At 58.2% G+C, this 69,680-nt stretch overlaps 1 protein-coding gene across 2 annotated transcripts; it reads right to left on the minus strand.

Annotated features, from left to right (window-relative positions):
• Window positions 1–34,889: 34,889 nt before the first annotated feature.
• Window positions 34,890–60,302, minus strand: THBS2 (thrombospondin 2). 2 transcript variants are annotated; one of them, XM_045188987.2, is made up of 22 exons: window positions 60,250–60,302; window positions 57,793–57,941; window positions 55,793–56,349; window positions 54,538–54,622; window positions 52,675–52,871; window positions 51,529–51,669; window positions 50,769–50,865; window positions 48,973–49,140; window positions 48,580–48,756; window positions 47,809–47,982; window positions 47,227–47,354; window positions 47,002–47,157; window positions 46,354–46,572; window positions 44,272–44,379; window positions 43,480–43,639; window positions 42,065–42,183; window positions 41,102–41,336; window positions 39,896–40,123; window positions 39,222–39,493; window positions 38,653–38,750; window positions 37,517–37,656; window positions 34,890–36,628 (listed from the first exon to the last, which is right to left on the minus strand). In XM_045188987.2, exons 2-22 carry the CDS (start codon window positions 57,842–57,844, stop codon window positions 36,621–36,623), a joined length of 3,519 nt encoding a protein of 1,172 aa, XP_045044922.2. In that variant the 5' UTR covers window positions 57,845–57,941; window positions 60,250–60,302; the 3' UTR covers window positions 34,890–36,620. The 2 variants fall into 2 exon arrangements, with proteins under 2 accessions (XP_045044922.2, XP_045044921.2); XM_045188986.2 differs by having other exon boundaries at window positions 48,973–49,143.
• Window positions 60,303–69,680: the final 9,378 nt, after the last annotated feature.

The raw sequence follows: 69,680 nt of genomic DNA on the forward strand, positions 1-69,680 counted from the left end.
GTTCTGCTTCCAAAAACTCATGCCGGATGCGCAACTCCTTTTCAGACAACCTCGGTTGTGAAAACAGACTTTTATTTGACTTGGTTCGGTCAGTAACACAGCTTCTCTGACGTTAAAGCTGCGTGTCAGCTGTCTCTGCGTTTTGGTATTTTCAGTGAGAGGAGCTGTTTATCATTAGTCAGGAAGTCCCAAGCTGTTCACGTCTCTGACGCTGCGTATTTAAGAGAAGTAGGTGTGTGCACCACCTCTGGGGGCATAATGGGAGAAACAGCTAGTACTTGAAGTGTTGCTTGTTCATCGCCATTTGCATTATCTGAAAGTTTGGGGGTTGAGCTCAGGCCCCTATAAGATCACTTACGACTGCTTCTCAAACCTTTGCATTCTGCCGGACGGCATGCCAGGAGGGGCTGCAGGTGTGGGAGGAGAGCGACTCGGGTGCCGGGTCGGCGAGGGCGCGGTGGGTGGGGTGCTGGCAGGCGCCTGTGTGTTTTTAAGGAAAGGTGATTGACGTTCACCCCAGGATATCTGAGGACACGCCACGTGCCTCTCTCTTCCTGTCCTACCCTCCCAACATGCACTTTCTTGCAGTATTTTATTTTTTAATTTTTTATATTTTAAGGTTTTAAATGTAGTTTTTGGAGAGGGGAAGGGAAAAATTACAGTTGGTCAGCCCCAGAGGCCAGTTTTCAGAGGCGAAGCCATTGGCCACCCCTGAATCTGAGCGGGAAGCCCTGCTCCGTTTCAGAAGACACCTTCACCACGGAACGGAAGGGCGGGGACAGGAGCTGCGTGCTCAACACAAACCCAGACAGATGCTTCGTCTCCACGGCAACTTCCCTCAGACCTGCTCCCGTTTCCCGTTTCCCCGAGACGAATCTAGAAAAGTCGCCAAGTCTCCTGAGGACAGACAGAGGAGAAAAAGCAAAGGTTCAGACAAGAAAAGGAAAGACCACTTTTTGAGAGAGCTGCCCTTTCTGCGGGTCATTAAACCGGACACTTGCCCCGGGTTGGTGGCATCGGCAGCCTGTGGAGGATCCACAACCGGACTGGAGGGCAGGGCCCCCTGAGTCCCCTTATCGCGCATGAAACAGGCAAAGGGCATTAAAATCGTTGCACTTACAGCCCATCAGATTCTCGGTTTTTACCACTTACATAACGAAGTAACTTTTTTAAAGTCAATGGCGTCACTTTGTTGGGCACTGGGTTTGTGCGAGAAGGTGCTACGCCAGCACTGGGTGGTGCAGCCGCCTCGTGTTCCCCATAGTTTCAGGGCCAAGTGCAGGCGGCTTTAAAAATGACTCTGAAGTCCTAAGTGGCTGGACTAAGTGCCCACTAAGCCACCCACAAGTTTCTGGCCGCCTTTGGGAGAATGAGCAAACTGGTGGGGAAGGGAATGCCACTGCGTCTCAGCTGTCTGGGACAGTCCCCAGGACCCTCAGAGGGCGGGGAAGCAGGGCAAGTTGGCTTTCAGGGAGAGACCAGGCCGTGTGAGCATCCTCGACTCCTGGCGCTACAGGCCAGCCACCCCACACTGCAAACACCGGGCCCCCTCTTTGTGAGCCCTGGTTTCCATTCTCCAGAGATATTTAGAGTGGACTCCTCCAGGTTGACTGCCCTTAGGAAGGGCCGTGCTTACTATTATTGTGTAAGAGATATTGCTTGTCTTTGCCAGCTGAGTTTCTCCGTTAGCTGTATTTTCTCTGGGCTGTCCAGCAGGCAGAGGAAAAACCTATTCATCAGCCCCGGGCCCCGCTGGACAGCAAGGGAGGATGGCTGTCCGCACGAGAGCCAAGGGCCTGGCCTCCAGATTTCCGCGTAGCTCCCAGCGGTCTCTTTAACACTCGGCCAGCAGGACGTCCTGTGTGCTTGCAGTGTGATGAGAAGCAAAGGTGACATTCACTGTGTTTCGGGGGAAGGGACACGTGGAGGATGCTGGTCATCCTCGGAAAGCTGTTTTGAGACTGAACAGGTGCCGAGCTGATGTCCCTGAAATAAGCGAATCCCACTCAGCTCTCCCCAAGGAACATGCGCTGCTAGTCACCAAGGAACTTAGTAATCACACCCACAGCGGGCCGCAGGGGCTCTGAAAAGGCTCGGGAAGAGGCTGATTCCGAGTGTGAGTCATGCTGAAGTCATGGGAGACGGCGGGGGAGCAGGCCCTGACTCAGCGCCCCCAAGGCCGTGACGCAAGCCCCACTGTGGGTGCGGACAGGCCCCGCGCCCCGGCTCTGACTCGCAGATGCCGGTTTCCGCGGGATTCTGGGAATCTGGAGCCCTTGCGGGCCAGGGCTTGAGCTTCCTGGGCCAGACAGAGCACAGACCCAGTTTCCATTTTAATCACGACTCCCCCAGGGAGTGTCTCAACTACTGTTTCCATTTCTCTTGTTTCCATTGTGCTTCAAAACGCCACTCGCAACCGACCATCAAAATCCACAGCCCCCCGACCCCCGCAGCCGGCTCTCGGCCACCACTCGGGTTCTGACAGTTCTGTGGGCCGCAGCACCGTCTGCCCTGCGAACCGAAACGGAAGAGGCGCACTGGTAGGCGTCATCGCTCTCTGGGGCCCCGCGGCCACGGCGACAGGAATTGTTTTAAGACCCAGGAGCTTTGCGCCCACTCGTTTTCGGTTCAGCGTGAAGAGCCGTGGTGTCAGCGGTTCTCTCGGCTCGGGCTGAATGTGTGCCCAGCCTCACACAAAACAATGGTCGTAGCCAAGCAAGTGGCTTAAAACTGAAACTACTTCTCGGGTAACCAAAAACAGAGTATTGTCTGCACCGGAAGGCCCCTGCTGTCCCTTCTAATCACCATCGTTCCCCCTTCCCCGAAGGTGGCCCTCGCCTGACGCCGGGCCACGGTGCTGTGTCCTCCGTTTCCACACTTGATTTCCACAGTGTCACACGGCCCCGGCTGAGCAGTGTGGTGTTTGCGGCGCCCTCTGCACCCCACGTGGATGACATTTCCTACCTGGAGTAACTGCTGGAAAAGAGGCCACAGACTCCCCCGTCTTGGGAGGGCATCACCGGGGCCCCGAGAACAGCACAGCTGCCCTGAAACCCACGTGTGTTCCCTCCACTTGCTCAGGCTTGTGCGTAGTCCATGCAGGGAACACCGTGCACCCTCGGTCACTCCCACGCAGTCAGCACCCCTGCCGGGAGCCCTGGCTGCTGCCCCTGCAGAGGCACCACCCTCAGTGCCGGGGCCCCACTTCCCTGAGCTGCTCCTTTGAACAAGTTCAGTGTCCCCTGTCCAAGTGTCACTGCCCCCAGAGTCACAGGTGAACGGCCCAGGTTGGAGGGGTGGCGAGTGTTTGGATTCGTCTGCACAGGGGTCAGGAGAGCGTCTTCGCCGGAGGAACATAGCGTGAGTGGAGGGGCGCACCGGATCGCATCCAAAACCGCCCAGAGAGCGTGGCTGCAGGCCGTCTGCCCAGCTCTGGTGGTACAGGCGGCGGCACCTGCCCACAGAGGGACAAACGCAAACCCCTCCCCTTCATGCGTTTTTAACTGAACAGTGTGCATTTGACAAGTGATGAAAACCCAGAATTTTCAGAGGGGGAACTTAAAGTTCTCAAGAAATCACATCCCAAGTGGAGTTCGTGCGTGGGAATGTGTGTCCGAGGCCGGACCTCGGGGCCCTGCGCTCCCACAGCAGCCCCACCCGCCGAGCCTGGGTGGCCAGGGAAGTCAGGCAGCCTCCGCCCGGACGCCGAGTCTCAGGGTGATACAGAGCCCCGGAGCCGCAGCTGGCCTGACAGAGCAGCAGCAAGGGATGGGGTCAGGCCGAGTTCTCCACGCCCCTCCTCGGAATTCGACTGTCTCCACAGGCCCAGAGACCGTGGCCATGGAAGAATCTGGGTGTCGGCCAAGAGCTCCCAGCTGCCTCTCTTCCCAAATTCCTCACCTCGACCCCAGGTCACTGCTGCTCTGCAAACTCAGAAACTATGCAGCCCGGCCCCCACTGAAGAAAGGGAGACGTGGACAGGGCAGACATGTGAGCAGGAGAGAGCCGCGCTCCACGGTCAGATGCCCACAGCCCAACCTCCCCACCCCTGGCTCTGTCTCAGGGGTCTCCCGTGGGCAACGTGGGGATAAGCACCTCGGCCTCCCAGATGTCCCAAAGGCTCCGGCCCCACCAATGACACTGGACTTTGCTACATTTCTGGGAAGTGAGCACTTAGGTAAGAGATAAAGACAAATATATTTTCAAAGGCAAGATAAGGGAAGTTTTTAAAAATCTGCTGGGTGATGTCATGTGGACAGGCCTCAGGCCCAGCTGCGGAGAGTGGCCTGATGACCAAGTCCTCTCGTCCGGCGTGGGCCCGTCGGGCACGCAGCCCCACCCACAGGCTCCTCCAACCTCTCCTGCTCCCCAGGGAGCACTTGCTCAGCACCCAGTACAGCTAAACTCACTTCCAGAAGCTGGGCCCTGAAGGCCCGCTGAGAGGATTTGCCGGGACTGGGAGCGAGGTCGGCCCTTCCGGTGCCCCCAGGTCCCTGGGGGCTGCCACCCAGCAACCATCTCAGTGCCTCGTTCTTCTTCAGGGGCAGTTGAGTTTAGCCGATTCAGGGAAAGTGACCAAACCCATTGGGCAACTTGAGGGTCAGCCCGGCGACGGGATGCTAGGAACAATGCGTCCATGCGGGTCAGGGCCCCGCCCCTTTCGGCTTTCAGGTCTAGCCCGCAGGCCGGGAAGGGGTGTCTGAGGCTTCCTCCCAGCATTGGGGCACTGAAGGTCGCCGAGTCCGAGCGGGCAGGGAGCATGCTGTCGCTGGCTGTCTGCTATGCAGCGGCCATAACAGAGCCAGTGGCTGAAGCGCACCCTGTGCCTCCTGTGAAGCGGTCCCTGCACCCTGGAACCGACCAGGCGGCAACAGTGCACACAGCAGGCCGCACGTGCACACGGAAGCGTGTGCACTTGGAAACCCGGGCGTCGCAGCAGACGCCCAGCGTTCCAGCGCTGCGGCCACGCGGCCTTTCCTCAGATACAGGAGGACGGTCCAGCCACGCGTCCGGCCAGGACACGGGTCCCACCTGCCCGTCCACCGGAAACGCGTGCTCGTGCAGAGAAACGCGGCAGAGCTCGCTCCACCGACCCGGACACGGAGCCACGCTGCACGACCTGAAAGTGTTAACACAGGGGATCAGGCGGAAGATGCATCGAAGGGGAAGAAAACATGGTGTCTTCTGACGGAGCAGCTGGTTCCTGCCCCACTGGCCAAGCGCTCGGTCCGACTACCAAGGGGGCTGGACGCCGGGGGGCGGGGCCGTTTGCAGAGGGGCCCCGAGCCTGCGGTGCTGGGGCTGGGGACCTGCGGGGAGGGTCCCTGAGACACTTCCTATTTAAAAAGCTTGGAAGCACAGAATCAGTGCTTCCTGGCGAACTTGATCGATGAAGGAGTGACACCAAGTCTGTAGACCCTCCAGCCCCCGTTTCAGGAAGGACGGTCCTGCCGAGTAACCAACAGCAGCCTCCCACCCCGGGGCACCCCGGGGCTCCCCGAGGCCATGGCTCCCGACATGCTCTGCCTTCAGGAGGGCTCTGCACACGGCTTTGGGGCAGGCGCCTCCAGCCCATCCTGTGCCCGTGGCCGCGTCCAGAAGTCAGGCTTGTCACATCTTCCTGCTGCTCATGGGCTAGGACCAGCAATGGCCTCACGTCACCGTAAAGAGACCCTCCCCCCTCCACCCAGCCTGCGGACAGAGGCCGGGTGCCTGCGCGGAGAGATGAGGGCAGGTCTTCTTTTGTCGCCCGCTGGTGGGCCCCAGGGCTGGGTGTCTCAGCTCCTTGTGTCTCGAGGACTTGCCGTTCACTGAGTGTTTATTTATCGCTCTTTCCGTCTTTTCACTTCTTATGGTTCGAGTGTAAGAACTAGTCAGCTCCTCCAAACCTGCAAGTTCCTGGGTTCGGGCTTTATTTATTTATTTATTTTTAGGTTTTTCTTTTTTGTTTCTTATTATTTATTTATTTTTATTTTAAATCAGTTTTTATTAAAATTCAAAAACTTATTAATTCTCCCACCACCACTTTCTTTATCCCTTTGACTCCTCTTGCACACCAGCCGCTTGCCCCGTTTCATCTTTTCGGTTTCCGTAGGGCCCTGTGTGAGGCAGCCAACAGGAACCCGGTGTCCATTTTCCGACCTCGCCTCCAGCAACCACATTCAGGGGTTTTAAAGAGGGGAGCCCGGGTCTGCCCTCCTTCCCGAACACCTTCCCCACCTGACTCGGAAATGAAGCCGGTAACTTTCCCCTCAGCTCACCTCCGACAGGCCGGGGCTGCTCAGTGATGACATCTGTAACCCACAGAACTGGTTAGTGGGGGAGGTGACCTCAGTTTCCTGTAGATAGAAAGAGCAAAAGCATTTTGCCCTGAATGACTTATTTCTGAGCCACTCTGCTCTTGGCTTCGGACGGGTGTGTGGTCCACTCCCACCACAGCTCATGGCCAATGTCGTGCTCCAGCATGCTTTCTCAAGTGGGATGTGACTGACGAGCACGCCAAGGGCGCCCACACTGCACTCGCTCCTGTGCTCCGTCCCCCTCCGCCCGCCGCGCGTGTCCCCGTCCCAGGGCCTCAGGTCCAGAGTCCACTCACTGCCTCAGCCCCCTGTGCTTAGCATCGCCTGGGCCGATGGGCATGAGAACGACGCGTGTGCTGGGCTCCCCGCCCGTCCGGACGAGTCTTATCGGCACATCCCCAGCGTCCAGCGGCTCCCGGGGACTCAGTGCCACCGACTCGTAAGTGAGTGCCCTTCCGCGTTCTAGGACGTCTCTGCACGTCTGCACTGGGCCGAGGCCACGGCTCGTCTGGGGAGGTGCTGACGCTGGCAAACCCACAGCCGCCTCTGGGCGACCGCTACACACTCTAACGCCCGTCCGTTCTGCAGACGGGGCCGAAACGCAAACCGCTCAGAGCTCACCACGCCCAGGAGCTGACAAATGTGTTAATGGCACAACAGCCATACTGACATCAAGGCGTCCACGGAAACGACCGTTGTGTTGGAGGCACCGCCGGCCTGTGTGGTCTCCCTGAGCGCAGGCCAACACTCGTGCCGACCTTTACTTCGTTCACGGCGATGGGAAGTGCCTGTCTTGCAACATCAAGAACTAGAAGGAGGAAACCCACTCTCTGTTAGCGTCGCTGAAGTTCGCTTATGTGATAAAAACACATAAATCACTTCGAACACATTGGCAAAGTGCACAGCTCAGAGAAACTGCAAAGGCAGACGTGGGGCTTCCACTCAGGGCCGGAGGTGATTTATGAGACGCCGCGCACACCAGCCTGTGGACACCGGGAGCCCTGGTGAACTACCAGCCGCCGAGCGCCCAGGGCTGCTCAGGCGGGAGGGACAGGAGGCAGGCCCAGCTGTCTCCAATTACCGCCGGGCAGCAGGGGTGCGACGAGACTGCCAAGCCGACTTCGTTCCTGAGCTCAGGTTCCTCCCAAGCCCCTTTCCAGCTTCTCCCCCCACACCCCCCAATACCTTGGAACAAGTAGCATTCCACCAAGTCTAAAAACAAACAGAGGGAAGGAGCGTTCTGGGAAATGGGCAACAGCCGGAATGTGAGTGCTCCTTCATGTGGTCCCCAGCGAGTGTGAAGCAAGAAGTTTCCACTGGAATGCTCATATTCCAGATCATTCCAAACCGGCATTTTTGGTGGAACTGCTGTATAAACATATATGTTGACTGTGCTCTTTTCGAAGCCCCCGGGACAGGGTTGTACTTCCACATAAAAGTCAGACCGTGAGGACAAAGTTTGTTTAATCCACTACAGATCCCAGGTCCCCAGAGCATCTGTTCCAAATTCACTTAAAGAGATGGGAGTTGCAGATGCCCCGGGAAGCAGCTATGATTTACTCGTGTTTGGAGTGTGTTGTCCAAAAAAACGAGTGGCTGTTTCCTGACATTTACTTCAATTTCCAGCACCATCGTCTTCTGAAAAACTGAGATAGCAAACGAGGTAAGAAATATGTGTACTTTCAACGTTAAAATAATTGCTTAGACTACATTTAAGTTCTACAGCAAGAATGGAGTCTGGACATCGCTTACTTAAGGGGCGGAGCTGCCAAGAGCCATCACACTGCACACTGGTCTTCCTCATCGACTTGATTGTAACTTAGGTCAGAACAACTCTGCGGGGCTGGGGAGGCCGGCAGACCCTGCAGCAGCGACCGGACCTGAACGCACCCCGTCCCCAGGACGCGGTGGCGAAGTGTCAGCCGCGAAGGCCCAAGACACGCTGAGCAGGAGGGAAGGGTTAGGAACAAACAATGAGAACTTGGTGGGGCATTCGGTGAAAGTGTATATTCAAGAGTAATTTATAACATAAAAATCAGAACAACACATAGCTTTTCCACCAAATTAAACAAAGAAGTATATTTGAGAGTATGCATTCAATACTTCAAGAATTTATCAAAGTTTTAAGAACATTCAGACGACATTTTTTCCCCAAATCAATGGAAAATTCCACTTGCACATGTGACTGAAACTCAGAGTCAGGCACAGCTGTCGGGGGTAAGTGGGAGCCGTGATCCTGAGTGAGTCTCAGAAAAGCAGTGCAGTCCCAGCGAACACAGGAACCGTCTGGGGGCGGGGGGGGGGGCGGGGCCTTCGCCTAGGCGGTAACAACGTAACGATGCTGAAGCCTCAGGAAGCTGTGCCTGAGAGCAGCCGGGTGGGCTGGAAATGGAGCAGCTCCCGCTGCACTCACAGCTCAGAAACAAACAGAAGCCCTGCTCCCTCGCTGTCTCCAAGACCCTTTTCATTCTGACTTCTCCCAAGTGCTCACTGAAGGGCAAAATAAAGCGAAGAAAATGTGTTTCTAGTCAAGAAGTGTTAAAATAAATGTGAGATGATTTCTTGGTCAACGCTTCCCTTTCCCAAGGTAAAAATAATCCGAAGGCACAAACCATAACCATCAGTGCTGGCTTCCAGGCCACGGGCCGGCGAGGGGGCTGGGCGCAGAGCTCGGGGCACGGGGAGGCCAGCGAGGTCACACCGAGACCTGCGCTCGGGGGCGGGGTGGGAGCTGGGGGACGGGTGTGCCCCATCTCTCCGGACGGCCACACGGATGGGTGTCCCCAGACTTCCAGCCTAGAGCTTGGCCGCGTTTTCCTGGAGACTTGGTTTCATATTTTGCCCCAGATGAAACACACAGCTCTGCAGTCAGCGGCCTCGGGGACAATTCTGCACTTGTCCCCAAACCAGCTCCTGACGTCTCACCCCTGTTCCACCTGGACACCGGCCACTGCAGCTTCCTCCCCCATCCCCCAGAAACCAGAGTCGCAGCACCCACTTCACACTGCGATGGAAGTCGTTTCGATGCTGAACGACACAGGGCGCTCCACCGTCTGACTGGAAGGGAATCCTCAGCGAATCGACGCAGTGGTCCTTATGTGTGGCGAAGCAGGAGGTTGTGGAGTGAGCGCTCCGTCTTTCCTCGGTGTGCGTGCTCGTGTGCGTGTGCATGTGAGTGTGGGGAGGTGTGCACACTTGCACGCGTGAGTATGCGTGTGTGCCCGCACATTGCCTTGTCATTGGAGGAGCAGGTCTCCGAGCCCTGACGAAACCTCTACGATCACTGTTTTAAAAACCGGTGACTTGGTGGGTGTGCATACAAGTCCAGGCCCCCGGGCTGCTTGCTGGGCGTGCCCGACAGCCGTTCAGACGGCCCCGCAAACCCCCGAGGGCCCTGAGCCCACCGGCATTCTACGTCACGGAGCAAAACGCCTGTTTCACCCACTTTGCAGGCTATACCTGGTTCCAGAGGAATAAATCCAAACCGAAGCGTGTCAGACACTCAAAACGCGCCCCGCCAGTGCTGGGACGCCGCCCGGTCTCGACTCATCCTCGTGGACACCCCTGCCGGAGTCGCAGACGGGAAGCCTGCGGCCCAGCCTCTGGCCCAGGCTGGATCCGAGGGTGTACTAAGCAGCCCGTCAGCCGAAGCGAGGGTGCTGTCTGTTTCAGTCGGTGCCCGGTGCCCGCAGCACCCCGAGTTAGGCAGGAGCTGTGCGCAGTTGGGTTTTGACTCACATGGCAGTCACTTTCCCCACAGGTGAGTCTGACCCACGAGGACACCGAACGCCGATTTCCAGCTCTGAGGCGCCGGGACTCCATCTTCAGTGTGAACAGAAGCGTTAGCTTCAGCTCGAGGAGCAAACAGTGTAGCTGAGCTGGGGATCCCTGGTGTGGGGACCTCGGACGGGGGTGAGCGGCACTTCCTGGGAACAGACTGGGGGATGGTGGGCGACTCAGGCCACTGTGTGGATGGTTCAGAACACCCACTTGACATCAGGGTTTAATTCATCCTGACCTTGAACGTTCCACTCCGGTTTTGTTCTGGCCACAGTGCCCCACTGCTGAAGCCACCCACTGAGTTCCAGGTCACGCTGACGTGGAGTCCACCCCCTGGGGCTTCTCTTCTACGTGACATGAGCTGTCCTCAGCGTTGGGAGAACAAGGAGTGCCGGGCGCCGGCGGGGGGCCCTGCGGTGTGTGCAGTGCCCTGGACGGTTCTGGTGTGTCTCCGTTTGGAAACGCCGCTGATGTCGGCACCGTCTTGGGTTACTTGAAAAGCAGCTTGCGTGCCGTTCCGCGGAGCTTTCACTGCGGGATGGAGGTGATGACTAACACCTGCTTTGGGACAGGCTGTGACGGCCCTTCTGCGTCGTTCGCGGTGGCACCCGACCAAGGAATAGCAGGCGGCTCCAGCTGCACAATCGGGATGCATGACCTGCCAGGAGGCCCCTGACCCCTCACCAGGAAGGTCATTTATTTTCAAAAGTTCGTCGCAACTCAGAAGCGGTGACGCAGACGGCTGTGCCGTCCCTGGGGAACCGGCCTCCTTTTCTCCTGCTGCGCGCTGTCGGGACACAACAGGAACGACAGGAAGAAAAACTCTTTTTACTTTTTCTTCTGTGTGTTAATGGGGCCCAGAATGTGTGGGGATTAAACTTGATTATGTTTCCATAGGAATTTCTTCAATTCAGATCTTTCACAAAGAACACATATTGAATTTATTTTCCACTATGCTGATGCTGTGTAACACAGATTAATTTCACAATCTTTGGCAATAGTTTAAATAGTTTACATTTTATTTAATTCACTTTTTGAGAAAGTAGGACTCACTGGGCTGATCAGAACAAGCACACTTCAGTCGGCGAATGTTTCTGTCACCGTGAAATGCCCCTCCCGGGGGCCGCGAGGCCGGCAGGTGTGACGCAGGCTGCCCGCTGGGGTGTCCGGGGCCAGCCGGGGCTCGTGTGTTCTCTTTAAGGCCATTTAATCTCAGAGATGATGGGGGAAGTGACAACAGAATCTAAACCACCTTCCCTACATCAAAGAATCAGAACACCTTGAAAGCCTGGGCTTTCTCCTCCTCCAGCCCTCGGTGTGTGAACTCGGACCACAGCCCAGGAGACGTAGCCCCTGCATCCAGGCCCGCCAGGATGGCTTCTCCAGGCGTCTCCGTGTGCGGTCATCCAGGTTTGCTCCGCTCCACTCCCTCTCTGAGGGAGAGTTTCGCAGGTGGGACAGGCGTCGTGGCTACCGGTGGCACGCTGAAGTTTTACAATGCCGATTCCCTAAACAAGATCATGGACTTTCTATCTGCTGGCAAAAACGTATTTGTTCCCGGGTCCGGGCTCCGTGTTGTGTTAGGTGTAAAAGTGGAGAGTCGTTGCCGTATATCCAGAAGTAGGAATATTAGTAGGACATAGAAATTAAATCTCAGGAGACAGCTTACGCGAAACGCAGGTTGGCAACAAGACACCATCCCCCCTTGTGTGTCCACTTCCGGCACCGTCCGCTGGGCCTGAGCTCGGCCGCAGGGGGCACACTCAGTCTGGGCCAGGTGGCCCTGCGGGGGCCAAGCTCCCAGCCCCTTCAGTGCAGGGACCGCACGCCCTTCCTTCTCGGTCATCGCTGCGCCCACCCCCGGGTTTTCCGCTTTGGTTATGGACGCGCCGCACAGGGTGTGTGTGGTTTTATTGCTCTTGCCCCCACTGGAAAGCAGACCCTGCGGGAACGGAGTTTGCCTGTTTTGTTTCTGGCTCCGGCCCTTTTCCGGGAACAAATAACACATTAATTGAAACACTGAAGTTTTCTGTGGTCCGCTAGCCCACAGGTGGCAAACACAAGGGGGCTGAATCCGGCCCTCCACCTTGTTTTATCCGGCCTGGCACCTTGTTTCTACCCGGCGGCAGCGCCGAGCTCTCGCTTAACTGTTAAGGAGCAGTTACATGTATATAGCCCTAAAGTCGCATTCGGCCCTCTGAGGGCAACCGCGAGGCTGTTGTGGCCCCCGGTGAACATGAGTCTGACACCCCTGCGCTAACCCGTCAGTACTGTGCCCCGCAGTACACGGCGGGACGGTGCCGCCGAGACGTGTAGGGGGAAGCTCCGCGCTGAGCCATGGGAGTCACCAGCAACCTAACAGGTGTGCTGTGCTCTTCCCATTTTAAAACGGCACACAGAACCACAGACCGTGGGTGCGGGAATGAGTCCCAAGCTGCATCAGTACAGCAGGGGTCACAAGACCCATTCGATGGCAGCTGCGTCTCCAAACACTTCGGAGCCAGGGACACAGAGCAAACAGATGGTTTCCAGACATAAATCAGAAGAGCCGACGCTCCACAGGCACAGCTGTTCTCTCTCGTTCTCTGACACGCACGCACGTCAGAGGGACTAATGTCCACGCCGTGCGGGGTGTCCAGGGCGCCCCAGCCCCCGCGCCCACAGCGACACCTTCTCTGCAGGAAGAGGGCACCCCTGCATCGGGCGACAGCCCCTGGTCGCCCACTGCCGGCAAGGTCAGAGCCGACAGGGGGCGGTGTGTCTGCAGGGGGCAGAGAGACACAGCCACCACAAGCAAGTCTCCCCCCGCCCCCCACACACCTCTGGCAGAAACTGATACGTAAACAGGACATGTTTTTAAGAAACCAGGCTCGGAATTGTTTATTTTATTCCCCGAAGAGTAGAAGGCTCATCTGTTTCATCAAAACACCACGGAATGATTCTCCTGCTTGGGGGAGAGTAACAAAGTCCCGTTGTTCGCCGCCGTGGCAGCGGGCTGTCTGCTCACTTCCTGCAGTGGCCACCACCACGTGGCCACCTCATAGCTCCACGCCGGCTGCGTGGCCCAGGCCAGACAGTATGCAGGACAAGCCCTTGGAAGGGTCTTTGTGGGTGTGATCCAGGGAGGAAAAGGGGTTCAGACTCAGGGAAAAGGGGGGCAAGGGGCTCCAAAACTGTGTCCAACAGACACCACAGCCTCGCACTCCGCTACCATCGGCGGTGGTTGGTGCCCGACTGTTCGTGAGCTCTTTCCCGCATGACAACAACATCTGTCACCCGGCTCCCCTTGTGTCTGTGGCTGCTGCCAAGGTTCCTCCAGGGCCATCGACAGCTGTGTGCTCCCCCTGCAGGGACAGACCCTCTGCTCCCGGACACGTTTGGGGGACGCCTGTCCTGCCACCCCCATTCCTCAAGTTTGAGGTTACGTTCTGTCCCTCGCGTCTCTCTCTACAGCCGCTAGATGGTTGTTCACAATGTCTCAGACCCTGCCGTTTCTCCCCAACTAACCCGACCTTCCCTCGACCTGACCTGCCCAGCAGCTCGGCCACGAGCTCGTGCGAGTGGAGGCAGAGCACCAACGGGCCCGCTGAGCGCGGGGATGGCGTGGCCCTGCGTGGGGCCGCCGCCCTGGGGCCCCCAGGAGCAGCTGGAGTCAGGGCGTCTGAAGAAGTGGCTCGTGGAGGGGAGGTTGCTGTTTCGAGAACGAGTCCTGACCCCTGGGCTGAACTTCCCCAGCTCTTGTGGTTTAAAAATGGGTTCACGTGGAGCGAGGCCTCTCCGAAGGCCCACGGGAGAGAGAGTCCACATGTGAGAATGAGGCCAACGCGGGTGGTGTCATAGGGGCCTTGGGAAGCAGGTCCGTGCCCGACGCCCCAAAACATGAACAGTCTCTGCGATTCATTTGACGCGTGTTCACCGAGCACACCGACAGCCTAGCCCAGGGCCACACCAGGACCTGTGTGTGAGGGGGCGCGGGAAAGATCCCGGCCTTCTCAGAGCATCTGGGGGAGGGACAGGAGAGGGAGGGAGGGGAGACTGAGAGAGACCAGGTGGGGGTGGCTGGGCGGAGGGGTAGAAGGCGCATGTGTGCGGAGCCCCTAGGGTGGGCAGACGTGACTCTCAGGAATGGACCTAAAATCAGGGTGGGCGGGGCTGGCGGCCACCTCAGACGGTGCGCTGGGGACACGCGGCTTAACCCGGGTGTAATTTTTTCTCCTCCTTTTTCAATTCTGGTGACTTTACGTGTTGCCTAAATCTGTTAAACGTGCCTTGTTTGAGAAAGTCCTTTGGCCGTAGTTGTTCTCGGCAAGAACGTCGGTCTGGCACAAACCTCGTCATCATACTCAGAAGGAAGGACGCTCCAAGTAAACTGAGATTCTCATTGTCTCATTCCTGAAGGAGGTGCCAGCACACCCACAGGGCTGAGCACCAGAGGCGTGAGCAATGTGTGATGTTGCCCGATCAATAACTGTTATTGATTCATGGTTCACGGGAACTAACTGAGGAGGAGAATCTACCTGGCTCGGTAGGGATGTACTTCCCATCAAATTTTACTTTTATGTTTAATATTCAATAAAATAGGTGGTAGTTCATGTTTTGCTAAGAAATTAAAAATAACACTATGTATAATAACATCAGACACTTTTAAAATACGCAGTCGTAATGGCATTATATTCTTTTAAATTATACTTTTTAATTTACATGTATTTTTCTTGAAGAGGAGTGTGGGGCAGGATCTACAAAATAATTTTTATTCTCAACTTATTACATCAGGATAAAAATTAAATAAGGAAATAGAATGGAAATGGAAATGTTAAAATGTGCAATAAAGTTCTGACTATAAAAGAAAAGCTTTTCCTTGTGTTTTTTAATGTGAATACTGTGCTATCGAGTTGCCATGGCATTTAAATGTGCCCGTACGTATCTCCAAGTGATGTGCTAGCTTAACCTAAAAAACCAGTCACGTTTGTTTGCCACTATTTAAACTCACGCAGAAGAATTTATATACTGCCTACAAATGTGGTTTTGTGAAACCTTCTAGGTCGTTTATGAGCCCGGAGTTTGGAGGAGCTTCCCTCGCGCTCCACCCCCCGCTGGGCCAACCGGTGACTCTCCGCTCGTTCCGGGAACACTCAGCGGCACCACCGCAGGTGGCACCGGCCACTCGCCAGGTGCGGTGCCGTCCAGCTGCCCTCCTGAATGACTGCATGTCCACCTGCTTTTCTCTCTCTCTTGTTTTCTTTAAAACCAATTATTTTCGCCGTGATACATCTTGAAAAGGGCCCTCAGGAAGGCCCAGCGGCAGAACGCGGTTTCGTTTTGTTCTCGCCTGTCGGGCGGTGGGCTGACGGTGGGGGTCTGAGCTCGTGACCGTCGCCCTCGGAACTTTCTTCCAGCAGACGCCGCCCACGGGAAGCGTGGCGGGGGTCCGCTTGTACCCTCTTCTAGCAATTTTCCCTGTTTTGGGGGCTTCTCTTTTCTCTTTTTGTTGTGAAAATTCACGACAATGTGCTAGGCTTGCGGCATTTTCTGTATTAAATGTCTGCACAGTTCTCCAGTTCTGTGAACTTCCTTCTGCTTTGCTGCTGCTCTTTTCTCTGGTCCCGCTCTCTGTGGCTCCCACTGGGAAGATGGCGACCTTCCTCAGTGAATCCCGTGGAGTCTGCTATCTTTGTCTGAACTTTTATGCATTTTTTCCTTTCCCTCCACTTTTGAAATGTTTCTCTAGAATATTCAGTTAATTGTTTAAGTGTATTTCTTTCCCATGTCCTTGCTAAAAGGGCACCTACACAGAAGCTCCAGTCTTTGGGGGACTTCCGCCACGTGAGGGACCCCGTCCAGTGTGTGTTTTGTTCGGTCGCCAGGACTTCCTTACAGGCAGCTGCCTACGCCCCCTCCGGGCCGGGAGCCAGGCCAAGGGTTCCTGGGGTCCCCTGGGCTCCAGACCGCTCGCTCCCTCTCTGAGGGAGCCGGGTGATTTAGGGAAAACAGAACTAACAACTGCCACCTGTGGGCCTTCACGCTTCTCAAACAGCCTCTGATGGGCGGCCTCGTGCGAAACCCAGGAGGCCACAGAGCTTGTCTGGAGTCCTGGTCGCAGACCGCGTGCTGGTCGAGGACAAGCAAGCAGGACAAGCTACTGGCAGCGCCCCTGCATCCACCAGCGGAGCCCGCCGTGCCTGTCGGAGATGGAGACAGGAGGGAGGCCGCAGCCCTGGGGCCCTGCTGCCGAGGAGCCCCCTCCCCGGGAGCCTGACCCCACGGAGGCTGCCCTGCCGGCCCACAGAGTCCTGGCACGGGCTTCGCAGGGAGCTGCCCCGCGTCTGACGGGCTTTCTGAGCCTTTGCCCACTTTTACTGAGTGAGGCCCGTGAGCTGGACACAGGGGAGGAGGCAGGTTCCACATGTGGAGGGACGCCAGCGCCTTCCCAAGCAGAGCCTGGGAAGAAAGGAAGGAGGGCGAGCAGGGGCGGCTTTTCCCAGGCCCCGCTGCCCCCTGACCCCAGAAGAAAAGCAGTCACCCTGGCCAGCCTTGTCCATCTGCGGGAGGCGCGGGGAAGAACATTCGTTTTTTGTTACAAAGCCGAACGTGCCAGCGTGGGATGTGCTCCGTCTGGCTTCTTCTGCTTCAATTGTTTCCTTGTCCAGTTTTCAAGAAGAAAATTAAAATCTCTCATACTAAGTTCTCACACTGTAATTCCTGGAAGTCATTCTGGACTCGAGATTCCTTTGTCTGTTAAAAAAAAAGAAAAGAACATTTAGAGACTTCCTGCAGCTCCGGGACCAGCTCCAGCAGACGGGGGTTGCAGCCTCCTCCTGCCAAGAGTCCTAGCGACGTGGCAGCCGCCGAAGACCCGCACCATGTGGGCTGGGCCGGCCCGGCTCCCAGCAGCCCTCCAAAGAGAAGGGGAAGCAGCCGCCAGCTTTAACAGTGCGAGGCTTGATGAACCCACACGCAGACAGCGTCCAGTTAGAAGCACAACCTGAGAGAGCAGGTTGGGTCTGTAACTCCTGAGCCCCAGGTTAACCCGGAACAATTGTTCAGCGACCCTTGCCGAAGGCCAGTCCGTGGCCACTTCCCAAGGGGCACCGATTGTTCAGGGTTGTCATGGTTTATGACAACCAATCCCACACTCCCAAGGCCAAGGCCACAGCTAGTGAGGAGCTCACAGACCACGTAGCACAGACACGAAGCCCCACAGGGCACTCAAGCCCCTGTCAGCTACGCACTCTCCCTCGTCCGCTCCCTTGGCCTACAGGACCCTTCATCCCTTCTCCTCCCTCCTCAGCCAGCCCAGGCCTCCCCTCACCCCCTCTCAGCTGTTCACTGCATTCCCACCCCCCCGCCCCCACTCCCTGAGATAGTCGCCACCCTCTGAAGGACGCACAACCCCTCGCCCTGTCCTTCATGTCCACCATGGCCAGCTCCCATACGGCCAGCTCCCATGTACCGCCCCCAGTAGGAAAGCCCTCTACCTGTGTGCAGGATCCGTTCCATCAGCTACTTAGCAGGGTCCCTCCTGCATCTTCATTTTTCTGCGGGCCCGGGTGCCCGGGACAGGCAGCCTGGCAGGGTGGCAAAGGCCAAAAGGGGCCTGGTTCCGGACAACTCAGGAGCCCAAGCATGAGGGCCAGGTCCCAGGAGGAGGAGGACAGCTATGATGACCCAAGAGTGGCCCAGTCTTGCCGCAGGTCCTGGGGGCGGTGGGGGGGTGGTGGTTATGATGAGCACAAAAGTGTGGGAGGGATTCGAGCCGAGGGCTCGCTGCCATGCCAGGCTCCCCAGGAACCACCTCACACACACAATCCCCAGTGCCATCGTCACCACTTCCCTGATGACGGACTGGGGCCCAGAGCAGCGAGGGACTTCCCCAGGACCCCACGGTGAGTAAGGGCCCGAGTGCGGCCCCCACCCAGAGCAAGCAGCAGGGTCGCTGGGCACCATAGTGGAGCCAGTCAACAGCAGGAGAATGCCATAGCCGTGGGTGACGGGGGTCCCCGTCTCTGCCATTAAAGCGCCCCCCTGAGCCCTTACAGACGGGAGCTGGGGCCAAGCTGTCCTGCCAGCACACGGCTCCCAGGAGGACAGGGCTGCAGAATGACCGCCGCTCTATTTCTAGGTCACAGCGAGCCTGGTGGCGTTTACTGTCCTCAGTCAGCCCCTCTTCGCTTCCGGCCTTGGGGATACAAGCTCGTTGTCACTGCTCTCCAGCCACAGCCCCGGCGTTTCCATACCTGCTCCTGCGCTGATAAAATGCCCATATAAAGTGGCGTGGCTGCCCACGAACCGCCCGTCCGCCTGCCACGTACGTCCCCAGATGTGCTGGTTAGACCCGCTCACGCTCCACGAGAACCCTGAACAAGCTGGAAATCATGGGGCTCAATAACATGGGATCACAGGCAAGTAAAGAATCACGAGCTTAAGCAGAAACGAAGTCCGAGCAGCAGCTAAACCAGGCAGAAAGCCCGCCGTGGAGTGCCGCCTGGCGTCCCTGGGCTCAGCGTGTGGGTGACTTGCCGGTGACACTTGGCGGGCGGGAGCATCTGCATATCAGAAGCCTGTTTTAAAGCAGAATATTAAAAGGGATTTTTCAATGACTTGTCGAAGTGTGAGAAAGCAAATGGGAAAGCCAAGATATTTAACTTGTTTTGAAACTGCTGTGAGTGACCAGGCAAAACTCGGACGCCCTGACCATGAAGAAAGCACACCTCCACTCGCACTATTCGCAAAGTGTGTGTTGGGTTTACCACAACTTTGTTATGATCTGGCCTTAAGTGGTTTAAGAAGGAACAAGGATTTAAAGTAAGAGGGGGGCAGACAGACAAGAATGGAACTGCCCATCTGAGGCGCCTTCCTTCCCGAAATCCTCCTTGGTGCTCCGGACAGTCCCCGCCAAGGGCACCGTCAGGTGTGTCTCCCGGATGCGGTGACAACACGCACCAGCAGCATCGGGGTCGTGGCCAGGAGCTCGCCTGAGGCCCAGTTGCCCCTGGACCCCAGTGGAGAGCCGGCCTCACCCCCAACCCCCAGGAATCACGGAGAGTGTTTTACCAAACGCCCCTTGTGCAGCTATTTCTTCCTCTTGAGAAAAACAAAACATTGAACAATTTTAACTCGAAATTCAAAAGCTGCCTCTTCCAACTTTGCTGAGAGCCGGGCGCCCTCGGATTCTGCGCTCCTGGGTTCTATGCGGGGCGGGACGCACCTGACCTCGCAGCGGCCCTTTGGCGCTCACAGTCCCTGGAAGACCCAGCGTGGACCGAAAGGCAGGGGTTGCCCCCAGAAGCATCCCACAGGCCACCCTCTGGGACAGTGGAGGGCGGGGCCCAGACTGGAGGGGCTCCCATGGCGCCTTCTCCTGAGAGCTCACCGCGGGGCCAGTCCATGCTGTTCCTCGTCCCTGCGGCCCCTCCCCTCCATGTCAGATGCCATCTCCTCATGGGGCCTTCGCTGTGGCCTCCTCCACCCTGGCTCACCCCCATCTCCTCGCGGGCTTTCTTTTCGTGGACTTGACCACCCTGGAGTGCCCGCTGCGTGCACGGCTCATCCGGCGCTGTCACTCCGCTGACCTAACTCGCTTCCTAGTGGCATGAGGACGGGGACCCCGAGTGTCTTGTTCTCGGCTGCACCTGCGACCCTCACATGTCACCTGGCACAGGAAGGTGCCCAGTGGGCCTCCCCAGGGAGAGTGAGACTCCACAGACATCCCGCCACGCAGGGCTCCGTGCTGAGGCGCGGAGAGAGGGGCACTGCAGACCTGGGACAGCCAGACCAGCCACCGCACTGCAAGGCGGCGTCACCAAGGTGTCTCAGGAGGCCGCCCTGGAGCGGAGGGTAGGCCTGGGGGAAGGGGTGTCAGCATGACCAGTTTCAACAGAAGAACGGGGCGGGTGTGGGTTCGTGTAAGGGGTGGTTGTGCAACCCAATGTCAGGTTGGTGAGCGTCAACCAAGGGTCGTTGGTGCCAATTCAATGCCAGCAGAAGTCCCCAGCTTGCAGTGCAGCGAAGAAGAGCACCTTATTCTGTACGAAACAGCACGGCTGTGAAGAGGCCCTGGGGCCCGGCCCCTCTCCAGCTAGACTGCTCTGCGCTCGCTGGTGAGTCACGTGGGGACACGCAGGCTTCCACCTCCCGTGGAGAGGGGAAGCAAACTCAGAGTCAGAGGGGGGCTGACTTCCACAGACAGAAGTCCCCGCCCCTAGGCCCTGATTGGTCTGACCTCATGCAAATGAGGACTCCAAATCCTCATAGTTTGATCGGTCCAAAACGTACTGTCCTGATTGGTCAGAATGGGGCTGCTCTGATTGGTCAGAGCTGCGAGTCTCTGATTGGATGGAGGAAGCCCAAGTCCTATTGGCTGAAACAGGATCCCAGGGGCTCCTCTCTAAGGGTTCGGCCAATAGGACCCAGTGCAGGCAGGCAGCTCAGTGCTGGCTGTTCTGTAAGTGTGGGTTGTGTGAGGGGCCCCTGGGCAGAAATGGCCGTGAGGCTCTGTTTTCTCATGTTTGAGCCCCATGGGCCACCAGCAGCCCTTCTTAGTTGGCGTCTTCTTCTTCTGCGTGTACATGCGCATTTCCGGTGTCTGTGGGTTTCCTGAAGGCCCTGCTCTGAGCCCCTCTCCAGAGCGCTGAAGGCACGTTCTCCTGTCCTGACGTCAGCACCGGGCAAGGAAAGTGCGGCAGCCCAGCCCTGCGATGGTGGAAGGAGAGGTCGGTTCTGTTGCAAAGTGAGTTAAGAACAGGCAGCCGCTCAGCAATTTTCTCTGGACAAATTACACGGTTAGATGCATGCCTGTACCCCATATTTTGTAATTTCCTCAGAATACATCATGTTGCCATCTGTTTTCAATACCATATCTGTAACCTTTCATAACATTTAAAAAATGTTTCCCCCTTTGAATAAAAAAATGAAGAAATAAGTACTATTCAGTTAAGACAAATTACTGGATTATTTTATGCATCTCCTTGGAAAACAGCTTTCTGTGGGAAGAGGACTTCACGGTGACGTGGCCGTCCGGAGCGAGCTGTGGCCTGCAAGTGCATCGCTCGTCCACGCTGCGTCCCCGGGGGCAGATGTGGGGCCTGGGCTCTGGGGACTGGAGCACGGGACTGTCAGCAGTCAGTGACGAGCCACTCTCCATACTCAAGTCTCCAAAACACCACAGTCTCCCCTGGAAAGACAGGCTCTTCTGGGACCCCTTTGTACCTCGAGCAGCTGACCACAGCAGGGTGTGACCACAGAGCTCTGGGAGGTGACCCCACACAGATCTGTGGTCAGATGGGCTAGAGTCACATGATCTCGTGGAGACAGCCGCTCAGAACAACACGGTTCCGTCTGTTTAGGGCCTCGGTGTTGCTCGGTGCTGGGAATACACAGCGGTCTCTCACCCTCATTTCCCCGCGAGGCCTGGGGAAGCCCGGAGCACGTGACGGCAGCACTCAGTGGCACGCGTGTGTGGTCATGGGTGGACCTGGGTTCGTGGCCTTGCTCACTGGCTGGGGCAATGGGCTTCCCAACACGCCTCCTTCCCGAAAGCACTGTCGGGCCCTGTTTCAGTGACACTGCATGATGTTACAAACAATTCTCTTTCTTTCTCCATCAGTTAAAAGCTACTATGTGATCCTCTGTTGGGCTGGTCCCTCCCCGGGGATAGAAATGTCCCCAGGGCAAGTCCTCACCTTCTGCCTGCCACACCCTCGGCCACCCCCTTTCGCCACCGTCCCCAGCACCTGCCATACTTGCTCCGCTGCACTGGGATTTCTGGGGGTCCCTCCCTGCGCAGGATCCCACCTGAGGTCCCAGAGAAGAAGAGAAGGCAGCAAAAACAGAAAGAGAAGAAACACTCTGATTCTTCCACAATAAAGAATTAAGCTGCAGAGAAGGAAACAGAATGATATCGTTGGATCCACATCAAGACATATTCTGATGAAGTCACTGAATTTCCAGGGGAAAAGGAACCCTTGAGGAATCCGTGGGTTTTCAAAGAAGACAATGAACGGGCCCTCAGACTTCTGTCTGGGAACCCTCAGCCCCAGGAGAGAAGGCTGGCAAAGGCAAAGAAGGACAACTGGTCCACAACGTTTACCCCCAGCTTTTCCTCCGACACAAGGCTGCAGCCCCCGGGCTCGCCATTTCCCACCTGTCGCTCTCCACAGGTGACAGCATCCACTGTCTAATCCAGAAGACAGGGCACCCAGTGAAGTCACCTGCCCCATGCGCCACCCCCCAGCCCCCTGCTCCCCTCCCGTCACTGTGCAGGGACCCCCCAACCCAGTGCCCCCCTCCCCTGGTCCTGACACCCCCAGACTCCTGTGGGTGGAAACTGAGCAGGGTGCTAGAATTAGGAAAAGCTCCTAAATCAAGTTGGAGGGAAAGAGAATGAAAATCCGACGTCACACATAGACCTGCAACAACTGACACACGTGGGCGGATGAACACGTGGGCGAAAAGTGAGTGGATGAGCCCTGGTTGCGGTGGCTCCATGGATTCAGCGCCCGCCTGTGAACCAAAGGGTTGCCAGTTCGATTCCCAGTCAGGGCACATGCCTGGTTTGCAGGCCAGGTTCCCAGCAGGGGGCGCACAAGAGGCAACCACACGTTGGTTCTCTCCCTCTCTCCCTCCCTTCCCCTCCTTCTAAAAATAAATAAAATCTTAAAAAAAAAAAGATTTTATATTAAAAAAAGTGAATGGATGAATGAGCACAGGGACAAGTGTCTGAATAACTACGAGAGAAATGTATGAAGGTATGAAGGTCTCAGTGGAAGATTTCACAATACGTGCTTTTTAATTTTGTCTTTTCTGCTTCTAATTACTGTGCATATTTTAGTAAGTGCTGTCTACCAGTTCCTGGGCATGGTGTTCACAGACTGCAACACAAAACCCCAAGCCCTTTGACAAACACGTTTGACAAACAGTACAGACTTGAAAATCTCAATGCAGAAGTTTGGGGGACTTTCCTGATCGGGGGAGGAGCAGACCTGTCACCAGAGGTCCCCACAAATGTGCAGAGACCTCAGCTCAGGGCGTTGTGGCTCGTGTTCTAACCCTGGAGACCTTCGTCGTGGGCCTGGGACTGAAGGACGGTTTGCTTTTTCATCGGCTCTCTCTCCTTCCTGCAGGCGAGGGGGGTGAACATAATCAGATGACGTAATTCAGAGCAGCCTCCTGAGTTCAGATCGTGTGAGTTTTAGAGGCACTGGCTCCATTTTAATTCAATTAACGCAGAAATGACGATGTGAACATTTGAGAATCTTTAAAAGTCCTATTTCAGCCAAAACATTTGTCTCACAGAAGATAATTTCCAACCAGACCAAAGCAGCAAATGCTTGCTTATTCTAGAAAGAATGCATCGTGTGGAGATGGGACATTCGGCATATTTTGGTGCATATTCATCTCACAGATCCTCTGGCCCTGCCGCCTCAGGACAAAAGTTCTGGACAACATCTGCCTGGGGGCCAGGAAGTCAGAAAACACAGCCCCCAGCCCTGCAGGGGCAGGCCAGGTCCCCACAGCCGAGGACGGCTTTTCAGGACGTTCCAGAATATGTGTAGGCGAGTCTCTCCGAGTGCCGTTCGCGCTTGCTTGGCACTTTACAGATTGCGGGTCAGCTCACAGGCAGGGAGAGGGGGCCCTGAGTCCCTTGACAGACACGATCTCCTGGTGCCCTAACCTGGGACCACTGCTGCTCACGCAGTAACGCCCGCGACGGTGCACGCCGCACCCGTTCGCGAGCTCCCTTGCTCACCATTTGTTAATCACCTGCTGTGTGTCGGCTCTTTGCGGGACCTGGCAGGTGCGGGCAGAGAGCTCACACCCAGGAGCCCAGTTCCCTGAGCAGCCAGGATGATTTGGGAATCAGGGACGATGGTAAACAGGCACCAGGGCTCAGGGCCCTTCTCTATGTGGTGGGGGGGGGGGGGAGGGGGTCAGACCAGGATCCTGAACGGGGGCCTTTCTGTGACCATGGAGACATAGACCCTGGGCCCTGCCCCACAAACGGGAGACCTGGCAGAAGGGCTGTGCTTTGGGAGACACACTTGTTCACTTCCCAACCTCTAACGGCAAGGAGATCATGGTGCAGGACCTCACATTGTCAGGCCCAAGCTCCGCAGGCCCCCAACTTGCCACGGGGACCATGGGAGGGTGTGTCCAGTGCTGAATGATGAGGGCACAGGCTCTGCGGGGTCAGTCCGTGTCCCAGTGACTCCTCCCATGTTGTGCGTGGACATGTTTCTGCCTGTTCTCCTCTCTGTGGGATGCTGTGCCCTCCATCCCCCACCCCGTGCTCACACACACCAACGTAAGCTTTCTGGGACAAGGTCAGGGCTAAGTCTTCGGTCACCCCGTCTGCAGATCCATGGCCCCTGGCATGCAGATGTGTGCGCTGGGTCCTGCCCAGCCTCATTGGCCCTAGCTGTGCTGGCCGTGACCACCGTGGCAAATGTCTCCCGGCCACCACACGGGCCAGCTCCCTGCCACGTCACCAGTCTCAGGAGGGACTCTGTGTGCTCGGTGAGTGGCCGTGATGACCGGCCCCAGGCACCCTGGCCCTCCCGAGTGTGAGTCATCGCAACCGCACTTCTCTGGGAGCCTTGGGATTTGGTGTCTGACGAAGCTGCTGTGAGGGATTTAAGGTAAATGCTGAAACTTTTCATTGCATAATACAGTAAAACCTAGATCTTTTCCCAGTAGCCATCAAGAGAACCACAGACGATTTGCTGACTTGTTTTGGCAAGCCGCGGCACAGCCATTCCTGGCTCTGAGCTGGTCCTGACCAGCAATCTGGACCGAGAGAGCGGGGCCGCTTCCGTTTAGAACCCAAGAACACACAAAACACTGCGGAGAGGTGATGCAGCATCATTATTGTTAAAGTGCGCCAAACTCAACATTTATTCAGCTACAAAGGAAACCTGAACTCAAAATACACTCAGAATGGTGGCCCCCATCACTGGAGGTGCCTCAATAAGGGAAAAGCAGCAAAACCTAAAGCTTTGAACTCTTGGTTGCAGAAAAAGCAGGTGGGGTCTCTGAAAACCTCCTGTCCCCAGACCCCTAGCAACAGTCAATGTGGCTTTAGCACAGACAGGACTTCAGAGGAGGAAATGCAGGGAAGTGACGCCTCGAGCACCTGCCAGCCAGAAGGCGTCTCCCTCGCGGCGCAGACGAGAAAGCTGAGTCTCTGTTGTGCCCAATGACGTAGCTGCAGTCACACAGCAGGGAGACGGCCGACCTAGCACTTGTGTGTCTGACCTGTGCTTCTTACTACAAAACCGCCGGCCTTTTGCAGACGTGGACTTTTGTTCGTGTAAAGTGACAGCCCGAGAGTCTCAGGATTGACACGAGGGGTCCTGGCCCCTCGCACATTCACTTCACAATTTTCCAGCTGCTGACCCTCCTTTTCAGGCTCGGTATCTGCAGAGGAGGTGGTTCCGCCCACCAGACCGGCTCCTCTGTCACCCAGGCTCAGTGGGAGCCAAAGCTCTGGCTCTTCCTTTCACCATCAGGCTGTGTCTGAACTGTGATCTCACTCTTCCTGGAACGGGTTCGAGAGCAGTTTCCCCCTCCCATTTTACTGCTGAACGTCTAGGCAACCAGCAGACTTCGGAGGGAGGGGCGTCAACACTAGAGGTGGAGGCCATGAGGCCCTGAGCCCACCCCCCGGGGATCGCTGGCTTCTGACTCCGCGTTTGTTCTGAACCTGCTCTGCCCTCGGGTTTCACAGTAAGGTTGGGTCTCCCTGCCCTCCAGCCAGCCCCCCTCACCCGAGGCCCTGAGACACGGGCCACTATGCCCCCGTGTGAGACAGGATGGGCTGTGGGTGCCGTCCAGGGCGACGCTGAGGTTGGGAGTGTCCTCGAGTTGCCCTCTGGAGTCTCAACAGGTTTTCTCTGCCCGAGGACCCAGGCTGCCTTCCCATCTCCGGGCTCGGGCACCCCCACTGCTCCCGCCGGCTGCACCCTTTGAGTCCAAGGGCTCTCTCCTCACCTCGTCTGTCTCCTGCTCTCGGACCCTCCTCCGTCCCTCCCCCCATGTCACCCCATCCTCCTGTGTCATCAGCTTCCTGCGGTTGCTTCGTAAGGAACCACCTTGCTTTTCTCCTTCCTTATATGGTATATGGACCGACCTTCCTGAGAGCAGGTGGTCCACTCTGACCGCCTCCTTCTCCTCCCCGTCTCCCCTCAGCTCTAGGTAGTGGGTGCCCGCTCCTGGCGCCCCCTCCTGGCGCCCCACTGGAAGTGCCGTTGGCTCTGCCGCCTTTAGCTCCAAGGGCTCCTCTGGCCATCTCACTTTCGTTGGCAAAGAGAAGCCTGGGGTTGGCGCCATCCTCGTACTCCTGCCTCATTGCAGCCGGGAGTCAGCCCTCAGGACGGTCTGGTTGGGAGCTTCTGGGGAAGACGCTGGAGCCAAGGAGAAGACAGGGCGCCAGGGGCGTCCCTCGGGAGAGGGAGGAGCCACAGGGCCCTGACTCCGAATGCTGGCCCAGCCCCACTCAGTTCGGTAAAAGGTCTTGAGCTCCTTTTCTCCTTAGAATGAGTCAAACCGGTTTGGACCGCACCCGCATCTCTTCCCAAGCACAGGCGGTCCGCACGGTCTGGGCTCAGGCCGGGGCACGCGTGCAGGTGGCCTCTGCTCCTGCCCGGGTCTGGCTGTTGACTCCCTTGTGCCACGACACAGGGCCTCCTCCAGGAACCCGTGGCCCTTCCGTAGATGCCAGCTCTGTGCACTCCAGGGCATCCCCACGTGGTCCTCCGCGCTTTGGGATCACCAAGCCCTTTGGCACGGACAGAAGCAGCAGGCTGGCCGGTGGGAGGACAACCGGGTTCACACGGCTCATCTGTGCGAGCAGTTGCCAGGGGTCTGGACATCAGCCCCTGGTTTCCCCAGGACTGTGACTGATGACACATCTGGTCATTCAGGGCAGGCTCGGGGGCCTGGGGAGGGCTGCCCACTCGGGAGAGGCTGGGCCAGCCAGGGAAAACACAGAGACCTAACCCGGGGCCCTGCCCTGCCGCCCTCAGTCCTTCCTGAGACAGGGTGGCCTGGGCAGCCCCTGCTCTGCCCCCCATGCTCCCCGCACACCAAGGGCGGGGCACACCCTGTGCCTGCATCCCGCCATCGTCCCACCACGGGCCCGGGAGGCGCTGTCGTCCCATCTCACAGGCGAGAAAAGCAAGGCCCCTGGTGTGCAAACTGCTTGCACCACAACATGGCCTCCCTGACTCCGAGTCTGTGTTCAACACGAGCCCAGGCCTGTCTGCCCTCCCGTGCGAGGGCCGTCCTGGGGCTGGCAGGCAGGAGACAGACGGAAAGGCAAACCCGAGAGGACGAGGGAGGCTCAGTCTTCGGGCTGTTTTGCCACGTCCCGCTGTTCACCCCGAACCTGAACCAATCCGCTTGTCTGTCCGCCCAGGGCGTTCACAAGCGCACAGGTCCCCCTCTCTGTTCCTCTAGTTAAGACGAAATGTATGTAACACAAGATTCACGTTTTATTTTGTTAATAGTTCAATGTATTTTCATAGCAAACTCACAGGAACAGCACAGAAGACAGACAACATTACAAGCCTGTAGGACGACTCCGGTGGAGAAGTGGAGGGAATGGATGGGTGGGATCCACTGTGTGGTAAAAATGCCACACACACCGTTAGGTGCCGCCAGTAAGAAATTTACTTGCTTTTAAAAATTCCAAATGCTGGCATTGTCTCGGAAAATTTAACAGGTTTATTTATATTGCTACAAAGTTGAACTGCTAAAACGTGTTCACTGAACCATCTTGACTTCCATTATTACTTTATGTCCCCGCATTTACGTCAAAAAAATTCACACACAGATGAAAGTGGGAAAACCGCCAACCCCTGATTTCTGTCCCTGGCTGCCCCTTGCAATCATATACTTAGTTACCTCTGACCCCACGGGAAACATATCGAACATTTGGGACTACCAGTCATGGGAAGAAGAGAATTTTCCTTCAAAGAATGAAACGTTTCCCATCACAGTGGTCTCTTAAGCACGCTCTCCACGTATGCGGCGTGCTAGCTGGGTGTCTTTTGGCGCATCTGTTACACGTGTGGTGTGGACCGCGCACAGGTGAGTGTCTTCAGGAAGGCCAACCAGACAGGCTTCACTTGCTTCCTGCAAAGCACCGACAGCTACACCCTGGAAGCACAGATGTGTTTTGAAATCCCGAGCAATTTCTCCCACCAGGTGCTGGAAAGGAAGTTTGCAGATCAGAAGTTCAGTCGACTTCTGATAACATCTAATTTCACAAAGTGCCACAGCACCAGGCCTGTGACGATGAGGTTTCTTCACCCCTCCAGTAGAGGGCGCACTCTTGCGAGCAGCTTTGGTAGCCAGTTGCTTCCTCCGTGTTTACCACGGGTGGATTTGCGGGCAGTCTGCTTTGTAGGAACCGTGGTATAGCGACCTCTTTACCTACCCCCCCTTCTCCTTCAGCTGGAGCTGGGCTGAGCGGGAGGAGGTGCTGGCGTTAGAGAGCTGGGCATCTGTGGACACCAAGATTCACTGTTTTGAGGTGGACGACTCAGTGGCGTTTGGTTCATTCACAACGTTGTAGAACCATCGCACCTCCATCTAGTTTGAAAATGCTCTTATCGCCCCAAAGGAAATCCTGTGCCATTAAACCAGGGGAGTCGAACTCATTTTCATCAGGGGCCACACCAGCCTCACGGTTGCCTTCAAAGGGCCAAATGTAACTTTAGGACTGTGTAAATGTAACTACTGACTAACCGTTAAGTGAGAGCTCGGCGCTGCTGACTACTGCCGGGTAGAAGGTGCCGGGCCAGATAAAACAAGGTGGAGGGCCGGATTCTGCCCGCGGGCCTTGTGTTTGCCTCCTGTGTGTTAAACGCTCATCCTCACCCGCCCACCCAGGTCCTGGACACCCCCGTCTACACTGTGATGTTGCAGATGCGCCAGTTCCAAATATTTCAAACCGATGCCGTGACGTCACGCACAGCCATCATTCTTGTCCCTGTCAGACTTCCCTCCTACGACAGCTCAGTGATATTTTACTGGGCGGACCCGCCACAGCTGGTCTCTCCACTCCCCTGCTGACGGGCACCCCCGGTCTCCACTGCTGCCTGCTCGAACACTGTTTGAACAAGCACTTGCTGGAGTCGTTCTTCCCGCCTCTCTCGGTGTCGCCTGGGAGCGGAACTGCTGGGGCAGCCCAGCATTTCTCCGTGTTTAACCTTTAGCTTCCGGAGGTGCCGTCAGACGGTGCCCACAGCAGCTGACCTCCGTCCCGTCCCCACCGGCGATCTGGTCCAGTGTCTCCCCGTTCTTGCTCACACTTGTTTACCTGGCTTTAACGGTAACCATCCTAGTGGGTGTGAACGGGTAGCTCACTGTGGTTTTGACGTACGTTTCCCTGGTGACCAATGATGCTGACATATTTTCCTGTGCTTACCGCCTGTTTGAACAATATCTCTTCCTGGGAAGAATGTCTGTTTAAGTCCATTGCCCATTTTTTAAATTGGATTTTTGCCTTTTTGTCGTCGGGGTCGTTTATATGTTCTGGACCCCAGATGCTTTTCCGACACGTGATTTGTAGGCATTTCCTGCTATTCAGGAATGTGTCCCTGTGTTGTCTTGGTCATGCCCTTTGACACACAGATTTTTTTTTTATTTTGAGAGAGCCCAACTATCCACTGTTTCTGTTGCTGCTCGTGCTTCTGTGCCACATTTAAGAATCCATCGTCAAATCCAAGTCGTGACGATTTACCCAGGCTTTTAGCTGAGTTTTATAGTTTTACTCTTACATTTAGGTGTCTTATTTTACGTTAATTTGTATGCAGTGTGAAGTAGGAATCGACTTTATTATTGTGCAAGTGGAAATGTTGCCGTGGGGGGTTAACTGTTGCCGATAAGGAAGAGAACAAAGGGAATCGGATGGACACTGAGCTCAGTGAACTGGGGAGCAGGAGGCTGCTGGCCTAGCCGGGAAGCTGCAGCGTTTGCAGACTCATTCCCACATAGCAGGGGATGGAACCCTGAGCGCACAGGACACCTCCCCGGGAGCCCTGTCCGCCCTCCGGTACCAGACTGCTGGAGGCACCGCAGGAGGAGGAGCTTGACCATAGCGACCTGTCAATCCCACCAGGTGTGGGCCGGTCGGAAGCCTGGGGAAGCCTGGGACGCTGACTGGCTATTTTGTAAAAGCTCCTGGTCCTTCCCAAGCCCAAGGTGGTATAATTCCCAGGAACAAAGGAGAGCTTCTCTGTCTCCCCAGGTACCCCCACACTCGCCTCGTTGGTCCGTGTGTTCTCTCTCTCCTCCAGGAAAACACTCGACCATGTGGGTCCAGCAGCCGTGGGGGCCGCAGCAGGCGGTGTGGGGTCCACAGGACTCAGCTTTAATGTGAAACAGAAGCTCCAGACCTCGGCCTTTGGTTTGGCCTCACTGAGGACACGGTTGGACTTTTTCCATGGCGGACGGAGAGAGATGGGACGTTGGAAACCCGGGGGCAGCCTTCCAGGTGGATAAACCGCCCTGCCACGCCGCAGTCTCCCACTCATGCGGCCTCGGGCTGCTTTCCTTGTGACCCCGTGGAAGAGCTCGATCTCCCTCAGCAGCAGAGAGACTCCTCCTTCCTCACTGAACGGTCTTCGGACACTCGAGACAGGGACTCGGCCACAGCGCGTGGTTCCTTTTGGACTCTGTGTTCTGTTTCGTCGATTCCAACAGCGCCCTGTCTCGAATACTGTAGCTCTGTAGGAAGCCTTGAAATGAGGAAGTGGGAGTCCTCCAAGTTTGTTTTTATTTTCCCGTATTGTGTTGGCTTTCTAGAGCCCTGGGAACCGCATATGCACCTGAGGGCCGTCTTTTCGGTTTCTGCACCAAGGCCGTGGGCATTGTGATACGGTGGCCCCACATCTGCGGCTCACACGCCGTAGCACACCGCCCTAACGATATTCAGTCTCCCAGTCCATGAACACGAGAGGTCTTTCCACTTGTTTTGCTTTTTGTTAATTTCCTTCAGCTGTTTGACGGTATTCATTTTAGAAGTCTTTCACGCTTTGCTTGAAGTTAGCTGTAGGTTTTTTATTACTTTGGATGCGATCATAAATGGAACTGTTTTCTTAATTTCACTTCCCATTCCGTAGTGAAATGAAGAGAAACGCAGCTGCTTGTTTTCATGCTGACCTTGTCTTCTTCGACTTTGCTGAACCCTCAGTTTTTCCAGCTCTGTTGAGACGTATAATTGACGTATAACATTGTGTTAAGTTTAAGGGTTGCACCCATTTCTTTAATCCCAGAAAGATATGGCACTAGAAAAGAGCTTGGGAACTAAGATAAATTGCTTTTGAAGCTCTTTGACTGAGAGGAGATTTTGCGTTGTCACGAAGGATTTGAGAACAGTCAGATGTCATACTCTTTATCAAACCTCCTGTGGCAGCCTGAGAGATCCCCAGCTGCAAGAATGTGCTTCGGGGGGGGAGGTGGGGGTGGCTGGGGAAGGGGGAGTGGTGGGGGGGAAATGGAGACATCTGTACTTGAGCAACAATAAAAAAATAAAAAGAAAATTAATGGGATTAAAAAAATAAATCTGCATTTATACCACACACACAACACACAAGAATGTGCTTCGGGAACCGCCGGCCAGAGCCCCCAACACGCCTCCCTCCTCACGGGCTCAGGACCCGGGCCTCGGCCGGAGTCGACGGCCCCATTCCAGGGCTGACCCAGGCTCCCGCGGCAAGCACAGCAGAAACCCCGCAGCTGACAGAACCTGAGGCCGACCTCCTTCCTCCCCATCCCGGGTGGCCGACCCTTCACTGCAGGTGCAACTTTCTGATCTGCAAGATAAGTCCCTCCAAGGAAAGTGCTCCTAGCGAGGAAGCTTTGTCTCCAGGTGGCACGTAGTGTGCGTGAGCGTGTGCGTAACACTCAATGCCGTGTCAAGTATAAGTCCCTGAACAGCCATGGTAAATACACAAGTCCAGTTCCTACGTTTCTCTTTTGTCATTACATTTATTGTGGGACACTGCTAATAAAACTAGGTTTCAGGTGTACAGCCCTATGATACGTCACCTGGATGTTGCACTGTGCGCGCCTCACCCAAAGTCAAGTCTCCTTCTGACACCACGTGTTCGACCCCCTTGCCCCCCGGCTGCCCCCTTCCCCCTGGTCTCTACCGCACTGCTGTCTGTGTCTGCATCTGTTTGTTTGTCTGTCTGTCCATTTCCGGTGCACGTCCCACACCCGAGCGAAATCAGGGCGTCCTGACCTCTCTGACTGACTACGCTCGGCCTGCGAGTCCCCGTTGTCCCAAACGGCAGCGTTTCACCTTTTCTCACGGCCGAGTAGTGCTGCACTGTACCTACGCACCACGTACCTTTAACAACGCAATTTGTTCCTGAAGCCGTATAAAAAGAGAAATAATTCCACTTTTCAAATAGGAAAAACCAAGAGTGTTCTGTCCCAACCAAGGTGAACTAAAGAATTTTCCCAAATAGAAAAGTGAATTCACTGAACGGCGAAACGAGCTCGTGTGTATAATAAATAGCACCTAGAAAGAAAAGAAACAGCACGTAGAAGTGCGCGCAACCAACATTCATCATACTAACATTTTTCCCTCTTTCCACAGTTTTTGTTTTCACTTTTGTTGTTGTTTTTCCAAATCACCCCTTTGGATGCTCAGTCCTCCCGCAGGCAGACTACCCCCCTCGCCTGAAGTCAGCGCCCAGAAAAACCCTGTGGGCAAAAGGAAGCCGGGGGCTTGGGGTGCGCCCGCAGGCTTGGGGACCAGCCGGGCAGAGGGTCTACGCCCTGCCCACAGGCCTTGCTTCACAGGGGCCCCGGGTGATGTCCTCTCGCTGAAGCTGTGTCACGCCGGAGGAGGGTGTGACTGGGCTGGAAGCTACAGTCACACACTGGCGCCACTCACAATGTTTGGGGCGAACAAGTCATTCCTGGGAAGAAGCAAAGTAAGTGTGTGGGCATCATTATGGCCAAGAGATGTGGAGTGAGTCGCCCTGGGAGGCAGCTGTGGTCCCGGCCCTGCCTCTGCTCTCTCCAGGCCCGAGTGACCGCCGAAGGGTCAGGCCAACTCGAAGCCCTCAAGGGGCCTGGAGGGAACACTGCCCGGGGTCAGTGAGGGTCAGAGGCAACTGAGGGCCCAGACTGCTGGCAGGAATGCCCGGGGCATCCCCAGAGCTGGTGTCCCTGCGCTGTGCTGGCAGCGAGCTGCTCTGGTCCTCAAACCTCAGGCTCCCCGCCAAGGGGCTGCTCCAGCAGTCAGGGGTGGGTGTGGCTGGGCTCGGGACTGTCCCTGAGAAGGCCCAGTTGTCCCCTGCTCCTGCCCCAGATACCAGGGCCCGGCTCCCCTGAGCCTCCATAGGCTCTTCCCGCCCTCGGAAGAACCCCACTCTGCAGGCATCCATGTCCCTACTCCACGGAGCCAGGGAGCTGTCCCACGGCAGCCTCTGCATTTCCCTCCAGGCCACGCTCTTCTGTGGCCAAAACACCACCCAGCGAGACATAGACTGATGGGGGAAACCTGAGTGAGATGCTGAAGTGCACTCAGACCCCGGGAGGGACCCCCATCCATCTGCAGGGGGGCAGGGGGTGGGGCACAAGCTGCAGTGAGTCCCTGCTGGACCCTCAACCCTCCCAGGTCACAGACACCTCGGGTCCCCTGAACGAGAGTGTTCCATCGTTTCGCCACCAGCTCCTGGGCCTGACAGCGTGAGCACCCTGAGGACCAGCTGGCTTGTCCACTCCACACCTGAGTCCCTGCTGTCCCCGCCTGTCCTGATACGTGGCTCGTAGGCCACACTGAAGGTTGTAGCCCGCAGGAGCACCTTTCACAGAAGACGGGGAGGACCCGGACCAGTCCCTGTGACTGAAGGCATCATATGCCAGGGGCCCCCGTTCCTGGGGCAGGTCACAGACATGCTGACAGTGAGCCCTGGAAGGCAGCGGTCCTGAGACGGCCGTCCTGGGCCCAGGGGCCCAGCAGTCAGAAAATGAGTACATTTCAACAAATGACAAAAAAACGCCGAATGTATGGAAGGATGTATCTCGTTTTCATGCCTGACATCTAAGCATCGCTGTTAAACACATTTTGGATTCATGAGTAAAATGGCCACTAAGCCCCTCCCAGCAGCTGCTCTAGCCCCCCTAAGAGACGCCCCCTACTCTCCTTTCCGAATTTTTCAGGGGCTCCTTGATTGACAGCAGAGGGAGGAGGTCCAGCTTCGTCCTCCCTCTTCATGTCACCAGTCCAGCCACGTCAACCGCCTTTCCTGTCTTATGGCTCCCGTCTGACTCACTTGTGGGCCTCGGCTAAACACGTGTGTTTGTCCCAGAATCCCTCTCTCCCTGCGCTGCTCTCATTTTCTCAGATGTCCCCAGAGCCGTGGGGCCTGCGGAGAGACCCCCAGACGCCGGTGCTGTCCCGGTCTCCTCTCCGGGACCGGGCTGGTTTCCACGCCATGTCTGGGTCTGACCTGCATCCTCCCAGCGGCCTCCAGCGGGAACGAGGGGCCGGGGTGCAGCGGGTGCCGACCAGGGCCCCTCCTGCTGCTACGTTTTTCTGGACTTTCCTGGGACCCTGCTGAAGCTCTCGGCATAGCTGTGGTCTCATCTGACAGCAGGATGAGGTAGGAGGACCCCAAAACATGTGTTACCCCAAGAGCAGCCGCCAGGCATGCTCAGGTCCCAGGATGGGAACCGGCAGGTCTCCTGCTGGGGCTTCTCCCTCCCCCCACACCCTGGGAGACACCTTTCTTTAAAAAAAAAGGGAGAGAGGTTCATTTATAGAAAATCTTTTTACAATTTATTTTCTGTTTTTAATCTTTAAAGTATTAACATGAGGCTCTAGCTGAATGCAGGGTGTCCGCGGCGAAATGTTGACCAAGTGAACAAATAAATAAATATTTACAGTCTTTGGCAAAACAGATGGTGTTTCATCAAGCTGTACGAGAAGTCTGTTTAAAAAAACATAAATAATTTACAAAAACTATGGTACATTCTAAATATTCACATCGCCCCACACCCTGTGTCCTTGGCCCACGCCACCCACGTGGGGAACGTGCGCCCTCGCCGCCCTCGCGCCGCCGCACGGCGTCTCCGACTCTGCTGTCTCGGGAAGGCAGGTCCACGCAAAAAGCAACAAGTGCAGCAAAACAAAGAAATCAACCTCAGAAAAAGCAGCAAACGTATCTCTATCGAATGATATGTGCGCGCTTGGGCAAAAGTTACGGATTCTCTCTATTTGACACCAAAAGGAGATGGCTGTTAGTGGAAAGGAAAGCGCTGCCCCAGCCGGACGAGACCGGGTGGGGCGGGGCGGGGCGGGGCGGGGCGGGGCGGTGGGGCCCGGCCGTGCAGACCGAAACCCTCTCCACCTACACAGCAGGTCGGCAGCAGGGGTGCGGGATAGACGGCCCGGCGGCGGTGCGTACTAAGGTTCCGTTACAAACTCTCGTTCTTACCGTTTATTCTACCCCCCTCACAGCGTCCTTCCCTCCCGCTCCGTGAACGACGAGGCCTGCCGGCGTTGACCGGGAGGTCTTCCCTGTGACTCTTACAGGTTCTGTCTGTAGGAATCACACTACGCGCGCGCTCCTCGGTGGGTTTAAACTAAGTTGCTGTGGGGCGGGACCGTGTTCTGTGTTCTTTCCACAAACGCAGCACAGCAGCTGCGACCGGAACCCTAACGAAGTGCCGTCTTCGGGTCTCAGCGCCTGGACTCGCGGCACAGTGCCCTGGTGTCCGGGTCGGAGACAGGGATGAGGTCGTACAGCCTCTGGCCATCGGCTCGGGGGACCACGCGACAGCCGGCCGAGCTCTGTCGCCCCTGAGACAGCGCGAGTGAGGGCACCGCGCCTCATCAGGCTGCACCCAGGGGCGGCCTCGCCAGGCCCCGTCTGACCCACGTGCGCGCCTTTCAGCGGGGCGTTCCTCCTTGGAGAAACCCTCCCCGTCGGGCAGCGGCTTTTCCGGCCGAAGAGCGTGGGGGCGGGGCTGCCCGTTCTCGGGATGGTGGTCGAAGTCCCAACGAGCTGGCATCTCGCACGTGTGCCCGCGCCCACCAGTGTCACCTCAGGCTCCCTAAGGGACCTATTGGACCCGTTCCCGCGGGGCCACCCACGAGCGGCCACTGCAGGCCCCGAAAGCCGTGTGACGCGGGTCCGCCTGGGCTCCGAGGACGCCTCACGCACCACGTCCGCGCCTGGCGCACGCGCACGCGCACGCAGGCCCAGAAAGGCCCCGTGTGTTATGCGGCAGCATCACGCTTGTGAGACCAACAGGAAGGAACAGCGCCGCCGTGTCGCCAGTGACGCACGCGATGTCTCGGGTGCCACCGCTCCTTCCGGCGCTGCGTCGGAGTTCATCTCTGGGTCCCGCTGAGGTGTGTCCCCAGAGGGCCCTCGGCCGAGATGGCAGGGGAGAGCCCCGCGGAGCGAAGGTCAAGGACAGAAGGCGCTGCTGAAGCGAGAGAAGCCGCAGGACGGGGTGGCCGAGGCGTCCGGGCACCAGCGTCTGGAGTGCGTGCGGGAAACGCGGCCGGTCCGGTCACGCGTCTGTGGAAGACAGCGAGCGGCGCGTTTTATGTTAGCTGTGAGCTAACATACCACGATTTGGACTTAAAAAAAGACATCACGACACGGCCGGATGGGTGTGCGGATGCAGATGTAAGTGCAGGGAAGGAGGGAGGAAGCCTGCCCAGCGGGAGGAGAAGAGAATCGCCAGGTGCAAGGGGCGAATCGAGAGCTCGGTGCTTCCCGCCTGCCTGCACCTGGCGTCGGGCTTTCTCCTGCGGTTTGGAGCGGTGTCTCGCTGACCTCCTCCGGACACGGGGTGTGTCCCCGCCCGCAGGAGGGTGTGGATTAGACCAGAGGCAGCACGCTCCCTCCCAGGTGTGTCAGATTTGGGTTCCGGCTCCCTGTGGGGAGAAACTGAACCTCCCTCCCACTCTCTTTCTCCCTTTCACAGGCTGAGCATCTAAAGCTCCCCGAGGGGCCCGAACGTGTAGAGCAGGGTGTCAAGCTCTGCTTTCAAAGGGTCGAGCGTAATTTTAGGACTGTATAAATGTAACTGCTCCTTAGTGGTTAAGGGAGAGCTCGGCACTGCCGCCAGGTGGAAAGAAACAAGGTGCTGGGCTGGATAAACCAGGTGGAGGCCCGGATCCAGCCCGCGGGCCTTGTGTTTGCCTCCTGTGGTGCAGAGCCTCCAGGGAGCCTGGAACGGAGCAGGGGGTGGATGGCCGGGCCCGTGAGAAGCTGCCAAGCGTGTGTCTCACCAAAGGCATCGCACTCAATCCAAAGTGGACAAGCAGAAACAGCTCAAGCTGCCCAAACACACCCCCGCTGTCCACAAGCCACCAGCTCGTCGCCCGGCCCCCGGCCCCTCCACGAAAAACCAGGCGCAGGGGCCCCTCCCCACTCTGCTGGGCGTGCGCTCACACCCACCTCTGCACTCGTACTTGAGGTCTGAGAAATAGACCATTTCTTGAGAGAAGACAAACAGGCCCAGCCGCCCACCGGCGTAGGTTTGGTCGTAGATGGGTCCCGAGTCCGCCATGACCTGCTTCCCTTCGTGCACGAGGACCCTGTGGGCAGGGAAAGGGGGCGGAGGACACCATGGGCCCCAGGAAGCACGCTCAGGAAAGGATGAGCCGAACGTTGTCCCAGCCTCCTTCCCCCGGGACTCCCTGTTGCCAGGTCTGAGTGCTTGCGGCTTCACCATCACCTCTGCCCGCCGGGCACCCAGCCCCCAGGCCGGGGACACTCCCTCCACCAAGACAGGTGCATCAGCCACATGCTCACTGCTGTGTCCCCACTAACTAGGAGGCCCAGGAAAGCCAGAAGGGGCTCCACCCACACTCAAGGACAGGGCTGGTGCCCCTGGCCTCCCGGACCGGAGGGAGCGTGGGGACGAGTAAGCAGGGATGCGCCACAGAAACACGACCCCGGGCACCCAGTCTGCATGCTGCTCCCGCCGCTGGTTATGGGGAGACTCCTACGCTGCGCATCTGTGAAGTCGCCGACCGCTCGTGGGCCTGTCAGCTTAACTCTGCAAGGGCACCTACGCAAATTGTCGTGTTCGCTTCACTCAAAATCCGCTGCCGGAGCTGTCACGCCAACGGAACGAGAGTCTGTCGGACCGAAACTTGTGTGCATTCTGTGTGCAAGTGTGTTTTAAACGGAGCCACTCACGTATCAAACACACGTGACTGCTCTCCAAGCACACGTGACTGCACACACTACTGCTGCAGCAACACAGCACCTAACTGCCCGCTGTCCCCTCACCGGGCACGTGTCCTTGGAGGACAGGTGCTGAGCACCCTCCTCGTCATTTTAGTGGGACAAGTCTGACTTCCTCTTTAACAGCTTTGGTTTTGTTTTTGGTTGTGTCTTAGTGAGTGACCAGCAGCAGAAGATCCAGGACAGAGAAGAGAAGGCATTTAAGTAGAAAGAACCCAGAACGACACGCAGGTTAGAACTCGCCGGGCCTGTCCACGTTTGTGTGCGCATGTGCAGACGATGGAAACACGGTCTCCAGCATGAGAGCTGCCGGCAGAAGCGCGGCGACGTGGGGTGCTCACCGTATGTACCCCGTCTTGGGCCGGTGGGTCAGGTGCCACCTGTAGGCTGTGTAGTCTTTCCAGCCGATGTTTTTGGGGTCGTGCCACAGCGTCCGAACCTGGGGGGAGACACCCTTCATGAGCACAGCCGGCGCCCCCAGGCCTGAGCGCAGTTTCACGACACCACGTGGAAACTAGTTAGTTTGCTCTGCCTACGAACCCTGAGGACTCAAGCCCACGGTGCAGACGGCTGGTGTGGAGAAAACCCCAATGGGGCAGGACCCTTGGCGCTGGGGGCACAGTCACTGAGCCAGACGTTTGGCTCCGGGCGCTGGACCCTCTGCTTTCTGAGCGGGACCCTGGGGCAATTCCTACATTTCCTAAGTGCAGCCTCTCGTCTCTAGCAGAAGCCAGGGTCTGTTTAGTTGGTGAGAGGACCGCCAGTCCTGTTCACAAAAGACCGGTGTGGTGTGTTCATCAGGGAGAGACTCAGTCGGACGGCTGTCTTCTTGAGTTAAACAGACCAAACCCAGGTGGGGGCTGTTCCCCAAGAGCCGAGCCTGAGGCCCTGGCGGTGCGCCGCCCCTCACCTGGCCGGCCGTGTTTCCGGTGTGCCACAGCGCGTTCCTCAGGTGCTCGCCGGTGCCCGTGGTGGAGTTGACCACCTTGAGGGACACGCCTGAGTAGCCGTAGGCACGGGTAGGCTCGTTCTCCCAGTATGTCTGGGTCACCTGCTTCCACATGACCACGTAGAAGCGGCTACTGGACTGGTAACCGAAGACAAAGCCAGCGTAGTCATCATCCCGGTCGGTGTTGACATAGAATGTGCCGCTGAAGTCCACAGACCCAAACTCGTCGAAACCTGGGAGCCAGAGGGAACAGCGGCCGTGAGACACAGGCAGCCGGGACCAGCCCCTCGGCACCCCGTGGAGCTCTGGGGGCCCACTGAGCTGAGCTCTCCACCCAACTCGGGGTCCGTTGCTGTGAAAGGATTTCCAGATCCGACCTAGAGAGCTACGGCAGAGCGTCCCTGCCTGGTGTGAGGATTTGCAGCCTGAGTTCTAAAATAGCATGGCAGGCGGCTTCCTGCCAACGACACGTCAGAGGCTTAGGAGAGGCGAACACGCGCACTCGGGCAGAGGGTTTGCATGCTCCGGAGGGACGGGGCCCCCAGAAGGACCCACTCGTCCCATCCCTATGGCTCAAAGTGCAGTCTGAGCCCCTGGCCCAGCAGTGGGACAGATGCGTGGGTTTGGGGGCTCACCCACGGCGATGCCAGGGTCAGAGTTCGCCGTCTGTACCAGCTCCTTGCCCTGGTGGCGGATGACCCAGTTGGGGTCAATCTGAGTGGTGCCCTTGGGGTCCAAGTGGACCATCTGGAAGTTCCTGAAGTCAGTCTCACTGATGGCGTGGTTCTCAGGACACACGTCGTCGATGTCCGGGATGCTGTCGTTGTCAAAGTCGTCCTTACAAGCATCTCCCCGCCCGTCACCTGTTACCACGGACAAGCAGGAAGCAAGAATGCAGGACACCACAGCTTGCCACCTGCCCTATGTCTGAGCAGACTTAGCTCTCGACCTTGCAGCAGCCCAGGGAGGTGCCTGTGTTTCACAGGTTAATGCCGTAACCTCTACAACACTCCGCCCAATACTGCAGCAAAGCCTGCCAGTGTCACCGTCCCCTGGGGACGGCAGGTCGCTGTCGGTTCTCAGCTGGCTCTGCAGGACCCCTGGGCTGCAAGTCGGCCTGAACACCGGCGTTTGTTTTTCAGCATTTTCCGAGGTGTCTCTTCCTGCCTCTCGCAGCGTCCCTGCTTGCGTGTCCAGGCGCCCGTCCACCCTGTACCCAGAGCAGCTGTCTTGCCTTGACCATGGCTGTCCCCAGGGGGACACGGGCTTTTCCCTTTTCCAGAAGCTTCTTATCAAGTTTTCCAGTGAGGTGGTGGAAAGGGTCAGGTGGGCCACAGCCCCCTGGTGGACAGGGGACAGGATGCTGCCCCTGCACGGCGCCCAGGCCCTGGTCCTGATGACCCACGTGAGCGCCTGCTGCTGCAGAAGCAGGCAAAGATGCTGAGTTCTCCTCGCGGACTTCAGCCATCGTCCTTCCTGCTCAGCAGCACACACTTGTGCATACGAACCTCAGAAACCACAGATGGTCTCCACCCCCTGGCCTCCTTCCTGGGAAAAGCCCAGGGTCTCCCTGCCGGAACCACAAGCCCACCCCCGAGCGAGTGGCTGGGGGTGCTGAATGTGTGTGTCTCCCTCCTGCAGCTTCCGGGAGGGCCCCTGGGCTGTGCCAGGTCAGCGGGGCCCTGTTTCCGCCTGTCCGTCTCTGGCAGTTCTGCACAGAGAGCAGCAAACGTGTCTGACATCCTGCCGAGGCTGGGCCTCAGCTCTTCCCAACATGCATGGACACGCATGGACCCGCACCCAGAGGAGGCTGCGGCTCTGGCATCTGGGCCCCTACCTACCATCTGCGTCCTCCTGGCCGGGGTTGGGGACGAGCCGGCAGTTGTCCCTGTCATCTGGCACCCCATCATTGTCATCATCTGAGTCGCAGGCGTCGCCCCGGCCGTCATGGTCGTGGTCGGCCTGGTTGGCGTTGGCGATGTAGGGGCAGTTGTCCTGGCTATTCTGGTGGCCATCCTCATCGATGTCCTCATTGTTGTCACACTGGTCTCCCACGAGGTCGTTGTCCATGTCGGTCTGGGGGCAGAGCATGGGGACAAGCAGCACTGAGCCTCTGTCCAGGGAGCAGGTGCCAGACTGGGTCACCCACGGTGTTTGGGCCAGACCGGCACCTCCCACGCCGGCAGCCACACTGTGGACGGGGTCAGCCCCTGAGGTCATACCGCAGCCTGCACACAGCAGGGGGATGGGGGGCCAAGGACTCAGGTCTCCATCCTCTGCTCCCTCCCTGCGGTTCCCGCCCCTGAGGGAGACTGGAGCGAACCAGCCAGCATCCAGTCTCTCTCTGACATCATCTGGGACGGCACACAGGGGCCTAGTGGGGTTACCGCTGTATGAATAGGAAACAGCACAGCAGCTAACAGATCACAACACTAGGATAAGCTCTGCCTCGTGCTCACAGCTGCAGGCCCAGCCTTGCCCACCCCGGGCCGTGTGAGCTGCAGCCCTGCCACGCTCTCCCTCGTGTCATCCGAAGGCAACGCCGGACCGAGTCAGGCACATGCAGAGACGATGAGATGGACACACAGCATCCCCTGGACCACGCGGCAGAGCCTCTGCACACTCAGCCAGGGGCCACCAAGATGCAAGAGTCGTGTGTGGAGTTCAGGTCAGTGAATGTTTTCAATTAACATGAGTGTACAGCCCGTGCCGTCACGCGTGGGCAGAGCTGATGGAGACTCACATGCGGTTCTGCGGCAGACGAGGCCCCGTCCCCTCCCGCCCACGGACGCCTGACCCCTCACCTGGTCGGGGTTGTGCACCAGGGGGCAGTTGTCGCAGTGGTCGCCCACGCCGTCGCCGTCCGTGTCTCTCTGGTCCGTGTTGTAGACATAGGGACAGTTGTCTCGCTCGTTGAAGACATCTGCAGGATTCGAGGGGAAACAGGAGGCGGTGGAGGTTAGCGAAGCACACTGCTTCCCTGTGGCAGGAAGTGACTTACAGCCGAGCTCTCTCTCACTGAATGGAAATGATCTGGAAATGAGACAGCAGGAACATGATCGGATTCGTGGGGGCACATGGGGGAGCTTCGCCATTAACATTCAAATCCCCGTTTAAAGTAGAACTGGCCCCGGGAGTTTTGTGGACAAGGCCTCTGACGGGGCTCCTGAGCATCAGCGGGTGGGTCTGAGTCCACTGGGCGGCTGCCCAGATGGCTGGTCAGAGAGCATGGCCTGGGGCCTGGCCATGACCAGCTCTTAGCCCTGGGGCCCCGCCCTCCACCAGTGGCAGATTCATGGGGCTTTCAGGTGTGTTTATTACCTTATTGCGAGAAACCTGCAAACAGATCATAGATTCCACCAAGACCCAAATTATAGAAAAACACAGACCCCGAGTGACCAGGCAGCAAACCTCCCAAACCAGGGGTCACAGGAAAAGGACAAGACGGGGGGGGGGGGGGGGGGCCGGGAGGAGGAGGGGTCAGCCGGGTCCAGGGCAGACCAGAAAGGACCCCAACATCACCAGACCTGGAGGAGAGGCCCAGGCCACCCTCAGCCCCAGAGACCAGCAGGCCAGACACTGCCCTGGGGCCAGGGGAGCCAGTCAGTGTCACATGAGTTACACCAGGGGACACACAGCAGAGGGTGAGCTGCACTGTTTGGCCCATAAGCTACAGCCCAGCTGTGTGCCCAGGTGGGGGACTGGTCCCCAGGGCACCACAGACGCCTGACCCCTCAGGACCCCAGGCGAAAGGTCAGCCTACAGTGTCAGAGGTTCCTGCCCGTGGGTACCTGGAACCCAGGGAGCTTTGCAATGAAGAACAGAGAGAAATAGGTCCTGGATGTGCATGCCCCAGAGAGAGGCAAACGCCAGCACTGGACCCACCCCAGCGCAGTGTGGTAAGGAGGGAACTGGGCTCTGGGAGCTCTGGACGTGCGTGCTTTAGAGAAGGTGCCGGGACAGATACCAGAGCCAGCGCCCAAGAGGGGGGCAGTGGGCTGTTAGAGTCAGAGGGTGGGCCTGGGGCTGGCGGCCCCTTCACCGCCCCTTGGGAAAAGGCAGGCAGGCAGACGGGCTCTACAGTGACGCTTAGAGGACCATCTGGCCATCTGTTGGGGTGTCGGTGAAGCTGAGTGCACCCAACAGATACCGAATGGAAGTCCGCCGACCCTTCCGACTGAACCTGAAATGCATCTACTGACGGCGGAGCTGCACTGACCGTCCCCGTCGATGTCCACGGAGCACGCGTCGCCCTCGCCGTTGTGGTCCGTGTCGATCTGGGCCGGGTTGTGCATGTACGGGCAGTTGTCGCAGCGGTCCCCCACCTCGTCCTTGTCGTAGTCGGACTGGCGAGGGTTGAAGAGCAGCTGGCAGTTGTCCTGGCGAAGCAGCGAGAAAAGAATTTAAGACACAGCACAGGGATGCTGGCTGGTCGACGGGCAGGTGAGCGCGAGTCTGCCCGGCGCGCTCCGGACGTCAGGTCACTGCGATTGTGTGTGTACCCGCCCTGTCTGGGGGGTGAGCTTTTCCACAGCAGTGACGTGCCCTGTGCCTCACGGCGGAGACAGGCCTGTGCGCATCGAGTCGGGGAGCGAGCGACGGAGCAAGTGAGTCGGGGCGTGAGCCTGACCCTGCAGGGCCCCGGGCACTGACAGCGAATCATTTCCCTTTCAAACAGTTTCCCCAGAAATGGTGCTGCCTAAACCCTGCCATGAGGCTCGCCTGTCACTGTCTCGGGGACAGCCCCACCCGCCGGAAGGGGGGCCGCACGTCCCTTTTGGGCAATGAGAAGTAAACCGCTCAAGGGTTTCTCTGGGAGTGCCCACAACAGCCGGTGCCCCGGCTGGTCCCACTCCTCCCTTGAAGGGCCAGCGTTCTCTGGCAAGGACTAGGCGGGAGTGCCCCTGGAGACAATTTGTGGAACTGTTCAGTCCGAGCGCCTGCCCGCTGAGCCCTCTGCTCCTGAACCCCAGGGCAGCAGCTCAGACGGCCCCGCCCCCTGCCCGCTGACCTTCTCATCGCTGACGCCATCGTTGTCGTCATCGTCATCACAGGCATCGCCAACACCGTCCTTGTCAAAATCTTCTTGCCCAGAATTGGGCAGCAGGGGGCAGTTGTCCTGCGGTCAGAGGAAACGCGCAGTTACAGGAACTTCCCCGGGAGCCCTGCGCTCAGGAGGGCAGGCAGCTGAAGCCCGAGGGGTGGGGGCGTGCGGGGGGGGACAGTGGAGAGGTCAGGGCACACACCTGTCCTCCCTGGGCACAGAGCAAGGAGGCAAGAGAGCTCCCTCTCCGGGGCTGCCCGGTGAGTTACATCACAACTCCTACGGGTTCAGGACAGAAATGAGAGCCTTGGCCCCTGGGAGGCTGCCAAACACCTGATCAGGGACCGTTGTCTCAGAAAACGTGGACGAGGACAGAGCCTTCCACATCCCTTTTCCTTCCAGCGACTTTTGACTCCTCCACCAGAAAGCCAAAGCCCCCACCGCATCAACCCTTGTGAGCCAGGGGGACTGAACCAGGGACTGTGTGGTGGCTGCTCAGAGCCCAAGGCTCCTACTCCAGGTCACTGCCCCTGGCTCAGCTCGTCCAGGGGAGCAGGGGCCTCACAGAACAAGTCCAATGACGTAAGTCAAACTGAGCTGCCCAGACAGCAGCCCGTGAGGGACTGGAAACACCCAGAGAGGGTGGACAGTACAGCCTGCATTTCTATTACAGTGACATATGCCGGTGGCTGCCGAATGGATCAGCACAGCCCACAATGGTCCACGTGTCCACAGAAGCTGGGTCCCAAGCCCACATCTGAGCCAAGTTCAATACCAGCCCTGAGGGCAAGAGGGCTGCCAGGCACACGCACAAGGGGCCTCTGGGATCGGGTGCAAGGCTTCTGTTCACAGTCTGCCTTCGGCACCTGTTCACCCTCATAAAGATATTTATACCTGGGCCCTGGACCCTGGCTGGTGTGGCTCAGTGGACTGAGCTCTGGCCTGCGAACCAAAGGGTTGCTGGTTCAAGTTCCAGTCAGGGGACGTGCCTGGATTGCAGGCCATGTCCCCAGTGGGGGGCACGTGAGAGGCAACTACACACTGATGTTTCTCTCCCTCTCTCCTTTCCCTTCTAAAGATAAGTTTAAAATTCTTGTTTTAAAAAGATACTTATAGCTGGGAATTGTAAGGTACCATTTTTTAAGTGACGAAATTCCTGTCTGAAATTCCACGTAAGTAAAAAAATGTAGGGTGTCCAGCCAGCATCGTAGCTTCGTGGGCCGGTCCGTTATCCATGCCACGGCGCCCAGGCGGTGGCCAACCCTTACCAGCAACGCCTGCCAGCAGTCACGTGCACAGCACCCCTTCCTGGCAGGACGCCCAGCTGGGCACCTGCGCTCGTAGGGACCGGGGACAAAGAGAGGGGGCACGCTTGGCCCCCTCAAAGCCAGCCTCCTGGGCTTCCGTCAACACCAGCCACCTGTCACCAAGATGGGCGGAAAGGGAAAACGGCCAAGGCAACTCGACTGCTCCAGCTGCGAGGGCAAAGCAGCATGAATGGTGCACAGATGGGCCTACTGGGTGTTCGCGAGTGATGCTTTTAGCGTGTCTGTGTTGTTCGTGTTTCTGGAGCTAGTAAGACCCAAAATAGCACCGGAACCTTTTGGGACACCTTGTGCAGTGGACCCAGCGGCGGGTCCCCAACCACGGGCCACACCCTGATCTCTGGAACCTGTGAATGGTACGTTGCCTGGCAAACAAGTGAGCGTCACCCCGGATGGCGAAAGCTGCGTGGGGTTCGGGGTCTTAAAAGGAGGAGCCTCTTGGGAGTGTCCAGGCAGGCCGGGGGCACACATACCTGTGTCCTTGCCGGAGGAAGTCGGGGGGTGGGACAAACACCCAGAGTCCAGAGCAGGGGGTGGAGTGGGAGGCCACCAATGAGGAAGCCGCAGCCAACAGCACGACCTCGGACCCCCAGCTCCAGGCTGTGCAAGGCCAGGTCCCTGCTGTGGTCGCCCCCGCCCCACTCGCTCCTGCCACCCCAGACAGCGACTGCGTGTGACAGACGGCAGGGAGGCCCCATCCCCGGCGGCCTGGCTGTACCCTCACCTGGATGCAGTGGTGGGTGGTGTTGGTGGCACAGACCAGGTTCTTGTTGGGCCACCCGTCCAGGTCCGAGTCCTCCCCGCAGATGAGCCCGTCACCCGCGTACCCCGTCTGGCACTCGCACTTGTACATGGGGTCGCTGAAGTGGCCCAGGTAGATGCACTCCGCGTGCCGGTGGCAGCTATGGGTCTTGTCCTTGCAGGGGTTCTCGGGCTCACACACCTAGGAGGAAGGGCCACACCTGTTGGCTGGTATGAGGCCATGCACTCAGGGCTGAGGCTCGGGGCGGGGGAGGGACTTTCCCAGGCGGGGATCCTCCCTAGGGATGCACCCACAGACTCGGGACCCTGTTCCTTCCAGAGCCACCTAGAGGCAGCTCAGTAGCTCCACTGAGGGTGGCCAGCACATGTCCGAGCCCCCACTGACCGCACAGAGCTGCAGATGCACGAGAGCCTGAGACCTGGCCCTCAGGACCCTTGCATGACCCCTGAGTGTGGCACCCCAGCAAGGTCAGCTCCTGATGGCAGACAGCGGGTCACACAGCCCTCACCTGTCCCTGGAACATCGCCCTTTCCCTCCCGTGTCCCACCCGCCGTGTTCCCAGGTTCTGGCTGATGGAAGCTGGACATCATGCAGAGGGCCACTGCTCACTTGCTTTTCCATCTGAGCTGCCTCCAGGCCAGCCCCGAAGGGCTGGGTCCCTTTGTAGCGGGGTGGGCAGGGCAGGCAGTGGAACCCGGGGTTGGTGTTGACACAGCGGGGGGACTTGCTGGCCGTGGAGAAGCAGACATCGGTGACCAGGGCGCACTGTGGGAAGAGCAGACGTGAGCCCCCTGCCCCTGGTCCCACCACACCCCCTGCCGGGTGGGTACCCACCTCATCCAGGTCCTCGCAGTGGGTCCCATTACCCAGGAAGCCCACCGGGCAGGCGCCGCAGGACCAGGAGCCATCGGGGAAGCTGTTGCACGCGGCTCCCGGGAAGCAGGGATTGGACAAGCAGCCATCTGCAGGGGCGGGGGGTGGGGGTGCAGAGAGGTCAGGACCACGGCCGGCCTGGCAGCCGCCTCGGGTTCACCACCGCTGTGGCCAGGACGGCCCCTGGCAGTGCCCCAAGGCCCTGTAGCCCATCAGACACTGCAGGTGGCTGCAGAGGAACCGAGGGAATGAGGGATGTCCCATGCCCAGGGTCTCAGCACAAAGATGCCAGAGGTCCCTGGTCCCAGGGGACAGTCTGGGCCACCAGCTCCGCCGGGATCCCTGGGCTGACAGCCCATGCGCGCCATGCGGCAGCAGCCTGCATGTGAGAATGCAGACGGACGCGGCACAGCTGGCTCTGCCTGCCCACGGCCCATCTTTCTTTCCTGTTGTCTTTGCATTTTCTACCTTTGCCCGGAAGGAAAGCCCAGGGCTGCCTCACAGGCCCCGCTGCTGCAGGGGCCAAGGGGGCCCCACACGCACCTATGGGGCAGCTCCTCTTGTTGCACATCTGGAGCTCCTTGACCTCCCCCACACAGGCCTTGCCCCCGTGCTGGGGCTCGGGGCTGTTGCAGACACGTGTCCGCTGCCGGACGCCCCCGGCACAGGTGACCGTGCAGGCGGACCACGGGGACCAGGGGCTCCACCGGCCGTCAACTGTAGGGCGAGAGCAGGGACTGCGTCAGGCAGTGCAGGGCTGCCAGTGGGGGCAGGAAGGACAGCCCAGCAACCCCGGGTCTCTGACGTGGCAGGAGAAATTGGCAGGAAGCCCTTTCATGGCCCGAGGCCGGGGGTTGGTGGAATGGATGGAATCTCAGTGGTTTGTTTTTACCTCTGGGAGGAAAAGTCACACCACCTTGGTGTCTAGAAGCCAAGGACTGGTGACTCGGGGCTGCAGGTGACCTCTGTCACACACACAAGAGGGTGTGTGACACTGAGGTTCGTTGTGAAGGCTCCCCCTTCCCCTTCAGGACAGATGGGTGACAAGTTGTGGAAGCGTTCACCCCACACACGCCCAGACGTGGGGCCAGCCATGTCCTGACCCACTTTGTTCTGGGCCACCTACTGCTCCCCAGTCTGGTCACTCCCCTGGTGGCAAAGAAACTGCAGCTGGCGTGCACTGGACAGGCGGGCCAGCAAGGGGCCAGGACGCCCTTCACCCCCCGGGCCTGCCCGGCCTTCGTGGGTTGAACAGGGCTGTGGACTGGTCCCAGCTGCCCCACGGGCCCACCCCCACCACCTTGCCCCACTCACTCGGGCACGGGACGCCCTGGCAGCCTTTGGTCTCACGGCCGCTGCCTTTGCAGCCCTTGCCCCCCATCTGGGGCACCGGCGAGTTGCAGAGCCGTATCCGGGTGATGTTGCCGGGCCCACAGGTCACGGAACAGGAGGACCATGGCGACCAGTGGCTCCAGCCACCATCCTGCCGGACTGGCACGGGAGAGATGCAGGGCATCAGTAGTGGGCCACCTGGCCCCAAGTTCGAGCATCGCCCAGGCTGGGGGGAGGGGGCCCAGCTGGAGCCGTTGGACAGAGCCGTCTGCCTCCCCAAAAGGGCAGCAGGCAGCCGTCCTCCACAACCCAAAGGCCCAGGGCCCGGGGACACCAACCCACCCGCACAGGGACGGCCAGCAGCCTGACACTCACTGCGGTTGTCACACTTGCCCAGGCTGCACGCCCGCGTCTGGATGGATGGCCCCAGGCAGGTGTTGCTGGTGACGTCGCAGGACCGCCCCCTCTGCTGGGTGCCAGGCCCGCAGGTGGCCGAGCACTGGGTCCACTCGGCCCAGGGGGACCAGCCCTCCTCGCCATCCACTGCTGGGCAGGAAACAAAAGCCCATCAAGCCTCTGCCCAGTGACGGGTGCAGGGGCAACAGGCACTGACCTGAGACAGGCGTTAACCTCCGAGGGAGGAGGGGGCTCTGGTGATGTGCACCGGCCCCAGGGGCAAACACCGGGCTACCGGGTCAGGTCCCACCTCGGAGTAAGGGGCTGCCTGCCGGGATGGGAAGGGCCATGTGTGGGGCTGGCCTCCGTGGGGCTGCGAGGGGAGCAGACTCCGCAGACCCTCGGCCTAAGTGCGGGGTTCAGGGTGCTGCGTCGCACGCCAGGCTTTGTCACAGGCTAAACTTTTAAAAACCTCCATTCACTGGTTGATACATGGGGAAAACTCAATTTTTAGTTGGAATTGCAGGCCACTAAATTTAGTTCCAAAGAGTTCCAATTGGGACAAGTTACATAAAAAGGCAATTTCCTGCAAAGAAATTTTTCAAATAAGGTTTCAGTCCCTAAATGGGAGAAAAGACAGTGACTTAGGGCGAGACTCTTTCTGGTAAACAGTGGAGACACTGTTCACTGAACTGCCCTGGGGGGCCTGTGAAGTGCTGAGGTCAAAGGTCCCACAGGGCGGGACAGAGCAGGCTGGCCCTGCCCCTCCTAGGCAAACTGCCCTCGGCGACGTGTGGCCCCTGATCCCTGGGCATCTCCCCTGGAGACAGCGCAGCTCTGACACAGCATGTGTCAGGTCCGTCACCCACAGTCACAGCACTGACCCTGAGCGGGGAGCATCCCTCTGAATTTTACAGGTAACACATCTGCGACCCCACCAGCTACATTCGGCTCCAGACTGTCGTGTGACAGAGCTGAGCCTCTCTGAACCCATTCCCCATCCACCCAGTGGGGGACACATGCCCCAGTCGCGCTCTCGTCGGGGCCTGGCTCACAAGGAAGGACGTGGAGGGACAGAGAGGCCCAGGGAGAGGAGATGCTAGCCCAGAGCTCCAACAGCCCAGGGAGTGGCATGCCCACCCCAAGTGCCTGACCAGAGATGTGAAGGTGAAAAGCAGCAACCAACAAGCCGGGACATTCGGAGCTGACGGGAGGAATGGGACCTGCAGTGTCCACGGAGCAGGGTGGCACTGGGGAGCCACCGAGGGGTGAGCAGTATGGCCCGACCACAGCAGCGCTGGCGCTGGGAGGCGGATGTGCTGGGGCTGTGGACACCCACTCCTTTTGCCCCATCTAAGTCTCCCTTCCACAGAGCGTGTTTCTGTCACTAGGGTAATGGTCTTTGGCTTTTGCTTGTTTTATTTCGAATTATCTTTTCTCCAAAGGGTGCGTTTACCAAGATTGCTCATCCTCCGGGCGACACACCCAGAGCGGAGGCTGCGTCTGACTTGGGCAGCTACTCTTTCTTGGAGCAAATGTCGGTTCTCTGTGCCCAGTGGTCCTGGGGCTCAGGCTCCATCAAGAGGGGACCTGCCCTCAGTCCTCAATTCAAGGACTCGCAGACGCGTGCCTGTCCCTGAGCAGCAAGTGTGGTCGGCCAGGTGAAGTGTCCCCGTGTGGGCACGGCCCAGCCTCACCCTCCCTGACGACAAGGCTGAGCAAGCAGGAGGGAGGCCTACAGGACCCCACGGCCACGCGGCCAAGTCCATACTTACAGGGGAAGCAGGACGGGCAGCAGTCCCCCTCCAGTAAGGACGGGTTGGCGCAGGTTGCCGGCGGGCAGGAGGTCTGGTGGCAGACAGTTTTGAATTTCTGCAACAAAGAAAGGCACGCACGTGACGCCCGTTTGAAAAGAAGCCTCAGCTCAAGGCCGGACTGAAAGCGTCTGCAGGGACCTGCACCCCGCGGGCCAGACAGCCACAAGGTCTGGGATTGCTCCTGTCCTCAGTGCCTAGAGCTGGCCCTCCGCATCCCCCGCCTGCTCCCCACACTGAGCCTTCCCTGCAGAGGGTGGTCAGGCCAGCCGAGGGGACAGCAGGGTCCTAGGCCACTGCCAGTGGAGACCGAATGACATGAACCACTGGGGAGAAGCTACGCGAGCCACCGGCCAGTTTGTGGGCAGTGACAGGCCATCCCCAGATGCCCCTGCCGAGCCCCGTGGCCCTCACAGAGCTGAATGGGCCTCAACACCAACTAGAGGGATGCCTAGCAGCTCCAGCCCCGCTGCCTGTGGCTGCCTGGTGACACTGGCCTGGTCACTTTCCCTCCCTGGATCTTGGTTTCTCTATGTGCAAAGCAACAAGGCTGATTACAGCCTTACTTGCCGCTGGCTGTCCACAGCTCTGGCTCTCGGCTGCCCTGCATCCCTACAGCCAGCCAACGATGCCCCAGCTGCCATGGGCTGGCAGCACCTCGGGGCTGAGGAGGGGTGGCCTGTTCCCGTGCCCCCCAAGAGCGCAGGTGCCAAGGCCTCACCTTGCAGGTGCACTTGGTGCAGCTGTCCACAACCCAGGTCTCATTTTCCGCGAAGAAGCGGCCGTCCTGCCAGCAAGCGGACACGTTCCTGGTCTTCGGGGGCCCGCCCATGAGCTCCCAGAGCACCTGGTTGTCATTCGACTGGAAAACCGGGGCAGGACTTAAGGACGGATGGGGCACCTAGCATTTGGTCATCATGCTCATGATTGAAGGACGTCACCTCCCCTACGGCACTGACCGCCCAGGTAGGAACCGGGCAGCAGCGGGGAGAACAGCGGAGCCGAGACGCGCAACCCGTGAAGGGACAGGGTGTGTGATCCCTGCAGAGCCTCTGCAGGCGGACCCACACCTGAGGCCCAGCCAAATGCGCGGCCTCACGGACGTCCCTTCCCACGGCTGCTTTGCCCGCTCACGGGCACAAGGTCACCGCTGGTTGCCCATGCATGTTCCTGCCCCCACCCCATCCACACTCATGGTGGAAGATTCCAGAAAGTGCCTTCATCTTGGGTGCTTCCCCAGCCAGCACCCTCGCCCTTGCTGTGCCCACTCCCTCGACCACGCCTTGGACCACCCATCCTGGGCAGTCAGAGCAAGGCCTGGGACCCTTTGCTGTGGGACAGAGCTGGCCATGGGCTGTGTCCCTGCATAGGACAGGAGAGGGCCCCAAACTCCTCTCCCCGCTTCCTTCTTCACATCCCCTGGGCCACCAGCTGCCCTCATGTCCTCGGGGCTGAGCGTGGTGGGTGTGTGGACAGCAGGGAGAGACCTTGTTACTGCTGGCCACCTGCCTCAACTTGAAACCCCAAATTCTAAAGCCCTTGCGATGCTTTTCTCCTCCCTGATGCCCGGGGGGGGGGGAGCACTTGGCTGTGGCCATGTCCTACATGCTGGGACGGGCCTGCCTGCCAAACGCCTGCAGCCCTTTTCCCCCATACTTCAACCTCTGAATGAAACTACCTCTGAATGAAACAAAAACTGTTTTTTACTGGGGAGACAAAATGTCCCCGGGTTGAAAACCCAGTATGGAGAACATGTTGCTCACGGCTCCATTTTTCATTCTGAATCTGCAGGCCATCTGTCCAGTGTCCTCAAACAACACTGTGCTCTGACCGACACCCTGGAGCCCCGCACGTCCCCGACACCCACCACCTTCCGCAGGTTCTCGTGCAGCTGGTTGACCACAGCCCGCAGCCCCGACAGCTCGCTGACCATGCTGCCCAGCTCCTCGCAGGACCGCTCACACACGCCAGGCTGCTTCTCCGCGCTGTGGCCCACGTACTCGGTGGTGACCACGGGGCTCAGGTGCAGCGTCTCTGTGTCCTCGCTGATGGTGTTGGCTTCCGCTGAGGGGACACATGTAGAGCCTGGTCAGAACTGGCCTCGGGTTGCACACGGGCCGCCTGTGTGCATCTCCGTGGGGACGTCACGCCCCCCATAGGCACTGGGAGCACCCGGCACAGTTATAGCCGATTGTTTCGCTGGGGGACCACCCCTCTCATGACCCCACTCATGACCCCACTCTGATGCCGCCCACATGCCAGCTGAGCAGACACGTGCAGACTCGTGAGGCAGGCAGTACAACATGGGCCCCTCGCATCCCGTGCACACAGGCGAGCTTCCTGGTTTCCAGTCGAACCTTCTCTGCACATTCTGACCACCCTCGACTCCTCACCCACCCTGTTTGTCCACCCGAAACACGGTTTCTTTTGTCTACTTTTCTGCATTAAGTGGACTCTGTTGCCTTTATGCTAAATAAGTGACTTCCTTGGGATGTCAGCCCCTTGTCTCTGAGACACAGTTTCTCTGCTGTGACCCCAGCCCAGGGGACTCCCCTCTCTGCCCAGGAGTCCTCATCCCTGGGCTGGGGTACAAACACAGCCCTAGGTGGAGCCAAAGCAGGAGCTGTCCCAGGTGCAGATGGCATGGCCATGCCCAGGGATCTGGGCGTGATGGCCCCTCAGCCACTACCACCTCTACTCTGCAGCCCAGGGGCTGAGCCTCCTGCTCAGCATGTGGACGCTCAGGGGCCGGAGCACCCAAGTCTTGCACAGTGACCCACAGACACCACAGTGGGTTTGTCACGATTTCGGGCTGACAGGAAGACAGGGTCTTAGTGCGGATGGGTCTTAGTGCGGATGGCTTGTGGAGGGGCAGAGCCTTCTCTCCGGGCTCTCAGACCAGGTGCTGGCCAGCCCAGCTGCTCACAGGTGGGGACCTCAGTGCACCTCAGCGTCTCGTCTCTGGGACAAGCAGCGAGCACGAGCCTGACCCACACAGGTGTTTGCAGGACCGAGCGACAGGACGTGCCCCGTGGGAAGGGCTGGCAGAGTCACCCTCGCAGATTAAATGCTGCAGAGAGGTTGGCTGGTGGCTGGATATGAACTGTAAACGCCACGAGCAGACGGGCTGGGACAGCTTCTGGCACAGTGCCGTGTCGGCAGCTGCGGCAGCCTGAGGACGCGCCCTAGCGCCCGTGACCCACGCCTGTTGTTCCTCAGTGTGATCCCCACCCATTCGCGGGCTGGCAGCTTCACGTATGTTTAAAATAGTATTAAATGCCAGCAATCTGTTTTTTGGCTTGTAAAGGGGTGATTTTGGATTAAAACATATTCAACATTAGTCCTTCAAGCAATGTACGATTTTATGATGGCAACCTGTCTAGGATGACCCGCTAACTTTATTCAAATACGGGGTCCGGCACAAATAACGCCCCTTTTTAGTTACATAAAAATCTTTTACATGAAATCATAAGCATGTAATTCTGTGACATAATAGCATCGCAGCCAAGCACACCGTAGGGCCTGTTAGGTGAAGTGTTCCAACTGCTGTCCATCTCGTGGGAGATACTCTCGTGCCCCCCCATCCACGCTCAGCGGCGCTCCTCCTGCCAGACCCTGTGTTTCTATTTAAACTCTCACTAGCCACATTCACACACACACACACACACGCACACACAACGCAGCAGAAATCTGTCCAAGCCGGGAAATGTGGTGTTCAGAACACACCTACCTCCCTGGTTTTGCTGACAACCTTTCCTGCTCAGAACGTCTTCCACAGAGTTTTCAAACACCAAGTAGACGTTCTGCAGCAAGCCCTGGAGGTGTGACAAGGGAAGAGACGCAGCCGTGAGCCAACCTCAAGGTCCGAGGCCGGGCTGAGAGGACGGAGTGAAAACACAAGAGGTGAACTTGAAACGAGAGTGTTTTCTCCGTGCTCCCACCCCCAGCAGGTGCCACCCTGCACCTGTCACCTGTGAGACTGTTTGAGGCAGGACCCAGGCCATGGAGCTGACGTAAGAAGTAGGTGCTCCACAGGGAAGGGAGGGGGACCCAGGCAGACAGGTAACCATGTTTCCTGAATGTGTTCTGGGCTGTTCTTCCCTTGCAGGAGAACCGGATGGTTATTGCATTTGGCAAAGGTCTTGGAAAGCTCCACTGGTCCAACCACGGACGTGGCAATGGGAGATAAGTGTCTCCCACTGCCCGGGGGATGGGATGGGTCACTCATGGGCCACGGGGGCTTCTCTAGTCCTCAGCCCTAACCCTGGCCACCAGAGATCAACTCAGTAACAGGTCACGCATCTCCAATAACCGAGTCTAAACACACACTTGTTTCCAAAGGAGACACAGGTATCTCAACGCACTAACCCTCCACTGAGGACTCCAAACACCTGCGGTTTTAAAAAGATTCTCCCCCAGAAGCTATTTTAACACAGATGCACACGAAGCTATCAGTAACCTTTCCCAAGAAAAACAGGTGTTCCTTTGTTTCTGCATCATTTTGGTAAGAGGGTAGAGTTTGGGAGCGGGTTCGGTCGGCCCAAGGTTACCAGGGGCAGGAGAATGGGGCTGATTCCTTGGTCACCCAGTCCGTCTTCCTTCTGAAAATTCAGTGACTATTTGTGCACCTGCAACAGCTCACTCTGCTTATGCCTGGTGCTGTGTGTGCATTGTGTGTGTACATGTGTGTGCCTAAGAGGTGTCTGTGTGTGAACGTGTGTGTGTGTGTGTGGTGTTGCTCTGCATACTTGCGTGGGCACGGGGAGGCATCATGGTGCATCTTGTGAATTTGTGTGCATGGCATGATGTCTGTGTGTGGTATGCACATGTATACAAGTGGGTGGGCATGAGCACACACATGGTGTGGGGGGAATGTGTGACTTGTGCATGTGTGCAGATGTGCGCATGTGTGTGCCTGACCCGCTGCACCGCCCGCACCGCCCACCCCTAGGCCCCGCCTCCGGCCCTGCCCCTGCCATACGTACCCGGAAGTGACTCTCTCGGGCAGAGCCCTTGGCCACGTACATCCTGCTCTTCTCCGCTTTCAGGTGCTCGTAGAAGGGCTCGTCCAGCGCAAAGCTGTCGATCAGGTCGCAGCCCACATACAAGCTAAAGGTCTCGCCCATCACCTGCACCGTGACGTTCTTCCACTGGGCGTCGGCCAGGCCCACGTCCTCCAAGGACAGGACGTGCTGGGCGCCATCCAGCCAGTAGGTGAGGTCCAGTGTGTCGGCCGGCCCATTGGAGACGATCTCGAACTGCCGGTGCTCAGCACCGGGGCCCTCGAGGGCCAGCAGCGTGCCGCGGGACTTGCGGTCCTGCTTCAGCGTGGCCGTGAGGAAGAAGCCCTCCTTCTGCCGCATGAGGCGGGCGATCTGGCCCAGGTACGCCGTGCCTACCGGCGGGATGTAGTCAAACCGCACGAAGCGGTAGGCCGGCCCGCGGGGGTCGGGCCCCCGGAACTGCTTGGCCCCAATGGTCTTCCGGTTGATGTTGCTGATGCTGAAAAGGTCAAAGGCCGTGTCCTCGTCCTGGTTGCCAGCTGCGTAGGGGAACAGAACAGGGGTTACAGGAGGCAGGAGCGGGGGGCCAGCAGGGATGTCCTTACCCTCAGGGGGAGGGCAACAGACATGGGCTCACGTGCGGGGAAGTGAACAAGGCCACACAGCATCCCGAGTACCCTTCCCTTCCTACCAGGTACAATGCTACAGCCCTTGGTGTGAAACCACTCTCCTCTCCCCTGGCTGCAGCTCAGAAAAGGGTCCCCAAAAGAGGGCTGGTCCCCTAGACAAGTTGGGGAGCGCCAGCCGAGCATCAGCCACACCACCACCCACCACTTTGCTCTGCTTGGCTGACATTTTCCCCAGCAGGGCTTCCCAAGGAAGGAAGCAGGGCCCTGTGCTCCGCCCAACACACGTTCTGGACCTCATCCCCAGCCGGACCCTGAGCACCCCCCACTCCCACCCTTGCCCCCCAGATCCGGACGTCAGAGCACGCCTCTCCCCACTGAGTGATGCCCAGAAAACGTCCTAGAAGTGAAATGCACCCTAGCCTGTCTGCCTGCGTTTTCAGACAGGACTGGACTATCTGTCTTTCTCCTGGGGACAGAGTTCGACGGCACTGGCCTCGCTTCGGTCTGTGGAAAATCACTGTTGTGTTTGTCACGCACACTCCGGGCGAGAATCTGAGACAGCGAGGGCCTCAGAGCTCTAAACGTGTAGCTTGAGGTTGCCGTCTGGAAAGAAGAGCTGTCAGACCTACCAAAATTGTAACAGTTCAAATACTTCAAGATAATTCACTGAGCGGAAAGTTTAAAGGAAGCATGACCTCGCATCTAATCGGCAGACGAGAACAGCGAGCGGCACCGGGCTGCTGACGGAGGGTGAAGTGTACCCCATCAGCAGGGCTGTTTGGCAGTAGATCCAAAATCCTCAAAATGATTAAAACCCCTGACCCGATTTTACTTTTGGAACTTACCCTCAAGTGTCATCAGAAATGCTGGTGAAGATTTTATGTACGAAGGTGTTCCTCGTGGCATCATTTATACCAATAAAAATAAAGTAACAATGCAGGTGGGAATTGACCAAAAAAAAATAGAGTTTATCTTCTAACAGAATATTATGCAGACATTAAAGACTATAAAAGACTAAAGACATAGGAAAATATAATACATTTAAGTAGGAAGTAAGGTAGAATGGAAAGAAGTTACAAAATACCAGATACTCCAAGTGTTGCAAATACAGCTTACAGAACAAAAGGGCTGAAGTGTGCCCAGAAAAAATACATCTCTAGGTGGAAAGTTATTTTTCTCTAATACCTGAATGTTCCGAAAATGAGTCATTTCCTTTCGTGAGGACTCAAAAGTAAATAAGAATTTGTTCAAAACGAAGTTAAAAGGGCTCTGAGAGGTCAGACACTCCGACCACAAACTTCACGTTGTCCACCCCTCATCCTTCCCGCAACCCAAGGCCGGGGCCCCACTCACCCTGAGCACCGCACGAGGCCCAGAGGGCCGGCAGGACCAGCGTCCAGAGCATCCCGTCTCTCAGGGCGGGCGGCCGGGCGGTCGGGACCTGGTAGTGCCGCGCACACGCAACCTCCAGGGCAGATAGGACTTCTTGCTGTGTGCGACCACTGAGAAGAAGTTTGTGTTTAAAAGCCAGAGCAAAGGGATCTACAGGGATTAAAAGCTTCACGAGAAGGGTTCTGCTCAGTGGGCGTCCTTCGGGGTCGCTGAGGGTACCAGACCAGTGCTGCCGAGCGGCTCTGTGCAAGTCACCCTCAAATACTCACACTACTTCACCGTCCTAACAACCCCGGAGGGGTCCTGTTATCATTATTGTCTCCAGCTTACAGGGAGGAAGGGGGATGGGGAAAGCGGGGCTGCTGCGGAGAAGCACAGTGGAACCCAGGAATCCGAGTCAGGGAAACACAGCACGGGGAGTGACTCCTGAGGGCATTTGGTGTGAATAGCCAAGGAAAAAAGTAGTTGTGCAAAACTTAAATAGAATAAACATTAACTGTATACTTAGTTAAAAATGAACTTAATTTGGAGAATCACAATTACAAAAAGCAAAGCATTCCACTTAGATAGGAGTTCTACTCTGCTGGCTCTTTCCCTGCAGGCCTGTTTTTCCATTCTCGGGATTTTGAGTTGGCTCAGCAGGGGCTGGACCAGAAGTCAGGAGGCCTGGCGGGCAGCCCGCTCCACGTTAACCCCTGCGGGGCCTCCTGGCCAGGGCCTGGGCTCCCGGGGCCCCTTGGGTGTGGGCACCAAGGCCCAGTTCCTCCCCCATTCAGGATACGAAAGCGCATTAGTGGCTCAGCGCTGCAGAAGCCCAGGGAGCTGCCTCTCCAGAAGTGTTTGCTAACGTGGCGGAGCCGGTTCCTGCACAGAGGGACTCCCCGGAGGGCCAGGAGCCCAGATGCCTGCTTTACACCACAGGAGTCCGAGAACTGGCTGTTGCAGCCGACACCCGGGGTGGCGGCGGCCCGGGCGAGCCCAGACCTGAGACTGCAGTGCGCTGTGGGCTTCCCCAGCTGTGGCAGGAACTGCAGCGCTTAAAATGCCCACCTCCGGGATGGCGAGGACCAGATGGAACCGTCAGCACTTGTGAGGGCTCATCTAGCACAGCGAAGCCACAGGCTCGGTCACGCGCCTTGGCGGGGCTCCCACCCAGAAGGTTCCCAGTGGGACTCCGCGTGGGGTGTCCGTGACAGATGATGTCAGCTGAGTTCTCACGAGGACCAGGGAACATGAGGAAACATTTGTGTTGGTGAGCTCAGTGGCATGGCCCCCACGCCCTGGGCCTGCCCTTCGCCCTTGTGTGCCCACCCGGCATACACCTCTGCACTGAGGACACCAGCAAGGCTGACTCTGGCAAACACAGCCTCTGCCGGAACACGGATGTTAAATCTCTAGCACCCGGCTCCCGGAGCCTGGGCTTCAGCAGAGTGAGTGAGCTCTGCTCCGACCAGCCTGCCCTGTGCTTCCTGCCCAGGGTCCGTCTCTGCCATGTGCCAAGTGAGCGGGAGGGTCCCTTCCGATCTCAGGGGATCGGTCAGCCTCACAGCCTCACTGCATCCCGTGTCACCTGGCTGCAGGGCTTGTCACACACGTGACCTAAGGAATGCCACACGCCACATACCACGGTGACTAGCACACGGGCTCCGGCGTCGTGGGTGCCACAGCCCCGCACCCCGTGTTCATGGTGTGGGTTTTGCCAGAAGAGATTTTTCCGAAGACCTTCTGCCAGTGAGTGTCCTGAGAACATCTGGAGATCTTTTAAGATTCTTTCTGTATCAGGCACCACAGCAAAAAAACAATGTTTGGACAGTGACTGCTTCCCCCACCGAGTGACAGGGCCAGAGCTGGGCTCCTCAGGCTGCGGCAGCCCTGAGGGAGAGGGGACACCTGGGCGACCTTCCGTGTGCAAATTCCTCTACCCGTGAGACCCCATTCCTGGCACTTCCCAAGGACTTACTCCTTCTCACCCCTGTATTACTTATTATTTATTTTCAGCTATCAGTAATGTTTACGTTGGAGTCTCTATAATCTCTCTGATTAGATTCTCAAGTTCTCAGGAATTTTTTCCTGATTCCTTCATCGTGCCTCCCTTTGAATAACAAACTCTAATGTGCAAACTTCTGTAGCTGAACATGTAAGCGTTTGCCCGGGTGCCCAGGCAGGGACATTTGTGAAGCAGCATGTTGTGACCGGGTCGCAGGAGCCAAGGAAGGACTTGGCATCCCCACTGCCCGAGGCAGTCGCGGAGCCCCCGGCAGGGACACAGTGCCCTGTGTGGCTGTCACAGGCCCGGGACAGCCTTCCGTTATAAAGCTTCATTCCTGTTTTCCTTCTCCCTTCTTAGAAATCAGAAGACACTTCTCCAAAAATTAAACTACAATGAAATGATTTGGTAAAGTTTTAAAAAAGTCTTACCAGTAAGCGAGAAAGCTGAAGAGGGCTGCTCAGGGCTGGGACGGAGTTGGGGGCGGTGGTGGGGTAGGGTGGGCTGGGGGCACGGATGGCCCTCTGCAGGCAAGCGGGCGGGCGGGCAGGCGGGCTGCAGGCAGGCTCACTGGCCTCTGGCAGCGGCCACGGCTTTATATGCTGCTCCCGTCTGCAGCGCTCTTAATTCATTCCCTCGAAGGAATGACATAATTCCTCCCCCTCGCAGGAGGACCACAGAGGAGGAGCCAGACAGAGGAAAATCGCTTTCCTCCTCTCAGGAAATAAATGCTATAAATAAAACCGGCCAGAGAAAGAATGCAAGTTCTCCACTTAAACCGTGCCTCCCGTTGCCTGAAACAGGGCTGGCCTTTCCACACCAGGGCAGCAGGCCCATGGGATGCAAAGGGACAAGGGACACACATAATCAGTCTGCAACCAATGATGAACTGATTTGTCATGTGCAAAAAATAATATTTAATCCAGAAGCAAGTGGACACATTTCTGCTCCTGCGGCTGAAGGACTGAGAAGGGTTTGGGAGCACCTACTTGCATCCAAACCCGCCTTCTTTGGCTCAGTCTGGCCTCTCCCTCTGGGTGTTTTGCCCCTGACAGGTCCATGTGCCCCCACTTGCCAGGGGCATGAGCCACCGGCAGGGAATCAGCTTCCACCACGGGCTCAGCAGGCAGCCTGGCATGCGGTGGGGCAGAGCAAACGCTGGGGAAGGAAACAGTGGCGGCGGCAGACTCCTACCCTTGCCCAGGCCACACAGGGCAGAGCTGGGGGGTGGGGTGGACAGAGGACGGGTGCCAGCCGCTCAGGCTGCTCCTGCGTTGAGGGCGCAGTGGCGGGGGACCGGGGGGTAGGGGGGTGCTGGCCGGACACGCAAGGCCGCAGACAGGTCAGGTCGCACATCGAGGATGTGTCAGAGTGTGTGTGTGGAGTGCGCTCCCAGCCAGCCTGGGATCTGGCCCTGTGACCTCGCTGAGGGACCTGGCAGTCCCCGCGCCGGGCCCAAGGCTGCGTCTGCCGAGGAGAGTCCTGGGTCCCTGTTCGTGTTGTTGGAAGCCTGTCTGTCACGGGAACCGCAGACGGCAGCAGTTGCTGACAGCAGAGTGAGTGAAAAGACACTCGACTCAAAGGGTGCTCTTCCTTCCCTCAGGTCAGCGAGTCGCTGATAACGTCGTCATTCGAGTGGAAAGACCTGGACTCCAACTAAAGCGATGCTTTCTCATACTCCAGAGAAAAATGTATAGCCCAGTCTCCCTTAAAGATTTTGTAGCCGATAACTATCAATTCACCCACCAGTTCACCTTAACTTGCTCACGGTCGGTTGTCCCTCTGGCAGACGTCGGCCCCTCTCTTAGGGGCCAGGGAAGGGACTTGAGTGCGTGTCTCCACCTGCTGGTCCTCTGACCTGCATGCACCAAGCAGAGCCGTGGGGACCCTGAGAGAGCCAGCCGGGTCATGCCATGTGGGAGGGAGAGCACCCTGGGCAGAAGGGGACGTCCCAGGGAAGACACCAAGGAAATGGGGGCAGGCCCTCGAAGGCAGAGGCTGCTCACAGAGGTGGGAGGGCTCCAGGCCCATAGGTGAGGGACTCAAGGATGCTCGGGTGAGATGAGGCCAGTCCCCCTGCCCCGTTACACAGAGAGAGGAACTGGCCAGAGGAGACGAGGAGGGAGGGTCCTGGCCAAGTTCCAAGGGACAGAGAAGACATGTGACCAAAACCACAAAGCAAAGTCAGAGGTATGATGGGCCAGACCAGGGAGTCCCGCAAAGTCGAGAAGCTGGAGTAACACCTGTGTGAGGGCCAGTGTGTGTCTAAGGAAGGGGGACGGACGACCACAGTGGGGCCGCATGAGACCAGTGCTGTGGGTCCAACCACGCCCCCCGAACTTGTGAGATGGGAGGGAGTCAGCCATGAGCCAAAGCTGCAGCTGCCCAGGAGCCAGAAGAGCAGGGGACCCGGCGCCCTGGCCGAGTTCTGACCATACAAGTTCTGATGTCAACACACCCCTCACGCTGGCCTCCACAGCAGCCCAGGGAGCTTGTGCCGACGGACTGGCTGGTTCTGGAAATTTCCAGCCTCCTGGGCACTGCTGACAAAGCGGTCAGTGCAGTGCTATGACCCCTGTCCAGTGAGAGATGATGTCCCCCCCGCCTGTCATGGAGACGAGCTTGTGCAGGGGAACAGACTGATGTCAAGGACATGGCAAGGAGGGACACTGAGACTCTGATGAGGACAGTGCGGGGACGCCACTGGCCTGACCATGAGCATTTCTGTCAGCAACTGGAGGGAACTCGAGCAGACCCCCAGCTGTGGCCAAGCTGGGACAGCTAACACAGGAGAGGACAACAGCCTACCTATCCGATGGCCTGACCCGGTCACCTGGACAGGGATCACTGTCAGAGCCAGAGGTCAGCTTGCCGTCCCCGGCACCGCCTGGCCCCGGCCACCCTTTGTAGAACTTGGCAATCAAACACCCACACTGGGTGGGAAGTGGAGAGGAAGGAGGAGGAGACACAGGGGGCCCAGGCAGGAGACAGGCCATGACCAGGACAGAGCCAGCCAGGCCGCACCCCTGCACAGGGAGCAGCAGGCCTGGGTGGAGGAGCGGGAGGAGCCTGCCGTGGTCGGTGGGACCAGGGGAGTGGAGCGAGGGGACAGCCAGACACAGGCGGGACTTGGAGGGTGGTTCCTAAGAGCCACGGGTGGACAGGGTGTCATCAAGGCCGAGGCGTTGGGAGGATGTGCAGAACCCTCACGACACCCGACACGTGTCCCTGCATGCCCCACAGGTGCCATCGGGCTGGCGTGCCTGCTCCATGGGGCCAGAAGCTGCTGGGCCCGCAGGGCAGCGAGAGAGTTCCTGGTCTGGCTCGCATCCATGCAACGTGGGGGGCCACGGGGTGTGGGGTGGAGGACGTCCACGCCGAGACCGGGCATGCCACAGCAGAGGGACGGGGCTGTGCACATGAGGTCCCCCAGGGAGCAGGCTCTGCAATCAGCACCCAAGCCAAGTGCCTCACGTCAGCTCCACGGCAGATGGGGTGGGAGAGCTGGGAACATCTCTGAGGCCGGAGGTGGGGTCAGAACTCTTGTCTTGGGGGCACCAGGCCAGGGCTCCAGGCCGCTCCTTACAGCAGGATAACGAGAAGCCTTCACCGTGCTCCAGTGTCCCCTCACACAGGCATGGGCTAAGGCCAGTGTAGGTCCCACCCCAGGTACGCAGGTGGGGCTGTCCCCCCACAGGGGCGGCATAGCCCCAAGTCCAGGCCACACGGGCATGAGCTCCAGGCCCTGGATGTGTCCCAGGGCAGGAAGGAGAGGGGACTGGGAGGGTCCCAGGGGTCAGGGCCTCTGGCTGCAGATGTGCCAAGAACTGCCGGGCACAGGCAGCTCTGTGGGTCCCGGGGCACATTTAGAACTTGTGCCGGAAGGAGATGGGCCAAGAATCCAGCTCCCTCCTGGCAGCGGCTCCCAGTCACAGGAAACACTCGAACACCAACTGCTGACCCATGGACCACGGTCAGAGAGATGTGGCCGGGACGCGACCAGCTGGTGGGCGGGACTGAGCATGACATGGAAAGGGCAGGGGCCGTTAGGGTCACTGGGGCCGTCAACTCAGGGCAGAGTCCGGTCAGTGTCAGGTGTGATGGGCGCTCCACAGAAATCTCTGAGTTGAAAAATGAACACATTACTCCACGTGCAAACGACAGAACGGTCGCTGTGTTCCTTCCCCCTCGAAAATGCCGAGGCAGAGGTTCGGACAGAATCAGAAGAAGGTGGGTCACCAAGCACTTGCCCAGAGAGGGAGCTCTGTGCCACCCCGGGCCAGGCCCTGAGCCCCCGTGGCCAGTGTGGGGCCTGGGGTGAGGCCTGAGGGCCAGACACCGTCGCCGTGCTGCGTGGGGGGCTGGGAGGAGCTGTGGGGGCAGTGGACGGGCTCCAGGCCCCAAAGGCTGGAGCGGAGAGCTGGGAGCTGCAGGGATGCGAGACTTCCCAATTCAGAGCATCTGCTCCCTCTTCACCTCCCCAGGGACTGTGAGTAAGCAGAAGGGCTTTCTGGCCCCTCCTCTGGGCGGGGGGTTGGGAACGCGTGCGGTCATAACTGAAAACAGAGGAAACAACATCGTGTGACTCCCGGGCTGGTGGCAGCAGGAGGGGACATTCCTGAATGGAGCCCACGGGGACGGAGGCCAGAGAGTGAGGTCACAGTACGTCCACGCTTGGTGGGAACTCAGCTCGCACACAGAGGCTGGCAGCTGGGGCCAGGGAGGGTGGAGGCACCAGCCCACAGGGTCCCCAGTGGGGAGGGTGATGCAGGGACAGCCCACCCCAGACGGGACGGATGCTCACGGTGGGATGAGCCGGGAGCCTGGCAGCCAGCCCGAGCCAGTTGTGGAGCTGCCCGTCCCTCTGGGCCTGGTGTTCGCTCTCTCCTGTGAAATGGGCATAATTATTGGCACAAACCCTGCCCTGGAGCTGGGCCCAGGGCATCGGGGAGCCCCGCCCCCAGGGCCTGTCCCTCTGTGCCTCCAACCACTTGGCGAGCCCAGAACTGGTCTCCCTGGAACCCTGGCCCCCGCCTGCAAGGCTGTGGGGCAGCGCCCCCCAACCCCGTCCCAGGCTTGACATCTGTCCACCACTCTGCAGCACGGCCACTGACTGTCCCTCTGTGGGCTGTGGTGGGGCAGTTCTCGGGACGGCAGGCTCCAGGCCCACAGCTCCCGTCCTGCTCGGACCCCAGGAGCTGACCAAGCTCTCCTGCACAGGAAGATGGGGGACTCGAGTGTCTTCTCATGGGGGAGCTGTGGTGCGCATGCAGGGCCAGAGCTCAGAAATGCCAGCGGCCCACACTGTGGGGCACCCAGTCACCGTGAGGTGTCCGTCCCTCCCCACAGTGCCCAGAGGTCACTGCACAGATGGCAGCCCTGCCAGGGACCCCCACTGTCCTGAGAGTAAACCCACTCCCAGTGCCCCCATGGCTGGTCCCTAACCCCCACCCCTAACTTCTGCTCCCTTGACGGGACCATGTGGTACCTCCGACAGGACTCTCTTGGACCCTGAACTTGCTACTCCTCCCGCCCCCAACATTTTCCATCAGCTGCTCAGGTGGCTGGTCCTCTCAGGACTGGTTTCTCCAGTCTCAGCTCCCAAGTGCCCCCAGATCAGCCTTCCCCAGGCTCCCCCACCCCCATCACCACGTCTCTGAGCATCCCCCACTCTGTCTGGTATCACCTCGCTTTCTCGTGTGTCACCTTGCATCCCCTCTCCTCTCCCAGGACCGTGGTCTCCGCCAGAACAGAAGGTCCGGACGCCCTGGACGCGCCGTCCTCACAGCACACGGCCGAGCTCCCGGAACCGGCCGGAGTCACGAGAAGCCAGCGTCTGCGCGGATGCCTGTATGGGCTGCAAGCCGGGATGTGGGTCGCCATGTGCTCAAGAGACCTGGTGACTGCCCGGCAGAAGCCCCTGAATTAACGTCTTCGTGCGTCCGCCCGGTCAGTCAGGGTCAAGTCCGTGAGCGCCACGTGCCTGGGGCTGCGCTGGTCGCTGAGCACGTTCATTCCAGCCGGGAGGCTAGGAGTCGGAGGGGTGACAGCTCCAAAGGGCCACCTCGCACGGAAGGCCTGACGACAGCCTGACCACAGCCCCAAAGCCAAGCGTGAGGCGCTCCCGCCGCTGCTGCTGACGTGCTGGTGATGGAAAGCCCCGTGTCTGCCTGGCTCTCTCGCCTGGGCCGCCACAGTCACGGGTTCCAAGTCGCAGTTTGTGGTTGGGACCAGGAGGCTGCGGTCCGGGCTGCTGCTTAAGGACAGGGACGGGTGGCTTGAGAGTGAGCTGACCTAGCAATGGACTACTGTGTGCAGGAGCAGAAGGTAAGCCGAGGCTTCTAGAAACCAACTGCATTGGTCTCGGGGGAGACCAGCACTCGGGTGGGGCCAGGTACCCAGATGGAGGGCGTGGACCAGGCTCGGTGTGGACAGCCGGCTCCTGGTGGGTCACTGGCAGGAAACAGGAAGGTGGACTTGGGACACCAACAACAGGGAGGCGCACCAGGCCTAAGAGCCCACTGTGTGCTGAGCCCACTGTGTGCTGGGCCCACTGGCCACCGAGCAGCCCCACCTCTAATTATCACAGCACAGCACAGGGCCCTGCCGTCTGCCACATCAGGGACTGAGCATCAGAAAGGTCCGTGGTTGGCTCACAGTGACAGTGGCAGAACTGTCCCGCATCTCGGTGGCCTCACCCTGCCCTGCTGTGTCCACAAGTGTCACCCACTGATGGGGACACACAGGTTCCTGGAAACACTGGGGAGTGTGCTGCACACCACAGACAGCACAGCCAGGGGCCATCCAAACACCGGGGCTGGACGTGAACCGAGTGTGTCCTCAGGAGACATCCGTGAGCAGCCTGAGGGTCAGGACCGCCCTCTTCACTGCCACCCCCCAACTCCAGCACAAAGGAACTTGGGAAAGCTCATGGGACAATGGACTGACAGACAGATGGACAAAAACATGCAGAGAAACACAAGCTCGTGTTACGTGAGGTCCGAGCTGCCCGAGGTGAGAATGAGTGCAGAGCGCACGCTGGGCCCCCATGTGGGCGAAGCCAGAGCTTGGGGTCCGAGGCCCGATGAGTTGGAAACAAGCCTCTGTCCAGGAGACTGGGCCTTGGGGCAGGTTTGCGAAAGGCTCCAAGGACAGTCTTACAGTCCACGCAGACGCCCCCGGTCCGCACGGGGCCGGGAGTGTGGGAGGCAGCAGGTCGCTTGGGCCATCCTCTGGCCAGGGAGCAACAGCACTGAGACTGTGGAGACCACCGGCGTGCTTTCCACCCATCTGATGTCTTGGGAGGACGATGGGGTTTTGGTCGGGGCCAGGCTGCGGGTCTCCATCAGCCTTCAGGAGGAAGAGGAAGCTGGGCCTGAACAGGCCGAGGTGGACAGTGGCCCGGGGCACAGCAGGTGCCCATGACCCGCCCCCGAGGCCCTCCTGCAAGCACTCGGCATGGGGGGTTAGCTCAGCAAGTGTGACCTGAGGTGCGGAAGTTAGGGCAGGAGTCACAGCTGGACAGTGCCAGCCTGACCACAGGGACCTCGAGTTGGGAGAGGCAGGGTGTTGAGTCCTGCACTGTGTGGGGTGACTGAGGGGAGCCGCGCAGGGTGTCAGGGTCCTGGAAGGCCAAACAGTTCAAAGAAGGGCCTGGGCTTAACAAGGAAATGAAGTTCAAGAGAGAATCTGGGGGCGCTGCACTCACAAGAGGGGTGAATGGGGTTCTGGGGGTACAGTGGGGCAGACCTCAGGCCCGGACCTGGCGGGCCACCGAGGGAGCAAGGATTAGGTGTGGGCAGCTCTGACTCTGGAAGGTTCTTGGGGCTGGGGCTACACAGGAAATACAGAGGTGGACAGAAATGACACCAGAAGGCAGTTTGGGGGCATTTCCTGTGACGGCCCAGCCAGGACACCTGGAATTCCTCAAAGGCACCCCTTTCCTCAGGGAAACTCCGAGCTGGCCCACCCCCAGGTCCCGGCTGAGCATCGTCACCCACCTCACACGGGACGCCGACACGTCTGGCGAGGCAGCCTCCGGCAGGTGGCTGCGCCCGGGTCCACCTGCGAGGTCGCCTGTGTTCTCGAAACATTCTGTGGGTCTGCGAGAGCAGAAGGTGTGCTCTGTCTCCTTTAGTGAGAACGCCATTGTCCACGCTTCTGTCATTTGACTTACCGGGCGCCTCCTGCTTTCCTTCGCCTCAAGCCCTGGGGGAGGCAGACACCAGGCGTCTGCAGCACTGACAGCTCGAGGAGGTGGCTGTGGCTGATGCAGGCACAGCGTCTGTGGGGCAGTGCGGGGTGGTGCTTGCAGGAGGGCTTTGCTCCGCATTGTCCTCTGGGAGGGAAGGGGCTGTGCTGGGTCGCCGTGTGGCATCTGGGGAGAGGGCACACAGGGCGGCGTGGTCTCACAGGCAGACCCACGTGACTAACGTGATACAGTATCGTCATAATTGGTAATGCTGAAATTGTGCTTAACTGATTAGTTCTAACAGGTTTTGTGTGTGTGGAGTTTTTAAGGCCTTATACATATAAGATCATGCCATCTGCAGAGGTAATTTTACTTCTTCCTTTCTGACTAGGTGATCTTCTTTTCCTTGACAACCTTCTCTGGCTAAGACTTCAAAGTATCACTTTAAACAGGTGTGAGGGGCATGAAAATGTTTGCTGTAGGCTTCTCACACATACCTCCTTCTATACCTAATTTATTGGGGGGCTTGACAGGGAAACCCACTGAATTTTATCACCTGCTTTTCCTGCATAATGAGACACTTGTGTGATCTTCATCCTTCATCCTGCCGATGGGTTTATCACCTGGATTTGTCCGGGGTACATTCCACTTGGTCGGGGTGTATGATCCTTTCACTGTGCTCGGGAATTTAGTCTGCTAATATTTTACTGAGGGACCTTGGTGTGAAGTTGTTCTCGTTTGTGGCGTCTCTGCCTGGTTGGGTGTTAGGGTGATGCTGGTGTCAGCACTGCAAGTGTTTCTGCTTCTGTTCCGGAAGAGCTGACGAAGCAAGGGTGTCAATTCTTCATGGAACGTTTGCTCGGATTCACCTGTGATGTCGCACGGTCCTGGGCTTGTGTTGTTGTTGGAAGGTTTAGATTATTAATTCAGTCTTCTTATTTGTGATCCATCAGTTCAGGAATCCTACGTCTTCTATACTCAGGCTGAGGGGGTTGTATGTTTCAATGAATTATTCCACTCCTTCTAGATCGTCCAGGTCATTGGTGTGTAATTGTTCGTAATGGTCCCTTATGATCTTCTGTTTTTACTTTCTGTGGCGTGAGTTGTAACATCTCCTCTTCCATCTCTGACTTTGATTCCTCTCCCTCTCTCTCTCTCTCTCTCTCTCTCTCTCTCATCTGCCAAAATGCTGGAACAGCCATCCTCTCTGCATCCCACACCCCACGGGAGAGAGAGTGGCAAAGGTGGGGAAGACAGTGACCCCGCATTTCAGGAGACGACACTGCCAGCTGTGGACCGGGGCCAACAGGGGCAGGCCCTGGACTGGGTCTGGGAGGGCAGCTGGGCTGGGGTCCCTGGAGTCCCCAGCAAAGAGCGAAGAGGGGACTTCTGCTCCAATATATCATTCGAGGGCACTGGTGACGTGCACCAGTGCTGACGCCCAGCTTTGGGAAACCTAGTCGTGACACTGCATCTGTACAATAAGCACCAGCCTCTCCCCTCGCGGTGGCTTCGCACCAGCGTCTCTCTGAGAACCCGTGCGCTGCCTCCTGGAGCACCCTGGAGCCCACCGCAGCCCGCCTTCCACGCCTGACCCTGACTTTGGTTCTTGGGCCTGTAAAACCTTCCTGGCTCCCACTCAGTCGAGAAGCTATAAAAAATGTTTTGATA

The sequence above is a fragment of the Desmodus rotundus genome, chromosome 11 (assembly GCF_022682495.2).
Source record: "Desmodus rotundus isolate HL8 chromosome 11, HLdesRot8A.1, whole genome shotgun sequence".
NCBI classification, from domain to species: Eukaryota; Metazoa; Chordata; class Mammalia; order Chiroptera; family Phyllostomidae; genus Desmodus; species Desmodus rotundus.

Excerpts from the sequence above, each read along its gene's own strand:
- THBS2 (XM_045188986.2), bottom strand. The coding sequence starts at position 57,844 with ATGCTCTGGACGCTGGTCCTGCCGGCCCTCTGGGCCTCGTGCGGTGCT. Across the intron at positions 52,872-54,537 it reads TTGTCAGCAAAACCAGGGAG|CGGAAGCCAACACCATCAGC; the intron begins GTAGGTGTGTTC and ends GTGTCCCCTCAG. Across the intron at positions 41,337-42,064 it reads TGGTGCACAACCCCGACCAG|ACCGACATGGACAACGACCT; the intron begins GTGAGGGGTCAG and ends CTCTGCCCCCAG.